General features: G+C 37.6%; 2 protein-coding genes across 2 annotated transcripts; both read right to left on the reverse strand.

Moving 5' to 3' along the window:
• Positions 1–1,274: 1,274 nt before the first annotated feature.
• On the reverse strand, positions 1,275–17,666 carry LOC127530077 (uncharacterized). Its single transcript, XM_051935842.1, has 4 exons — positions 17,469–17,666; positions 10,779–10,898; positions 7,868–7,942; positions 1,275–1,756 (listed from the first exon to the last, which is right to left on the reverse strand). Exons 1-4 carry the CDS (start codon positions 17,643–17,645, stop codon positions 1,499–1,501), a joined length of 630 nt encoding a protein of 209 aa, XP_051791802.1. The 5' UTR covers positions 17,646–17,666; the 3' UTR covers positions 1,275–1,498.
• A 5,772-nt stretch (positions 17,667–23,438) lies between these two features.
• LOC127530014 (227 kDa spindle- and centromere-associated protein-like) lies at positions 23,439–52,749 on the reverse strand. The gene is made up of 9 exons (XM_051935572.1): positions 52,697–52,749; positions 47,868–47,972; positions 46,995–47,099; positions 44,967–45,071; positions 43,174–43,278; positions 41,275–41,379; positions 25,447–25,551; positions 24,072–24,176; positions 23,439–23,547 (listed from the first exon to the last, which is right to left on the reverse strand). The coding sequence occupies exons 1-9, from the start codon at positions 52,747–52,749 to the stop codon at positions 23,439–23,441; spliced, it is 897 nt and encodes a 298-aa protein (XP_051791532.1).
• Between the last annotated feature and the right edge of the window lie 19,340 nt (positions 52,750–72,089).

Raw genomic sequence — 72,089 nt, forward strand, 5'->3', positions numbered from 1 at the left:
ATCACCATAATAACAAGTAAGCTTGCTCTGATTTGGATCTAGGAGAAACTAAAAGTCTTGTAAACAGAACAGAACTGGTGTTTAAAGAAACTGACAGTAAGAAGACAACACTTTCCATTGTGCCACAAGGCCACTTCATATATATTATAATTGTTATAATATAAATATAAAGAATGAGGAAACATTGACTGATACAATTAAATGGTTTTATTTGAATAAGTACATGGACTGATTTGTTTCATGGAAGAAAAATGACAAAATCATACTTTTAATGTTAAAAAGCTTTCAAGAATAGTGCAAAAATATTTTCATTATTTATGTCACTTTAACTATGTCACGGTCAATTTGTACACACAGTAAGGATTTAAACTTTGTAATAATAATCTTACACTTTAATACCACCCATCATTTATATGTTTCATCAAACTATATTGACTACAAAAGTATACTATCTCATGGTGGCGCAGTGGGTAGCACTGCTGCCTCGCAGTTAGGAGACCTGGGTTTGCTTCCCGGGAGTTTGCATGTTCTCTCCGTGTCTGCGTGGGTTTCCTCCAGACACTCCGGCTTCCTCCCACAGTCCAAAGACATGCAGGTTAGGTGGACTGGAGATTCCAAATTGTCCTTGGTGTGTGTGTGTATCTGTGCCCTGTAGTGGCGCCCTGCCCGGGGTTTGTTTCCTGCCTTGCGCCCTGTGTTGGCTGGGATTAGCTCCAGCAGACCCTCGTGACCCTGTAGTTAGGATATAGTGGGTTGGATAATGGATGGATGAATGGATGGAGTATACTATCTCTGAAACTACATTTATTTTTCAAAACTTTGTATATACTTTTTCATGCTTTCTTATTTTATGTTGTGTTCTTGTTTGCTTTGTAAGTTGTCTTGTTATTATGCTTGCTGTAAAAGAGGCAATATGAATTACATAAAACAATCAAGGAATGAACAACACAAAAATCCATATCAATGCAACAAAGGAGGATTGGCTGGAAAATCTTTAAATTATATTTAGCTTGCATGTGTGTTACACTATTCTTTCTTGTAATTTCATTTTGTGATTTATGTGTTTGCTTAATACATTGCCTAGCAAATAAGGGTTACTAACATACTAACTGTTGTAACTAACATACACTAAAAATAACAAACACTGCCAAAAACAAGTATCCCATATAAAAAGTCAAAGGGAATGTGACTTCCCACCTCCTTTTCCTCTGCTGTTGAAGAGCATGGTGGCAGGTATACATGTTGGCTCCAGTTGGGGTCCTTCAAATATTAACTTGATAGTTTGCACTGTAAGTAATTTGGGCCTAAATGCTTTTTCTCATCTTTTTTTGTACTATGATTAAACTGAGATTTGTTGGCTAACCACAGGAAACAATGTGGCTAACACCACTGACACCAACAAATCAGCTTACAGTAGGTGAGACTTTGTGAAGAAGATCCTGATACATCATCTGGCATTTTATCAATTTTACATTACTATATGATATAGTGATTTACTTTATTTTCTTATGCTTAAGTTGTATGAAACAATCTCAGGAGGGCACACAATTTGTTTTTTATTTGTAATTGCTGGGAAAATGACCATTTCTTCTTCTAAGCCTGTGATAAAATTGAAGCCATCGACTTCAGTCTGCCAGGATGGCAGCAGCTCCGGACTGTGCAGATACATTAGTGCACCTACTCTGAAACATTCAGCTGCAAATTCTTGGAAAAGAGAAAATTCCTTCTCATCCAGCTTTTGAGACTGGCAAATATCCTGTAAAAAATTATACATTATACAGCTTTATTGGGCAAAATTCTACTTCTACCAATGCACTTGACTATATTGATTATTTAGCAAAATTTATACATACAATTATATACAAGCCTAGAAATTAATAGGATCAACTGGTGTTTTTCCTTACAAGGCTAAAAATAGTTAACATTTATTGCTTACTAGAATAGGCATTAGTGATATACAAAGAATGACAATAAAAAAACTTTTAAAATCAGACTAGAGTTTCATATATTATACCTCATAGTTACAATGACATGTTTGAAAGTCATGGTCTCAAACCTCAAATATTAAAAAAATGGGTTGCCAAATATTATATCTAGAAAACAAATTTATCAGCAAATAATGCTCTCTTTCTAAGTAAATACAACCTCCACCTGCATTACACTGGGTGACCTGACATGAATATCAAATTGCTTGATACATAGATACAAAGAGACAATATAAAACAACCAGAAAATTAAAAAAATTGGAACATAAAGTTAACAGTGAAATTCCCATTTAAGTGCCATGTTGAACACAACTGGACACAATTAAAGTCAAGGATCTTCATAAAAAAAAAAGCTAAACTTTCAAAGCCTGTTAATTAGCACCTCAAGCAAACCTTGTGTTCTCTGGTTCACAGCTGCTGTTTTGACTATCCGACATGGTGGTGTTTGCTCAGGTAATTGCAAAGTGAAAGCAAAACAAAGGAACACAATTTAAACACATAGCGTTAATTTTTGAATCCTTGTTGCTTTATATTCAGCACTGTTTACTTTCACTTTCCCAATAAAAGTAGGGTTTACATCTCAAACAGGTCTTTATGATTGGAAGTAGGGATGGGAATCGAAAACCGGTTCTTGTTGAGAACCGGTTCCCACTGTTTCAATTCCTTGGAATTGTTTGCCATTTTTGCAAACGATTCCCCTATCGATTCCAGTCGCCTCGAATGACGTCACCGTGTTGCGTAGCGTCATTTACCCAGCAGGAAACATGGCGCCTAAGCGGCACAAATGCTCAAAAGTTTGGTCATACTTTACGAGAAAGGATGGCAACAGGGCAACTTGCAATACTTGCAAAGTAGATATTTCATCAAAGGGAGGAAACACTACGAATATGCAAAAGCATTTGCACACAAAACACGCGATAACCTTAAATGAATGTTGTGTTTTTGATCCGCTCCGGACTAGTGAATCTCAACCCAGCAGCAGTGGTAACGTTTGCAGGTCCTCTCCCGTTAATACGGCAGGTAACTAATCAACTAACATTGCATATTATGTTAGCGCGATTTGCCTTATTGCAAAACCTGCTATTACTGTGCATTGCATTTAGATGACCATGACGAGAGAGACAGACAGAGTCTGGCTGTCTCAGATGCTGGCAGTTCTCGCTGCAGTCTACCGGTAGCTTCTCCTTTCACAGAGGTGGGGAAAAGTAAAATGACACAGGCCAGGATAGACGAATGTCACCGCAGTTTGTGGTAAAAGGCTTGCACCCATTTGCCACAGTAGATGCCCCCGATTTTCGGTAAGTGAATGTGTTTAATTGTAGGCTAAGTCAGGGAATGTCAAATTTGCGTGTTCTCCTCTTACCGGATGTTTCATCCGTTTCCATTTCTGAGCTGAAACATGTGTTGAAGGCAGCCGTCACTGCAGATGGATGGGCAAGTTTTAGTCAAGATCATTACCTCACAGTAACGCTGCATTATGTCAGGAATGGCCAGGCTCAAGAAAAAGTCCTCAAAACCAAACCAGTGTACCACGCACAGACAGGGACAGCTGTAGCAGAGGAGACTGATGAGATCTTGGAGGAGTATGGTATCAAAGACAAGGTTGTGGCAGCCACTGTTGATAATGCGGCCAACATGGATGTAGCTGTCAAAATAGTTGATGGTTGCAGAATTGCACTGTGCACAGTTCCATTGGACTTGAGTTGATTGTATTTGTTGCTGGCTGATGTAGTTTTATTTTTGAGTGCTCAGCTCATATATACTTTTAAAAAGGAGAGTGTAAATGTTACTGGACATTCTTGTGTAATTGCCACAGAATAATTTATGTTATACTTTGTTATTGCTACAGAAGAATATTTATTTTATTATTATTTTACATTTACACATTTTTTTCTGGGGACCCTGTGGCACCCCATCGAGGAGCTGTGGATCTCTTAAGATCTCACTGTTGGGTTTGTAAGGTCATGCTACTCCTAAATTTCTATCTTGTTCAAAGATATAAAACAAAGTTCTAAGCTAATCGACCCGTGTGTTCTCCTTTTTTAAAAATAAGAATTGATAGTAGAATCGATAAAGAATCGTATTGTTAAACAGAATCGAAAATGGAATCGGAATCGTGAAAATCTTATCAATTCCCATCCCTAATTGGAAGTCATACTAAAGTCATAAAAAAGGTTTTTTTGGTAGTGAAAAGTAAGGAATATTGCTATCTAAAGCCTTTTCTGCACCTGTGTAAAACATGCAATCCATAGCACACCTGTAAAATCAATTCTATTTCTGTCTTTCATTTACATGACTGTGGAGGAGTGGAGTATGTTTTACAATAATGAGACAAGCTGCATACATTAATACCTCACCCTACATCAATGATTTGTTCCAAAATGGATGACTTAAGTCAAAAAAAGACATGAAAACCCCCTAAAATTTATTTAGACCCCCTAAAAACACGTAATAAGCATTTCCCTTAAATGCCTAAACTTTATTAATGCTAAATTAAAGAAAAAATAGAAAAATAATTTTCCAAAAAATTCTATGTGAGTGATGTTGCTCACTGGGGATGACATGGAAGTTGGAGGAGGAGGAGGAGGTTACATTGAAGATGCTGACTGCTGATTCTCATCAGTAGCAGACGATTGAGCTTGAGCGTCGACGTGCTGCAAAAACTGGTCCAGAGTGCCCTGAATTCTCTTGCTCATTTTTTTCAACTAGGATGAGCCTATATGGAGCCAAAACATTGTGACATCCACCGATAATCTTTGAAAAGCACCAAGTATTGGGATCCATCTTTTCAAAGAATGCAAGACCTTTCTCGATGTGCACAAAGACCTGCTGCATTTTCTTGATGGTGAAGCAACGCGGCTCTACCTCTTTTCTTCTTCTTACCGCTGCTGTTCGTGAAGCTCCATCAACTCATCGTTCATCAAGGACTGCTTGTCTGACTCAAATAATTAAATGAAATCATTCTCCTCCAACTCCATTTGCAGCTGAGTGCTCAATGTCACCAAGTCCTTGTTAATCTCGTTAAACTCTTGAAATTTATAACAAATTGAGGGCACAGCTTCCTTCAAATACTGCTCATACCTGTGCTTGGAACTTCTCCACGACTGGTAAAAAGTGGTTGAAGAATCAATCCTCAAACATTTTACAAGTCACCCAAGCCTGCTGATTTGACATTCATATTAATGGAAGAGATGCCCTGGGAATGTTCTTCAGCTCTCGAGGATTCTGGGCATGAGACACTAGTAGTGGCTTTAGCTTAAAGTCGTCCATACAGTTTCCTCTTGATATAATGGTCCAACGGTCTTTTGAAACCTTGAAGCCTGGCACAACCTTCTCCTCCTTGGTATCATCTATGTTGAATATCTGTTCTGGAACAAATCCGTTTTCTTAAATAAGTTTAGTCAGTGTAGCAGGCAGTTTGGGTGCTCCGGTTTCATCAGCTTACACACATTCACCTTGGATCCTGACTTTGTGAAGACCCTATTGTTCCTTAAACATCATAAAACATCCTGCACATGCTTTGAATTCTGTGTCATTCTCATCAGGAAACCTTTTCTTGCGGTCTGCAAATAAAGACAACGCTTTCTCCTAAATCAACACCTGGCTTATGGGAATACACTGAGGAGTCTTCCGTTAAATCCAAAGATAGAGAAGTTTTTTAACTTCTTCATAAACCTTGTCTCTCCTGTTGTTGATGATGTTCTTTATTCCTGAAATTTCATCCTTAACATGAACTAAAATAAGTTCCTTTCATGATGTTTAATTATGCTAACCTTACCTTCTAACGATAGAGCATGAACCTTAAGATTAGCACTAGCACTAGGAACGTTCTTCATAGTCATGGGTCAAATATAAAAGTCACAAATGCAAAACAAATGAGACACTGCAAATGCAACAGAAATGAGACACTGCAAATAGCACAAACACAAGTTTGATCTGAACTGGCATGTACAAACAACACCGACCAACAACGTCACCACACAGCGGAACTCAAAGTTTTCGGCACCAAACACCAAGTAAATAAGACAATATGAGGTATTACTGTATTTTCCAAACAAAATTGCACCTTAATGCACATTACTATTTTCTCCACAGGAAAACTCAGTACACATAAAGTTGCTTCTGCCAAATACCTCATTCTCTTTATTTAGTAACTGCTTTATCTTAGTTGAGAATATGCACATTTCCGGTGGTTCCTTTATATAATAATAATAATAATAATAGTAATAATAATAATAATAATAATAATAAATTTATTTAAGCATTAAATGGCAGACAGAAGCATTCAGAATTTGAAAAGAAGAGTAACTGATTAATCGCCCTTAGCATTTGCAATTAACACATTATAAATTTCTGCAATTAAATTTATAATCCTAAATTCATATATTTAATCTGGTCAATTTGACACACTTCCCATTTATTGAAACAGCATCAAAGGAATCCAAGTCTAGTAATGGCACCTGATTGTTTCCTTTGTTGTTCCATGATAAAGGTTTTCATCTATGCACACCAGTGTAGTCCCCATTCATCCCTTTTAATATGGGATTGTCAAGTACAAAGTACTGTACTGAATCAGTAAAGGACAGGATTGACCTATATTTTCATACATGTCATTTCATATATACAATAGCTCTTCAAAATGCAGAAAATAACATGAAAACAATTGAAACAAACCATTTGAGCAGAGTAAATGAGTTTCATTTTTGTGCCGCTTTAACATTTCAGGCAGACAAGAAGTCTTTACCATTATGCTGCTTTCACATATTGACGTTAAAAAAAAAGTCACATTGCATAGTATAGTGGGATATCCAGAATGAGATTGTACACGCTGTGATATCTGCTAATGCAAGTTCACCCTTGAAATTTGAGGGGAGTGTGAGACAGAATGTCAGTGGGTTAGCCCTGCCCCTGGTGATGAAAATGTTTGCTATGGTGCTTTTTTGGTCACCAATGGAGGGATATCTGACCTGAAACAGCATGGTGCAGGTGTTACCCATGTTTGAGCAGCAGATGACACAGAGTAGAAATGCTCGACTCAAACGTCCCCCATAGCAGACATGGTTATGCTGCTTTACTTAATTAATTGTATCTAACCTATGGTAGCCTAAATTATAACCTACATTAGTCTATTTTATGCTATAACCAATATAACAATAATCACTGCAAATGAACCATGTTAATGTTTCCTGTCATCTGGACTGAAGGTTAGGATATTTAGAATTATTTTACAATTCATAAATAATACATTCTTGGACAATATGCAGTATAAACCATCTAAATAAATATCCCTATTAGATATATATTTAGAATATTTTTTTCAATCTATTCTTTGCTATTTCAAAGGCTAACTTATACATATTTTCAATCTAATTAATGAGTTCTCCTCTCCAGATAAGAGCTGTGGTGTGCTGATTACAAACAAGAACTAAACCAGGATTTTATTACTTTATTTTTTTAATATTTTATTGTTTGTGTAATTGACAGTGCTTTTGATATGTTGTTTTGCAACATAGCAGTATAAACCATATGTGTTAATTTTCCCAAATATTATAGCAACCCCCAGAAGGTGGGTGTGTTGCAGTTGTTGGCCGTTATTTCTGTTTCACAAAACTGTTCAATAAACTTAATGAAATAATTTACTATGCATGAACAAGTGATTATTAGCTGTTTTTTTTCTTAGAGATTAATTACTAAGTTATTTCAGCTTTAAAGAAATTAATTAGTATGCTGGAAGGAAATATGATAAATTGCAATCAATTTGCAATTAATTTTGATTAAAAATCTTAATCATTCGATTAATCGTGATTGCACTTTTTAATTGAACAGCAGCCCTAATGAAAACACTTCCAGACAGGAAGAAAAATTAAAAAAAAAAAACTCACCTTAACTGATTCCATTAAGAAATTCATGTTGCAGTTCAATACTTTCATTTGTAGAAATTTTTGGTTTTCAAGGACCTAAATATAAGATAGAATCATTAAATTTTAGTCTGATTTGATACAAATGCAGGTGACACATGAGAAAGCTGCCTTCGCTATTCATTTTGTCTAATAAATATGGATTTTATTTGAAATGTGTGTACAGGCTAAATATGTAACCATTTTATTGCTGAACTGTCAACATTTCTTTTTTTCAGCTACTCTCCTTTCTCCAAATATTTAACTGTTTGGTGACTTTAAAATTAACATTGACCCTCCAGGGAGTCCTTTTGTTGCTGACTTTATTGTTTTTAGAGTGTGATGGTATTACTCGGCATATTACTCTCCCTACTCATTGTAAAAGTGTGCTCCTCTCTGTCAACTCCCTCTAATTCTATTGCTCTTGATTTTCCAATCTCTGATCATAAAGCTGTTACTTTTAATCTTGACTCAATTATCAAATCATACTCGTATTATTTGTTTTCGTGATCTAAAAAAATCATCAACCATCTGTTCTTAGTTCTTTGATTTGTAAGAATTCTTTCCCTGTTTGTTTTGGACTTTAGTGGTTACATTTTGCTTAACAATACCTGGTTGATTTTGTATTTAGTATACTTGCATTTATTAGAAATTATCAGAATATTCATTACTGACAATAATCCAAATAATTGTGGTATATCTTTGTTTTTATTGATAAATCTGTGGAAAGCACCTTGAGTTGCATGTAAATATATGATAAGGTGCTATCTAAATAATGTTATTCTTATTATTTTTATTATTATTATTTATCACAGTGTTTAGATAATCTAGCTCCTGTTAAAACATGGAGAGTTTCCTTTAAACATAGTGCACCTTGGTATGCCTCTGAGCTGCGTCTTATGAAAAAAGCTGGGTGTCGATTGGAACGCATGTCCAAAAGAACTGGCCAGACTGTATATGCTTAAGCATATGTAGAAAAATCTTTTAAATATAAAGAGGCACTATCAGCTGCTGGGTATGTGTATTATTCTATTATCATTAGTACTTGTCAAAGAAATAACAAAGTTCTTTATTCAACAGTTAATAAGCTTCTAAATTCTCATTGTATTTCTTCCTTTTAGAGTTTCTACAGAAGTTTGTTGTTCTTTTTTAAATTTTTTTCCAATATAAACCTAATTCCATTCATCATTAACTCAGCACTACATTTGGAAAAAGATGATCAGGTGTGGCATCCTCTAATGGGAGTAGCTGAAAGAAGAAGATGATCAACTCAGCACTGCACTACCTTCATTTCCATCCTGGATGAGAACTGGCTCACCTGTCATAACTTGTTTTTCAGATTCCTCTCCAGTTAATGATATGATATTAGTGATGGTCCGTAAATCTAATTCATTAACATGTCAACTGTGCACTATTCCCATCGTCTTAATCAAACCTTGTTTATTTCCCCTCATTCCTATTTAGACTGTTGTTAATTATTTCCTTTTCCCTGGTGAAGTCTGTCTTAAAATTGCTGCATATTACTATTGGAATGACTGTCTTCTATGAGTATAACTGGTATTGTTTATTCATTGTTGTACTTAGCTAATAGATTTCAGTTTATTCAACTGAATAACTATTTCTCACATTTCAGTTTTTACCCATGGTGTGTCACAGGGCTCAATACTGGGCCTCTTACTTTTTATTACTTACCTCCTCTGCCTTGGCTCTGTTATGCATCATCATGGTATTCAGTTTCATTATTATGCTGATGACATCCAGCTTTACATTTCTAGTAAACCACCTCAGGTTTGTTTTCTATCCTCTTGGGTTAGTTGCTGCCATTATATTAAAATTTGGATGGTACATGTCTGCTAAAGCTTAACAGTACCAAGTCTGAAATCCTTCTTGTGGGCTGTAAAACTGCCCTATCAAAATGTGGAAATGTTAACATCTGTATCAATGACAGGCCTATTCCTTCACATCTTCAACCCTTACTGATGCATTTGACAGCACTGTCTCTTTTCAATCTCACATTAACACTATATACCATGCTACCTTTTATCACCTTCATAATACATCAAGACTTTGTTCCCTTACTTTCCTACTCTACGGTCAAGATACTAATTCATGCATTTGTCACACCAAGGCTAGATTACTGCAATGTGTTATTGTCTTGAATCCTGAATAATCTTCAGGATTAATTTTTAGTCAAATTTTTAGTTCAAACTTCTGCACATTTATTGAGTCAGACTAAGGTTAATAACCACATTACACTTAATTTTATACAAACATCAATGGCTTCCACTTAAATATCGTTTCGACTTTAAGATTCTTTTCTTCACTTACAAAGCAGTTCAAGATCTGGTTCACACTTTTAAAAAGATTTTCTTAAAGATGATTCACTGACCCACTCACTGCACTCTTCTACTTCTGGCCTTCTTCTTATTCTTATATCTTCCATGGAAGGTTGCACTTTCAGTTATGTGGCACCTCGGCTCTGGAGCTCCCTCCCTCATTATATCCGGACTCTTCATTCTGTTTCTTTATTTAAAAAGCATCTTCAAACCTGTCTTTATAGAATTGCCTTCTCAGTTCCAAAGATTGTATCTTTCTAAATTGCTCTGATTACTTGCTGTTTTAAAGTATTCTTTTATAGATGTGTGTTTTATTCTTTGGTTTATTTATGTAATTGTACTATTTTATGGTTATATCTTGCAATGTGTCCTTGAGTGTTTAGAAAGGTGCAATTAAATAAGGTGTATTACTATTATTACTTGTTATTATATGTAAAAAAAAGTCGGCAATTCTGAGGCGGGAACTGTAGGTTTCTCTCTGCAGAGTGTGGACATTCTTCTCCCATTTCCATTTACCTTCTGTCGAGATACATTTGTTATATTGACTGTCACTAATGTACCTTTTCAAGAACACCTCTAGCTTCAGATTCTTCTGATTCCTTACTGTAGTGCAAAACAAGGGAAGCCATGATGTTCTCCATTCTTTCCTTCATAACATTTTGTGACTTTTCAAAAGAGTTCTGATGAAAAAGAGAAAATCATTTTGAATGAGATATTGAATTATACTGTATTATAATGTTTTTTTTTATAAAGTTCCATGTAAAGGTGCTTTTACAGAATAAAAACTGATAAATTTTATTACTGAGAATGTAAAGTTATGTCAGTACTCATCAAGAAATTCCGGCCATCTTTCCCTTTACTGAATATGCTAAAACATGGGGCCATTTTTAAGTCAATAAATGTCCAAATACATGCAATTCTGTGATATAGTGGGAAAACTGTAATATACAGAGAACAACTCAGACACATGTGGAGAACAAGACATCTCAGACAATAAACAGGTCAGGATTTGAACATGGTGTCTTGGAGCTGTGAGGCAATACAGTCCCTTACAAGTAAAGTGCTAGTTTTAAAAGAGTGATTCTACAAAGATAAATACCGTCTTTTAATTCAGACAAAAATGTGAATTATGCAGGATAATAAAGACTCGGAGAAATGCATATATACTCGCTTTGAGACGGGCTTTAAATGTATGCTGGAAAAAATTGAGGAGCACATTCAAGAAAATGCGTCTAAACGGAGCACACTTGCCGATCAGCTGGATAATGTTAAGCAGTCATTCACGACTCAAATTGAAATAGCTGAAAATCTAGCATCCACCGCTGATGGAAAAGCAACAGCTGCCAATTCTGAATGCAAAAAACACGGAGACAGACTTGCCGCTCTGGAAGATGGAAGCAAAAGGAATAATATTAGAATTGAAGGTCTACCTGAGAATCATGAAAGTCCAAACCCAGTGAAATTCGCAGTTGAACTATTCTCTAAAATAATTGGAGAGGATTTTAAATCAGATACCGAGATAGCAGCAGTTTACCGCATATGCGGATCAAATATCTTTAGACCTAAGTGTTTTATTGTTCGCTTTGAGAGATTATTATGTAAGCTAGATGTGATGGCACTCCTCAGACACAAGCAAGAAATTATATTTGAAAATAACCACATTCATATCTTCCCAGATTTCTCTCCCGCAACAGCTGCTAAACGTGCAGCCTTCTACAACATCAAACAGCAGTTATGGCAAGCCACTATCAAATACAACCTGTTGTATCCTGCCAAACTAAAAGTGGATGTTCAAGGCCAATACTACGTCTTATCCAACAAGGAGGAAGCAGAAAAGGAATTAAGAAAGCTGATCCTGAGACTATTCTGAAACACAATAGTGAATTGCTTCCTGTCATGGCATGGCAAGGAGATATCACCTGCTGTGATCCACTAGTAATGATACAGGTATTATAATTATACATCCTTTACATTACTCGGATGCTTTCTGTTTATGCCTTAATTACAGTTATAGACATGTGTGTGGAAGAAATTTTTTTTTTCTTTTTACTACACTAAAGGGGACTGTTAACATCATACCTTTGGTTTATTATTATTGTTATTATTGCATTAGGATTTACTATGCATATCCTGGACCACCACCATTCCCTGGGTTTATTATCTTAATACTTTAAGATTGATGAAGATTTTATATATTATGCTTATAGTGTGTTAATGATTATATTTTAGGCATATAGTATGTAGACTATATTGGCAATAGATATCTCTACTTTCTAATCCTCAAACGCCGCTGTGTGGGGGCTTGTCTTGCTTTGGACGTGCCCTGTCTCTAGGTTTGTTAGAGGACTGGGACTTTGTGAAGTGGGGTCCAGCATCACGTGGGGAGGCAAAATGGGGGGTGGTGGGGGGATAAGGCGGGGGGAGAAAGAGAGCAGGCTATATCTAATTATCCTTTTAATCCTTATAATTATAACTACCAACGTAACAATAGGCTGCATGGCAATTACCCGTGGGGAAATAGGAAATTAAGGTTAAAGCTGTCTCACTTCCAGTTAAGACTATAAAATTAAATCAAAAATTCAGAATCAATGTCTCCATGATGGGACAGTTAACTTTGTGAGCTGGAATGTTAAAGGCCTGAATCACGAATTAAAGAGAAAGAAAATATTCTCTCACCTAACAGGTTTAAATGCTAAAATAGTATTTTTACAGGAGACCCACTTACTAAGCAAGGATCAGTTCCGGCTGCAAAAAGGACTGGACTGGCCAAATGTTCCATTCTAGCTTTACAAAGAAAACTAGAGGTGTGGGAATCCTTATATATAGAACGGTCTCATTTGTAGCATCAGATGTAGTATCTGATCCTAAAGGGAGATATGTGATGGTCATGGGCAACTTATTTAACTGTAAAATGATTTTGATAAATGTTTATGCATCAAATGTTGATGATAAGGAATTCATGAAAAATGTGTTTGCATCCATTCCCAATGTGAACACTCATAAAATTATAATGGATGGGGACTTTAATTGTGTTTTAAATCCATTCTTAGATAGGACTCCTGTCACAGGTGGGGTTGACATCTAACACTGCAAAGACAATTACACAGTTTGTAACTGACCTCAACTTATCAGACCCCTGGAGGTTTCTAAACCCAAACTCAAGAACATATTCTTTCTACTCACCAGTACATCATTGCTACTCAAGAATTGATTATTTCTTTATAGATAATAATTTTGTGCCTACGATTAAATCTTGCAAGTACAATGCTATTGTTATTTCCGACCATGCACCTCTAATCTTGGAGCTAAAGTCACTATGCCCCACACACTCACCTCGCAGAGGGCGCCTTAACCCACTTCTATTACCAGGCGAGAACTTTACTAAATTTATATCCAAACAAATCATTTTTTTACTAGAGACAAATACATCTTCAGAGGTTTCTGCAGGAATACTCTGTGAAACTTTAAAGGCCTTCTTAAGAGGACAGATTATTTCATATCTTTCCCACAGGAATAAATTAAAAACCAAGAAAGTATCAGAGCTAAAAAACAAAAGTACTAGATGAAGAACATGCCAGGCTTCCAAGCGAGGCTCTACATAGGAAAAGGCAGGCTCTGCATTCACAACTCAACCTCTTGACAACTAAAGAAACTGAACAACTAATTTATAAATCCAGTGCATCATTACTATGAACACAGAGAGAAAGCTAATAAGCTCTTAGCTCAAAAAATCCACAAGCAAGAAATTCAGAATGCAATCCCAGTAATCACCAACACGAACGGAGATTAAATCATTGACCATAAAAGTATGATGCATACATTTAGAGACTACTATAAATCCTTATATTCTAGTGAGTTTAAAGAAGACAATACACAATCTAATGCATTTCTGGAGACATTACAGATGAAACAAATAGGTACTTGTAGTGCGGAGGAACTGGATAAACCTCTGGCGCTATCAGAATTACTAGATGCTATAAAGTCACTTCAAGGAGGGAAAGCAGCAGGCCCTTATGGCTACCCTGCAGAATTTTATAAGAAATTCTCCACTCAGCTAGCTCCCCTCCTATTAGCAACATTTACAGAAGCTAGAGACAATCAAATTCTACCTCAAACTTTTCGCCAAGCATTAATCACCGTCTTTCCTAAACAAAATAAGGACTTATCACAATGTGCATTATATAGACCAATTACACTTCTGAATAATGATGTTAAGATACTCTCAAAAATCATAGCTAGAAGGATGGAGATAGTGCTGCCTTCAGTAATATCACAAGATCAAACTGGATTTATCAAGGGTTAACACTTATTTTCCAATCTTCGACGCCTGTTTAATGTAATATACTCACCAACAAAGTCAAACACCCCAGAAATATTATTATCATTAGTTGCAGAAAAAGCATTTGATATGATTGAATGGAAATACCTTTTCACTATATTAGAGAAATTTGGGTTTGACCCAAACATTTGTGCATGGATCAAAGTGATATATACCAATCCAGAAGCTTCAGTTTGTATTAACAACATTTGTTCAGACTACTTTAAACTAGAATGTGGTACCCGAAAAGGTTTCCCCTTGTCACCACTGCTATTTGCAGTCACCACTCAACCACTGGCGGTCCGCTGTCTAAATTCTTATCAGATAAAGGGGATTTTCAGAGAAGGACTGGAACAGAAAATTCCTCTATATGCAGATGATATGATACTGTATATATCAGATCCACAAAATTCTATGCCTGCAGTCTTAAGAGCACTTACAGAATTTCAAAAAATCTCTGGTCTCAGAATTAATTTGAATAAAAGTGTGCTCTTTCCAGTGAATTCTCAAGCACACAATATTAGAATGGACACCTTCCCTTTTATCATCACAGATCAGAAGTTTTAATACCTAGAGGTAAACATCACAAGTAAACATAAAGCTCTTTATCAACAAAATTTCATCATCTGTATGGAAAAAATTAAGCAAGACTTGCATAGATGGTCAACCCTTCATCTCACTCTAGCTGGAAGAATTAACGTTGTTAAGATGAATATCCTTCCTAAGCTACTTTTTATTTCAAAACATTCCAATATACATTATTAAATCATTTTTTAAGCAATTAGATTCAACAATAACCTCATTTATTTGGAACTCAAAACACCCACGTATCCAAAGAGCGACCCTACAAAGACCTAAGGCAGAAGGTGGCATGGCTCTACCCAACTTTCAGTTTTATTACTGGGCAGCAAACATACAAGCTATAAAAACCTGGATACAAATAGATGAATATACACAGGCTTGGTCCGCAATGGAAGTAAAATCCTGCAGTACTTCTTTATATTCCCTGCTTTGTGCCCCAATAAATGCAAGTTATCGGCAATATACTAATAACCCAATTATGCTTCACTCACTCAGAATATGGAACCAATGTAGAAAGCATTTTAAGATGGAGAATCTGCATGAGAACCACCTCTTTCAACCCTCGCAAACATATGCAGTTTTTAATATCTGGAAAAGATTTGAGATTAAATTGCTTAGAGATCTTTATATAGACAACATTTTTGCATCCTATGAACAATTACACTCCAAATTTAACTTTCCAGCCACACATTTCTTTTACTATCTTCAAATTAGTAACTTTGTTAAACAGAACCTGCCCGATTTTCCTCATCTTGCACCCTCCTCCATGCCAGAAAAAATATTGCTCAATTTCAAGGACTTAGATACCATCTCTGCAATATATAAAATTATCTTGCAGTCCCTCCCTTTTAAAGATCCAAGAGGACAATGGGAAAAAGATCTCTTAATCAATATATCTGAAAAGGAGTGGAAAATAGCAATGCAGAGACTTCACTCAAGCTCCATATACGCAAAGCATACAATTATTCAACTCAAAATTATATAGCGAGCACATCTGTCTCTCCTAAAACTGTCCAAAATGTTTCCAGGGCAAGATCCAACCTGCGAACGCTGCAATCAAGTCCCAGTCTTACTGGGTCACATGTTCTGGGCCTGCACCAAATTAACATCATTTTGGACCAAAATTTTTAAGTGCCTTTCAGACAGCCTTGGTGTCACAATCCCTCCTAACCCATTAACAGCGTGTTTGGTGTTCTTACAGATGGGTTTAAAGTGAAGAAGGACAAACAAACTGTGATTACATTCACTACACTTTTGGCACGCAGACTTATTTTGCTAAACTGGAAGAATCCTAACTCTCCTCTCTTAAGTCAGTGGGAAACCGATGTTTTATACTATTTGAAATTGGAAAAAATCAAATATTCAGTTAGAGGATCTGTAAAGAATTTTTTCAAAACCTGGCAAGATCTAATCAATAATATCTTGAAATAAGCTCTAAATGCACCAAGGAAGCAATTATCTCCACATTTCTTTTTCTTCTCCATTTATCTCTATTACTCTATTAAGCTTGTCAATTTAGGTAAGTCTACAAGCCTTAAGTTTTACTCTGTTGGCCATGCTCTCTCTCTCAGGGGTGGGGGGCAACTTGTTTTCAATCCTATCTTTTGTAAAAATTGATCTATTTGTATGGAATGATTACAATAAAATTAATAAAATTAAAAAAAAAAGTCAAAGAACATGATGTGCTAAAAAGCCTAGGGCAGTGCAATCTATCCAAAATTAAGAACAGCAATGTGAATTTAGTCTTAAAGTAAAAAGTGATAAATGAATGAATTTCGATAGCCAGATGAATTTTGTCTTAATATGAAGTCTTCTCCCTGCGGTGGGCTGGCGCCCTGCCTGAGATTTGTTTCCTGCCTTGAGCCCTGTGTTGGCTGGGATTGACTCCAGCAGACCCCCGTGACCCTGTAGTTAGGATATATTGGGTTGGATAATGGATGGATGGATGGATGAAGTCTTCTAATAAAAAGTGGTAACCTGTGTTTTTATGTATGTACAGAATACATCAGCTCTTTTTTATAATATCTTCTTTTAATATTTTTGAATCAAGTACACTCTCATCTCATGAATATTGATATATTTTTAACTTTGCCCTAAAACCCAAATATCCAGTCTCCTGGAGATATCAGCTTTTCCTGCCATTCTTGTATCACCTTGCCAGTCTTAGCTGAAGTCTAAAATTATCATTAAAATATTTTTATCATTAGTGTACATGCTGAAATTGTTCAAATTATGTTAAAAAGTGAAGATTTCCAAAAAATTATATAAATACAAAAATCCAGCATTTTATAATTAGTTTACTAAATCAATTGCTAAATCTCTTTAGAGAAACTAAAAGCTCAAAACTGACCTTCATAATTGTAGCACCCAGTCTATTGAACTCCACTGATTTCCTTTCCTTAAACTGTAAAACTCTGTCTTTCAGGTGGGGCCAGCACTCTTTCTTCAGCCTTCGGTACATATTTAGGAGTTCTGACTCTTGGAAAGGGTCAAAAATGTTTTCTGAAAGATGTCCACCATGTTTCATTTTTTCAGAAACTGCAGTTTTCAACCTGTAGAAATTGTTATTTTGAAAAGAGTTTGCTCTATTTGTTATTTCCTTATAGACTATGAATTTTCCAAGCATGCGAGAAACATTAAAAAATACGTTAAGAAGAGACATTCACATATTGAATTATGTAGGTAAAGCAAGTCAAATCAAGTCAGATTTATTATAAAAGTACATTTATAAACACAGGTTGTAACAAAGTGCTGTACAAATGAACATACAAGACTACCATAAAGCAAACAATTATGTAAAACAGTTTGTTAATGAATATTTCATTTCCATCCTCCCCCTCCCAATGACTTTACCCACAGTGAAATATGGTAGAGAAAATGTGTGCTTTTAACCGAGTCTTAAAAACCACAATAGAAGGAGAAGATCTGCTGTGGAATAGCAGATCATTCCAAAGCCTAAGGAGCAACAACTGAAAAAGCCCTGTCACCCTTAGACTTCAGCTGACATCTTGGGACTGCAAGAAGTAGCTGAGCAGAAGACCTCAAAGCCCTCATTGCTGAGAGGGGATGAATGAGATTGCAGATGTATTTTGAGTTGAACCCATGCAAGGCCTTAAAAACAAACAATACAATTTTAAAATTAATCCGAAATCTCACTGGTAGCCAGTAAAGAGAGAGGCCAGTACAGGGGAGATATGCTCTATTTTTCTAGTGCTGGTTAGAAATCTAGCTGCTGCATTTTGAACAAGTTGAAGACACAATAGGGCAGATTTGGGCAATCCGACATATAGAGAATTGCAATAATCTAGCCGAGATGTAAAAAAAGCATGAATCACTATTTCCAAATTCTTCTGTGAAAGAAAGGATTTTAATTTTGAGATTTGTTTCAGTTAGTAAGAGCTGGACCCAATCCTATCTGCAAACCAATAAAGAGGGTGACCTATGTCTACGGAGAAATGATAAAGGTGGGGCACTTGGTCAACTTGTCTCACTTTTCATGACTGACCAGCAGGTATCTCAGGTTGATCTTTGTACAAAGGAAAAGTGATGTGGCAAAATAAAAATATTTGTTGTCTGAAACTAATGAATTGTAGTGTTACATAATACATTTATATTTATAGGTCTGATTTTTTTTAACTTTGTCTTAATGTCTCTTGTGCAGCCACATGTACACATATGGGGGACTGAGAGGGAGAACAAAATGAAATATTGCCTGCAGTTTTTTCCCTATACAAATGGGGAATCTATGCAAAATGTTGCAGTGTGGATTTGCATACTATACAAACACACACACAATCACACATTTGGCTTTTATACTAGATTTGACACAAAAGGAAACAGCACAAATTAAACCCCCCTGTTTTTCCATTGTTATACTCAATTAATAAGAACCAAATCATTCTTACTAAAATCTACATTTCTGTTTCTGAACTTGGTTGGAGGTCTCATGAAGTTTGGTAGTGTATAGCCACACAATTAAGAACTTGGAGTTTTGTCATGTTGCTGTATTACTCAAGACAACACACTACTGTTGTAGTTGCTGACTAATTCTTCATTTTCCCAAGACTCATTTTAAGATTTTAGTGATAGGTAAAATGAAAAAACCCAATTTCAAGCTACACCTTTCAATGGACAACATGCTCAGAGCTGTGGACAAGAAGTCAGGAGAGGAGCTATAAGCAGAAAAATGTAATGAAAAATCAATAACCCAAGCATACATTCAAGAAGGCAGTAGGTAAAAAACACACAAGGCAGGCACATGTATTTAAATGGTAGATAAGCATGTGAGACGTCACAGTCAAAAAAGACAAAGTGGCACTAAGGTTAATGACTGAGCAAAAAGTAAAACACAGCTCCCCCTTTTATTTCTGTGGACTCTCTCATCATATGACTGCAGATCAATTATCATTGCAAAGCAATAGATGACTATAGAAATGGGGGTGAGGAAAATCTGAATATGAATATAGGAGACGGGAGGAATCCAGCCCCAAACCTTACACCAAACTGCACTCCTTCCTCCTGCAATAACACTAAAAATGTCTCAGATAGCAACTTGAAATGACTTTTTTCAGGATCAACAGGGCATGCTACCACAATAAGTGCTGTAAACAAAAAAATGCTAGAAACTGCATGCCTGTCAGTTAAACTAAGATATCCTAACTTAATTTGCATCAGAACATTTACAAATATACATGATCTTATAAAACATCTATCCATCCATCCATTATCTAACCCGCTAGATCCTAACACAGGGTCACGGGGGTCTGCTGGAGCCAATTCTCATAAAACATTAACTTTTTATTTTGTTCTCTACTTATATGAAGTCTTATACTACGAACCAGATATTTACAAAAACTTTTAATGATTAAAAATTTTGGTATCTCAGGATGGTTCTTTATGGCGCAGGAATGTTGCAAGAATATACTTTATTTGCATGTAGATTGATACAACTGAAATGCTTTCTAGATATGCTATGTAGATTTCTTCAGCCTGTCATTTTGCACTGAACAAGAGTGCATGAAGGCTCCACTACTTTGTGCAAGTAAAAGATGTCCATCTTGAATTTGACTTTCAGCAGAGACTCACATAAGTATTTTCAGCAACTGTACCACAACACTTTGGTTTGATTCCTGTGTTTCAGTCAAGTCACAGAAAATAATGGAATTATAGTTTTGTACCCCTTCAGTTTAATTTGATTTACTCTAATATAATGTTTTAATATTATTTTTTTCAAAAATCACAATACATGACATGAAAATGCTGTAAATATAAATATAAAAATAGTAGCATGTAGAAAACTAAAATGCAAAATGCCAAATTCATATAAAAAAAACACAAGAACTCTAAAAGTTTTTCTAATTCCACAAATAAAAAAAAAAAAAGCTAAAAACGTACCCAAAAACTAAAGGAACAAACTTGTGTCAGACATGAGCACCTAGGGGTGCAGAACAAGGCTTGAGAAAAGCTAATAGCACTTCTGAGCGAGAGAGATATCACCTGCTCCTGTTTTATGTCCAGAACTGATCACCCACAACAGCACTGATGCCAGTTCCTTTCCTGGCAACCCTGAAGTCCCGCTTCTTCCTCCCAAGACAATATACAAAGAGCCTCATCACCAGAAGTCAGCAATCAATAATGGAACCAACGTCTGTGTGTTACATCAGGCACCAGCAGTGACCTAATCTGATTAATGACCTGTGTGGGTTATAATTTTGCACACAGCTGTTCACTGTTTACTACTTCTTTTATTATATGTGGCATACCTTCAGTAACCACAACCCTTTTTCTGAATCTCTTCATATTTCTTCACACTGTATTTCCTTAAGAATGTCCCAGTCTCCAAACAGAGAATTGTAAAACAAATTAAAAACTGAAGTATAAGAATATTTAATGGGTAGGAAAATCTGCCAAGACACTTGAATAAATGGCAGCTCTTTACAAGGCTGTGCTGATTAAAGGAGAGTCTGCAATAAATTTATGGTTGTCTAATGGATCAGTAATGACAAGGGGACTTGCAGGATGTAAACAAGAAGAGAAGCATCATTATGATCCAAGACTTAACTCAATGAAGTCCTGCAAATTTTTATTTTAAAACTTTAAGAATCAAGTTGGATACTTTCTGCAAAATGCTGATTTAGATCAACTGTTGATACTATGCAAGTCAGAGTTAAAAGTTACAAATTGACACCTTGCTGCATTTAAACATTTGGTGTCACTTTTAACTGCCTGGAAAGACAGTTTTTTATTTTGAATATTTTTTTTAGCATTAAACAACTGACATATTTTCTGTTATGAGCACATAAATATGTTTTTCAACAGTTTATCTACTGACTTTGCCAGGAATCGATACATTTCATTGGCTGGCCTACGACAGTAGGAGGGCAGTGGTGACCAATGGCCTTCTGTCTCTCTTCTAATGTACTGTATAGCAATGAATTTTTAGCACAACAGCAAATTACAGAACCATACCTACAAAATTCATTCTATACTACAAGACCCAGTGAAGTTCCATACATATAAGATTTTGCTTTTATATGCAGGACACTCTCTGCTGATACTCAATTGTTCATCTTTGTTGCATATTTTCATTCAGTGAAAACAAGAGTTTTAAGCATCCACTCTTTAATTTTATTTACATACTGTAAATTAAAAAAACAACTACGAGTTGACTGAAAATTAATGAAAGGACAAAAAATAGGGGTTTTTTTTAGATTTAATATAAAATCATGTTAAAATAATATTAGAATTAGGTAAATCTTACCTTACACATTATTTACCATCTAGCCTCTACAAAAGTGGGATTAAGTGGTCCTGTTAATGGCCTGTTAAAATGCACATTTGTTGTTAGTTAGTGGGTTTGAGGCTTTTAGTTAAGAGTTGGATGTGTCATCTTCATTTCAGACTATATGTTTCTTTTTGGCGGCACGGTGGCGCAGTGGGTAGCGCTGCTGCCTTGCAGTTGGGAGACCTGGGGACCTCGGTTCGCTTCCCGGGTCCTCCCTGAGTGGAGTTTCATGTTCTCCCCGTGTCTGCGTGGGTTTCCTCCGGGCGCTCCGGTTTCCTCCCACAGTCCAAAGACATGCAGGTTAGGTGGACTGGCGATTCTAAATTGGCCCTAGTGTGTGCTTGGTGTGTGTCCTGCGGTGGGTTGGCACCCTGCCCGGGATTGGTTCCTGCCTTGTGCCCTGTGTTGGCTGGGATTGGCTCCAGCAGACCCCCGTGTGTTCGGATTCAGCGGGTTAGAAAATGGATGGATGGATGGATGTTTCTTTTCTCTGATGTACAAAGACCCTTCTTCTTTTATTTTTATTTTTAAACTTTCATGACAGCAGCAAATGCCGTATTGCTTTTCATCTCTCTTAAGTAGGACTTGTAATACTAATTTTTTTTTTAAGGGAAAAAAAAAAGTTTTCTTCTTTCTTCCTCTCACAGTCTAAACATATGCCACCGAGTTAAAGGGGCAAGATTATCATTCAAGATGCACTACATATATTAGGCCATTCTTCTTATGTCTATTTATTTATTTATTTATTTATTTATTTATTTATTTAACATCACCTTATTATCTTAATTAAGTTATATTTTCTCTTTGTGAATTTCCCCTTGGGATTAATAAAGTATCTATCTATCTATCTATCTATCTATCTATCTATCTATCTATCTATCTATCTATCTATCTATCTATCTATCTATCTATCTATCTATCTATCTATCTATCTATCTATCTATCTATCTATCTAATTTATATATGTTTCTGCATCCAAGTATTTCAGTGTGCTCTTGTAGTTTATGACACAATAAAAAAAACTAATCTAATCTAAGGTGTTGCAATTTTATCTCTTTATGGGTGTTGAATTAAACTAACCCTAAGGCATATTCACTCTTTTAAAAGCAGTATTTCATATTCATCAACATACACATATGGGTAATGTGAGCAATCAGGCTGTGCTCTCACTTTTTAGAGCTGATTCAATTACATAGAAAGCACACTTTCAGAGAGATACTGATTTTATTGATGCAGTTTTCTGCAAGTCTCATATCTCATGGTAACAGAAAGCTTTACTGCTGGGTATTGCCAATAGATGCAGTTCACTCCAGGGCTGGCTTTTCTGTCTTACAGACTGGTGCTTGTGGCCACAGCCCCTCTGCAGCTCGATAACACTGAGAAAGACGCCTTAGAATTCTTTTAACTTCTGTTAAGAGACAACTGCTCTGTGCCTTTAAAAGACTTTAGTATTTTTTCTTTCAAGTTCAAGCATAAAGTGTGTTTAAAAGGACTTTTCTTTTTGTGCAGCTCTAAATTCAATACATGACACTAAGATCACTGTTCGATACACAATACGTGGTCATTACAGTACCGCACTTCCATTGCTGTGCCTGTTTTTTGAGGTACTGTATAATTTATATCACTGGAATTGGCTTCTAGAAGACTACAGAGAGTGCAAGACAGAAATAAAAATCAAAGGTGTACAGGAATGAAATGCACCCCAAAAAGTGGAATGGGATCTACTGTACATGCTATGAGGTAACAAAAGTATTTGCTCTTCCAGTCAAGGAAATGCATTAATAAAAGAAACCTGTAAGAAAATTGAATATTATTAAAAAGGAAATTAAGAGTGACAAAGTAGAGGAGTACTGGAGGTAAGACAGATTATTCATTAAAATTCATTTTGAACTATATATAATTTTTTTTCACATACAGGATGCTAATTAGAACATTAAAATGGTCTAATTCTAAACTCATATTAGATAGACATAATTTATAAATAAAAAGAAGATCTACTTGTATTCTAAAAACATAGATGGTAACAATTAAGGAAAAACAGTTAATAGCAAATGGAAGGAAAGGGACATGTTTAATCAAGAAGGTTCCAATCTCTCATTTAAGAGACTTTTTACTAATGCATACTTTCATTTAATTTTCATGAAATTACTAACTTTAATTCTTGCATACCTTTTCTCTAATATTTCAAGTTTTCGCTTCAGATCATCTCTTTCCAGCATCAGTATTTGTAGCTTATTCTGGTGTTCTTTCTGGAGTTGCTTGTTGAGGACTTGACTTATTTTGAAAGAAAATGTATCCAATGAGCAAAAGTGCTTTTACAGTTTTATGTCTTGCTTATAGCATTGTAAAGAAAAGCAAGTTTTATTTACACATAAAACACCTTTAATACAATAATATAGTATATTAATAGTACAGCTCCAATAATAATAGAAAATTAAATAAACACATCCATTAATTTGTTTACTTCAGCCACTAAATTCAGTCCAAAGTTGTGTGATGCTGGGCCTATAAAGGCAGCATCAAGTTCAAGGCAAGAACCACATGTGGACGAGGCACCATTCCATCACTGGACAACCACCACCTGAACACTAACTTACATTGAATACATTGAATTTTAGCGTTAACTTAACACAGACTTCTTGCACATCAAAGTGGAAATGTGGACTAGAAGAAAAATCCACTGTCAATGGGGTCAGTGAGAGAACATGCAGACTCCATACAGAACTTGATCCTCATAACTTCTACTAAAACACTGATTGGTTAATTGTACCAAAATAGTTATTATGTTAAACTTATAAAAAGTATTACCATATGCTATCAATTAAGACCCCACAACATCTTTAACTCACCAACCCACTGGCACACCAAAAATGCTGATCTGCTAAATCCTGAGGCTATTACATTGTAGCCTGCTGTAATAAGCAATTCTCCAAATGTCTGCAGTCTCTGATAGCATTGGGAGAATAACTGAAAGCACCTCAGCTAACTGCTGCATCCATTTCTGTTAAACATTTATTGGGACCACCTGGCGGGCCTGAGTGTGGATTTTATGCTGAAGGAATCTTTAATACTAGCTAGGTATAAAACAATTTTTCAAGTCGTGAATAATTTGTGTTGTTGTTTTATTTACCATTTTGGCTCTGAGGTGTCACTGAAAGTGGAAGAATCTTTCCACACTGCAATTCTGGATACTGAACATGGTCCATCTGAGGAAGTAATGCTTCCTGTTGGACACATATGGTCTTTATTATTGAAAATACAGTTATACTGTTTAATATAATTACACAAGTGAATAAATTTTTAAATTGATCAAAAGTGTACTATGTTGGTAAATAAGGTTTGGGTTTATTTCAGGACAATTTTCCTCAAGTACTAATACAGTGGTGAACATCTTCTGTCTTCTATACCTGCTTATGCAAAGCAGTATTACAGGAAGGCTGAAGCCTATCTCAACAAGAAATTGGGAGAAGGAAGGAACATTCTTAGGACAGGTTGTTAGCCAAATGCAGGGTGAACATTCACACACCTATTAGTTCTCACTTACCTCTTTCTGAAAATATCTAGATTTCTCACGCTTTCATCTCTTTCTTGCCTCATGTTTTGAAATTCTTTCTTGTATTTCTCACAATCTTCTATTAAATCAAGTTCTCTTTGTTAGAAAAAAAGTTAAATTCAATATTAAAAACTGATTATAAGCCACAATACAGTAGTAATTGTATTCTGCTGCTTTAAGTACTTGTTTGTTTAAGCACTAAAGCAGTTTTTAAATAATTCGCCAAAGAGCCAGATGATATTAACATTTAAGAATACAGAGAATGAAAAAATAATCTTAATAATTAATAATTAAAAACTGTATATGTTAAAGCTGGCATCTTTTAGAAAAATATCAGTTTTCAAACTCTTAAGGTGCCTTTTCTCAATTTTGATTTCAATGCTATATATTTTTTTTAATTTCTAGACACAACAATCTGACGTTTTCATGAGTACAATTTAACAAATCTGGTAAATAACTTAAATAACATTTGAGAAAGCTTTAAATAATGTGAGGCAAGAAAATGAGTTAAGAATCTAGTGGAAAAGTACTACTATATTGGATTTTTTTTTCACTGACACAGTGGTGGACCTATAGGATTGAGGTCCTCAAGCTTCAACTGTTATGAAGGGCCCTTTACAACCAGTAACTAAGTCTGGGTTACCATTGTTATTTTCTTTAGTGTGGTTGTTCCATGACAGATCACCACAAATTTTTTTCAACTGTAACCAGTGCATGTAGAGGATTTAAAACCCCTTTCTCATACAGTAGACACCCAAAGTGTTAAGAAATGCGGACTAAAATCAGTGGAAAAATCCTTGAAAGGATGGGTTGTTGTGTTTATTATTGCAGCTCTGAGATGACACTGAAAGTGGTACAATCTTTCCATAGTGCAATTCCGAGTATTAAGCATAGTCCATCTGAGGAGCTAATGCTCCCTGACATACACATATGGTCTTCTCTTTATTGGGAAATAATGTTATCCAGTTTTATATAATTATACAAAAGAATGAATTACTCCATTTAAACTTAATCAAAGTGTACTATAGTGATAAATGTGTTTGGGCCTATTTGAGGACCCTTTTCTTCTGATTCTAATATAGTTCTGATCCATCTCTCCATCTTCTGTAACTGCTTATGTAGATTAGGGTTGTAGGGGAGCTGGAACATATCCCAGCAAGCAATTGGGAGAAGGCAGGGACAATCCATTAAGAGGGTTTTTGCCACTTGCAGTGTAATCATACACATACCCATTTGGGGTGAAAATAGAAATGCAAATCCAACTAAGCTAAATGCCTTGGACTGTGGGAATAAAAACCCATACGGACACGGGAAGAACATTGAAATTCCAAACAGGGAGCACTGTGCCACCATGCTGCCCAGTACAGAACTACTGTTCTATATTTAAATACTGGATTGTATTTCTGATTGAGAATTTTTTTTTAACAGTCAAATCAAATTCACAAACTTTACTCAAATAGTCAACAGATAATGTTGTGTCACACACAAGCACTTAGGAGACACCTTCAAGTCTTGTGAGTTACGAGAGGGAGTGCTGTTGCTAACTTTTCTTTTTCCTTCATACACAACTCTGAGAGGAGCACAAGGGAGATGCCAGACAACACCTCCTGAGTACTCAATACATTAAATCAAGTCACTGGAAGTGACCGTTAATTTTGGGAATTGTATGCAAGAGAGACAGCGTTTCTGTACTCCATGCAATCACAACTACCTTTTTATTCAGAGACCATTTCTTTATTATTTTCTTTAATTTCCCAACCAACACTAAAATAGAGCTTATCAAGGAGGTGCCCTGACCCTTGATCAGTGGTCTTTCCAGTTTGTGACAGTTGTTTTTGTGCAAATGGCACAAGTGGAGTTATCATAATCTACAGAAAATAATATTTTTGTAAGTTATTCTTAATAAAACCCCAATATATAATTTAAAATTCAAGCTAGTTCATACTCACCTCTTCCTGAGAATATCTATGTTTCTCATGGTTTCATCTTTTTCTTGCTTCATGTCTTGAAGTTCTTTTTTGTATTTCTCACAATCTTCTATGACATTAAGTTCTCTTTGTTGGAAAAAAAATGTATTGGATGTTAAAATTTGACTATAAACCACAAAAAAGTACTAACTGTATTACTTTAAGTACATGTTTGTCTAAGCACTAATGCAGTACTTAAATAATTCTCCAAAGAGCCTGAATATATTGATTCTAAAAATACAGAATGACAAAATAACAGAATTTAACTTGTCACACACGTGTGCTTGGGGAACAACTTAAGGCAGGGGTGTCCAACTTCGTTCCTGGTGGGCCGCAGTAGCCACGGGTTTTAATTCTAACCTTTTTCCTAATCAACGAGTAGTTTTCACTGCTAATTAACTCCTTTTCCCTTCAACATAATAGCCCTGTTTTTAAGGAATCAGTCCTCTGAATTGATTTGTTTCTTCATTAAATGGCAGCCTAACAGAAATGAGATGTGAAACAAGCTAACAGATGACCAACTAAATTGGAATGTCAAACTCCAGCCAATTTCATTCCAACCAGTTTCTTAATGAGAAGCCAATTCTTGGTGTTAATTAAAGCTGTTATTAAATATCATGACTTCTTGCTGCTCTCATTCTGCCATAGCAGACTATTGATTTTCTGTGTTTTCTAAGACCTTGTTGCCACACTTTCAAGACTGACCAGCAGATATCGCAGGTTGATCTTTGTCCAAAGGAACAATGATGTGGCTAAATAAAAATATTTGCCATCTGAAACTAATGAATTACTGTACATTTTACATGTACTGTATATTTATAGATCTGATTTTTTTTTTACTTTGTCTTAATGTCTCTTGTGCAGCCACATGTACAGATATGGGGGGGCTGAGAGGGAAATATTGCCTGCAGTTTTTTCTCTTATACAAATGGGGAATCTATGCCAATTGTAGTGGTGTGGATTTGCATACTATACAGACACACACACAAACACACATTTGGCTTTTATACTAGATTTGATACAAAAGGAAACAGCACAAGTTAAACTCCCCAAGGGTCAGTAAACACACATACACATAAATAAAAAAAACGCTCTCTCTCTCTCCTTAAACTGTTTTTCCAATGTTATGCTGAATTAATGAGAATCAAATTATTCTTACTAACATCTACATTTCTGTTTCTGAATTTGGTTGGAGGTCTCATGAAGTTTGGTAGTGTATAGCTGCACACTGGAGTTTTCTCATGTTGCTGTATTACTCAAGACAACACGCCACTGTTGAAGCTGCAGACTAATTCTTCATTTTCCCCAAGACTCATTTTAAAATTTTAGTGATAGGTAAAATGAAAAAATACAGTTTCAAGCTGCACCTTTAAATGGACAACATGCTCAGTGCTTTGGATAAGAAGGAGAGGAGCTATAAGCACAAATATGTAATTAAAAATCAGTAACCCAAGCATACGTTCAAGAAGGCAGTAAGGATTTATTACAATGTGAATCATACAGACCAATCTCACTTCTGAATAACAATGTTAAGATACTCTCCAAAGTCCTTGCCAGTAGGATTGAGAAAGTTCTTCCTTCGATAATATCACAAGACCACACTGGATTTATTAAAGGCAGATATTTAGTTTCCAATGTTCGTCACCCACAAATTCTAACACCCCGGAGATATTATTGTTGGATGCAGGAAAAGCATTCAATATGGTTGAATGTAAATACCTTTTCCCCATATTGGAAAAATTTGGGTTTGGCCCAAACATATGTGAATAGATTAAACTGCTGCATACAAGTCCAAAAGTTTCAGTTTGTATTAACAATATTATTTCAGACTACTTCAAACTAGAACGTGGTACTAGACAAGGATGCCCCTTGTCACCACTGCTTTTTGCAATCGCCGTACAGCCACTGTCAAAATGCTTATGAGATAACAGAAAATTTCACTATATGCAGATGATATGGTACTATATATATAGTGCCTGCAGTCCTAACAGCACTAACAGAATTTCAAAAGATTTCCGGTCTCAGAATTAATTTGAATAAAAATGTGCTCTTTCCAGTGAACTCTCCAGCACGCAATATTAGATTGGACACCTTCCCTTTTATAATTGCAGATGAGTTCAAATACCTAGGGTTAAACATTACAAGTAAACATAAAGCTCTTTTTCAACAAAATTTTTCCATCTGCTTGGAAAAACTTAAGCAAGACTTGCATAGATGGTCTACCCTTCATCTCACTTTAGCTGGATGAATTAACATTGTCAAGATGAATGTCCTTCCTAAAGCTACTTTTTCTATTTCAAAGCATTCCAATATACATCAACAAATCATTTTTAAGAAGTTAGATTCAATCATAACCTTATTTATTTGGAATTCAAAACATCCAGGCATCCAAAGGGCGACCCTACAAAGACCTGAGGCAGAAGGTGGCATGGCTCTACCTAACTTTCAGTTTTATTACTGGGCGGCAAATATACAAGCTATAAAAACCTGGACATTGACACAAATGGATGAATATACACAGGCCTGGTCCGCAATAGAAATAAAATCCTGCAGCACTTCTTTATATTCCTTGCTTTGTACCCCAGTAAATGCAAACTGTCGCCAATTTACTAATAACCCAATTGTGCTTCATTCACTCAGAATATGGAATGAATACAGGAAGTACTTTAAGACAGAGAAGCTTTTATTTGTGGCACCTTTGCACGAAAGCCACCTTTTTCCTCCCTCTCAAATGTACACAGCTTTCAATGTCTGGAAAACATTCAGGATTAAATCACTTAGAGATCTGTACATAGACAACGTCTTCGCATCCTATGAACAATTACACTCCAAGTTTAACCTTCCAGCAATACATTTCTTTCACTACATCCAAATTAGAAACTTTGTTAAACAAAACCTGCCTGACTTTCTTCTCCAACCACCTACTTCTACTCCGGGAAAAATATTGATCAGACTTGAGGACTCAGACAGGATTTCTCTAACATATAAAAACATTTTAAAGTCCCTCTCTTTTAAAGATCCCAGAGTACATTAGGAAAAGCATCTCTCACTCAACATTTCGGAAAAGAATAGGAAGGCAGCAATGCACAGAATTCACTCTAGCTCCATATGTGCAAAGCACACAATTATTCAACTTAAAATCATCTACCGAGCATATCTGCCTCATTTAAAATTGTCCAAAATGTTTACAGGGCAAGATCCAACCTGTGAATGTTGCAATCAAGTTCCAGCCTCATTGTGTTATATGTTTTGGGCGTGCACCAAATTAACATCATTTTCGACCAAAATCTTTAAATGCCTTTCAGACAGCCTTGGTGTCACAATCCCTCCTAATCCACTAACAGCTGTGTTTGGTTTACCTCCAGATGGGCTTAAAGTGGAGAAGGACAAACAAACTGTAGTTGCCTTTACTTCACTATTGGCACGTAGACTTATCTTACTGAACTGGAAGAATCCTAACTCACCTCTTTTCAGTCATTGGGTAACTGATGTTATATACTACTTGAAATTGGAAAAAATTAAATACTCACTTAGCAGATCTATGCAAAACCTTTTTAAAACTTGGCAGGATCTAATTAATGATATTTTAGAATAAGCATTTAAATTGAAGAAGTGGATTCTCTTCCCCTTTTTATTCTATTTATTTACTTACTTATCTTTTCTACTATTAAAGGTTCTCTATGTGGGCCTTGACCTCTTTCTCATGGGTGGCGGTTGACTTTTTGTAAGTTTGACTTGCTTATATGGAATGTTGTTTGATTTTAATAAATTCAATAAAATGTTAGAAAAAAAAATTTATTTTCTTCATCTTCTCAAGACTCATTTTAAAATGTTAGTGATAGGTAAAATGCAAAAACCCAATTTGAAGCTACACCTTTAAATGGACAACATGCTCAGAGCTTTGGACAAAAAGTCAGGAGTGGAGCTATAAGCAGAAATATGTAATGAAAATCAATAACCCAAGCATACGTTCAAGAAAGCAGTAGTTAAAAACACACAAGGCAGGCAAATGTATTCAAATGGTAGGTGGGTATGAGAGACATCATAGTCAAAAAAGACAAAGTTGCGCTAAGGTTAATGCCTGAGCAAAGAAATAAAACCCAGCTACCCCTTTTATTTTTCTTGACCCTCTCATCATATGACTGTAGACCAATTATTATTGCAAAGCAATAGGTGACCATAGAAAATTGGGGCAAGGAAAATCTGAATATGAATATAGGAGACAGGGAAGAGTCCAGTCCCAAACCTTACACCAAACTGCACTCCTTCCACCTGCAATAACACTAAAAATGTCTTCGATAGGAACTTGAAATTACTTTTTATCAACATCAGCAGAGCATGTTACCACAATAGATGCTGTAAACAAAAAAAAAATGCTTGAAACTGCATGCCTGTCTGTTAAACTAAGATATCCTGTCTTCATTTGTATCAGAACATTTATAAACATACATGATCTCATAAAACATTTTAACTTTTATTTTGTTCTCTACTTATAAGAAGTCTTATACCATGAACCAGATATTTACAACCTTTTAATGATTAAAAATTTTGGGATCTTTGGATGGCACAGGAATATTGCAAACATATACCTTTATTTACATGTAGATTGGTGTAATTGAAATGCTTTCTAGATATGTTATGTAGATTTCTTCAGCCTGCCATTTTGCACTGAATAAGAGCACATGAAAGCTCCACTACTTTGTGCAAGAAAAAGATGTTCATCTTGAATTTGACTTCCAGTAGAGACTCACAACTCGTCTTTATGAACTGAGTATTTTCAGCAACTGCACCACTGCACTTTGGTTTGATTCCTGTGTTTCAGTCAAGTCACAGAAAATAATGGAATTTTAGTTTTGTACCCCTTCTGTTTCAGTTGATTTACTGTAATATAATGTTATACCATTTTTTTCAGAAATCACTATACATGACATGAAAATGCTGCAAATATAAATATAAAACTAGTAGCATGTAGAAAACTAAAATGCAAAATGCCAAATTCAAATAAAAAACACAAGAACTCTAAAAGTTCTTCTAATCTCACAAATAAAAAAAAAGCTAAAAACGTACCCAAAAACTAAAGGAACAAACATGAGCACCTAGGGGTCCACAACAAGGCTTGAGAAAAGCTAATAGCACTTCTGAGTGAGAGAGATATCACCTGCTCCTGTTTTATGTCCAGGACTGTTCACCCACAACAGCACTGATGCCAGTTCCTTCCCCGGCAACCCTGAAGTCCTGCTTCTTCCTCCCAAGACAATATATAAAGAGCCTCATCACCAGAAGTCAGCAATCAGTAATGGGACCCACGTCTGTGTGCTACATCAGGCACCAGCAGTGACCTAATCTGATTAATGACCTGTGTGGGTCATAATTTTGCACACAGCTGTTCACTGTTTATTACTTCTTGTATTATATGTGGCATCCTTTCAGTAACCACAACCCTTTCCTGTGTCTCTTCATATTTCTACACACTGGGATTTCCTTAAGAATACAAACAGAGAATTGTAAAACAAATTAAAAACTGAAGTATAGGAATATTTAATGGGCAAGAAAATCTGCCAAGACACTTGAATAAATGGCAGCTCTTTACAAGGCTGTGCTGATTAAAGAAGAGTCTGCAATAAATTTATGGTTGTCTATCCATCCATCCATCCATTTTCCAACCCGCTGAATCCGAACACAGGGTCACGGGGGTCTGCTGGAGCCAATCCCAGCCAACACAGGGCACAAGGCAGGGACCAATCCCGGGCAGGGTGCCAACCCACCGCAGTATGGTTGTCTAATGGATCAGTAATAACAAGGGGACTTGCAAGATGTAAACAAGTAGAGAAGCATCATTATGATGCAAGACGTAACTCAATCAAGTCCTGTAGAATTGTTATTTTAAAACATTAAGAATCACGTTGGATACCTTCTGCAGAATGCAGAATTAGATCAACTGTTGATACTATGCAAGTCAGAGTTAAAAGTTACAAATTGACACCTTGCTGCATTTAAACATTTGGTGTCACTTTTAGCTGCCTGGAAAGACAGTTTTTTATTTTGAATATTTTTTTTTTAGGATTAAACAACCGACACGTTTTCTGTTATGAGCACATAAATATGTTTTTCAACAGTTTATCTACTGGCTTTGCCAGGCATTAATAAATTTTATTGGCTGGCCTACGACAGTAGGAGGGCAGTGGTGACCCAATGGCCTTCTGTCTGTCTTCTAATGTACTGTATAGCAATGAATTTTTAGCACAACAGCAAATTACAGAACCATACCTACAAAATTAATTCTATACTACAAGACCCAGTGAAGTTCCAAACATATAAGATTTTGCTTTGATATGCATGACACTCTCTGCTGATACTCAATGTTTCATCTTTGTTGCATATTTTCATTCAGTGAAAACAAGAGTTTTAAGCATCCACTCTTTTATTTTATTTATATACTGTAGATTAAAAAAACAACTACGAGTTGACTTTGAAAATTAATTAAAGGACTTTGTGTCTGAAAGGGAAAAAAATTAGATTTTTTTTAGATTTACAATAAAATCATGTTAAAATAATATTAGAATCAGGTAAATCTTTTACAATACACATTAGTTACCGTCTAGCCTCTACAAAAGTGGGATTAAACAATCCTGTTAAAATGCATATTTGTTGTTAGTTAGTGGGCCTGAGGCTTTTAGTTAAGAATTGGATGTGTCACTTCATTTCAGACTATATGTTTCTTTTCCCTGTTGTACAAAGACCCTTCTTCTTTTAGAAAGTTGATTCTGTTCATCTGGACATAGTTTTTTTTTTCCCAGGGAGATACTTTACACCACTCATCCAAGTGACTTCCTCAGTCTTAGTTGACTGCAGGTTTCTCCAACCTTATAAACAGTACCTTTGCATAAATGACTGCAGCTAGCACCATTGACTAACAACGGGCCGTGTGATCAATGATATTCAAATTGTCCATTGATCAATGGCCATGAGTACCATTCACAGAGAGTTGGGGAATGGCTGCAATCACAGCATTGTAAGATGGTGAAAGATGTACCATTAGGCCCCGTCCTCAGTTCAGAGATGGTTGTTCCTTTTTCACGTAAATGGCCTCCTTGACTCCTCACTCAAACCAGTGTTCCTCCCTGTCCAGGATGTGCACATCTTCATCAATGAAAGAGTGACCACTGTCCTGTAGATGTAAATAAGACTGTGGAGTCCTGGCCTGACGAGGTAGCTCTTCTGTGTTGTGCCATCCGCTTCACCAGTGGTTGTTTGGTTTCCCCGATGTATAATTCACTGCAAGCCTCTTGGCACTTAACTGCGTAAACTATAATACTCTGTCTGTGCTGGGTCACCCGATCCTTGGAGTGGACCAATTTTTGCCATAGCGTGTTTTGGGGTTTGAAAGCCACCAAGACCTGGTGTTTTGAAAAAATGCGTCTCAGCTGTTCCGATACTCCTGACACATAAGGGATCACCAAAGGTTTTCGCTTAGGCAGCAGTTGTCCTTCCTCTCTTCTGGATTGCTTAGAGCATTCTTTAGGTGTCTTCCCTGCTTTGACAAAAGTCCAGCTGGGATAACCACATTTTCTCAGGGCCTTTTTGATATGATGTTCTTCTGCTTCCCTGGCCGCTGTGTCTGTGGTATGGTGTTTGCTCTGTGTTGTTGAGTCCTGATGACACCTATTTTGTGCCCTAGTGGATGGTGAGAGTCAAACCTTAAATACTGATCCGTATGATGTTGCTTTACAGTACAGATCAACTTGCAAATGTCCCCCATTGCTGATGGCAATTTCACAATCTAAGAAAGCTAGCCTGTCACGTTTCATGTCCTCCCTGGTGAATTGGATGTGTTTGTCCACTGAGTTGATGTGGTCAGTGAATTGTGGTACCTCCTGAGATTTGATTTTCATCCAGGTGTTGTCCACATACCTGAACCAATGGCTCGGTGGTGTCCTCTTTTCCACTTCTTTCATATACAGATTGGCCACAATAGGTGAAACTGGGTAACCCATGGCGCACCCATGTTTCTGCCTGTAGTACTGGCCTTTGTATATGAAATATTTGGATTGAAGACCCAGTTCCAAGAGCAGGCACACTTGGTCGGTGCTGACAGTGGTCCTTTTACTGAGTGTGGGTTCATCCTGTAATCTCTTATAGACCACCTCCACTGCTTCCGTAACTGGAATGCAAGTGAATAGAGATGTAACATCATACGAGACCATAGTTTCACCTGCCTCCATAATGACATCTCTCACCTTCTCTACAAAATCCAAAGTGTTCTGAATATGATGTTTTGAGCTGCCTACCAACGGGTTGAGGACAGCGGCCAGGAACTTTGAGATGTTATATGTAGACGAATTGATCATGCAGACAATGGGTCTTAACGGTGCATCCTGTTTATGTATCTTCGGTAAACCATACAGACTTGGTGTAGCTTCCCCTGGGTATAATCTGTGGTATGAGGTCCGGTCAATAGTGTTGTCATGCACTAACTGCTTGAGACAATCTATCACCTTTTTCCTGTAACCACTACCTGGATCTTGTTTTAGGGGTTCATAAGTGTTTTTGTCACTAAGCAGAGACAAAATTTTCTCATGATAGTCCATCTAGTTTAGCAACACTGTGCACCTCCCCTTGTCTACTGGAAGGATGATGTTGTGCCTTAGTGAGTGTCATGAGAGCCTTCTTCTCCTCAATACTGATATTGAGTGCAGGGGGCTTAGCATTGCTGAGACATGCCGAAATGTTTATCCGCAGTTGCTCCGCTTCCACATCTGCAATGTTGTTGTTTCTGATTGCTGACTCTGTGGCTGTCATCAGCTCCACTAGCGGGATTTGTTTCGGTGTGACAGCAAAGTTTAACCCTTTAGCAAGGATGTTTTTCTCTGCTTGGGTGAGTTGTCTGTCAGACAGATTCTTCACCCACTTATCCAAATCCTCGGTTTGTGCCTGGCATCCTTCTCTCTGTTGGCTGTAGAGGCCACTCCCTATCATATGCTGATGTTTCTGGTGCACCACAAGTTGATCAAACTTCCTCTGCTACCTGGTGATTTGCATATCATTGATCACATGACCCATTGTTCGTCAATGGTGCTAGTTGCGGTCATTAATCAAAGGTACTGTTTATAAGGTTGGAGAAACCTGCAGTCAACTGAGACTGAGGAAGTCACATGGATGAGTGATGTAACGTATCTCCCTCGGAAAAAAAAAAAAAAAAACTATGTCCAGATGAACAGGATCAACTTTCTAGAATTTCCTTACCTGGATTATTGAGCATGCATCGAGACCTTCTTCTTTTATTTTTCTTTTTTTTAACTTTCATGAGCGCAGCAAAGGCCATGTTGCTTTTCATTTCTCTTAAGTAAGAATTGTAATACTATTTTTTTTTGAGGGAAATTAAAAGTTTTCTTGTTTCTTCTTCTCACAGTCTAAACATATGCTGCCGGGTTAATGGGGCAAGATTATCATTCAAGATGCACTACATACATTAGGCCATTTTTCTTCTATTTATTTGTTTATTTAACATCACCTTACCCTTCCTCGAACTGCCGCCTTATCGTGGTGGAGGGGTTTGCGTGTCCCAATGATCCTAGGAGCTCTGTTGTCCGGGGCTTTATGCCCCTGGTAGGGCCACCTAGGGCAAACTGGTCCTAGGTGAGGGATGAGACAAAGTGCGGTTCAACACAACCTCCTATGATGAATGAAACATTTGGACGGTGTTTTCCCTCGCCTGGATGTGGGTCACTGGGGCCCCCCTCTGGAGTCAGGCCTGGAGGTGGGGCTTGATGGCGAGTGCCTCGTGGCCAGGCTTGCACCCATGGGGCTCGGCTGGGCACAGCCCGAAGAGGCAACATGGGTCCCCCTTCCCATGGGCTCACCACCTATGGGATGGGCCAAGGAGGTTGGGTGCAGTGTGAGTTGTGTGGTGGCCAAAGGCGGCGACCTTGGCGGTCCGATCCTCGGCTACAGAAGCTGGCTCTTGGGACGTGGAATGTCACCTCTCTGAAGGGGAAGGAGCCTGAGCTTGTGCACGAGGTTGAGAAATTCCGGCTAGATATAGTCGGGCTGACCTTGATGCACAGCTTGGACTCTGGAACCAATCTTCTTGAGAGGGGCTTGACTCTGTACCACTCTGGAGTTGCCCCCGGTGAGAGGCACCAAGCGGGTGTGGGCATACTTATTGCCCCCTGACTTGGAGCCTGTACATTGGGGTTTACCCCGGTGGACGAGAGGGTAGCCTCCCTCCACCTTTGGGTGGGGGGATGGGTCCTAACTGTTGTTTGTGCGTATGCACCGAACATTAATTCGGAGTACCCACCCTTTTTGGAGTCCCTGGAGGGGGTGCTAGAAAGCATACCTTCTTGGGACTCCCTCGTACTGCTGGGAGACTTCAATGCTCACGTGGGTAATGACAGTGAGACCTGGAAGGGTGTGATTGGGAGGAATGGTCCCCCCGATCTGAACCCGAGTGGCGTTTTGTTATTGGACTTCTGTGCTCGTCACGGATTGTCCATAACAAACACCATGTTTAAGCATAGGGGTGTTCATATGTGCAGTGGCACCAGGACACCCTAGGCCTCAGTTCGATGATCGACTTTGTGGTCGTGTCTTCGGACTTGTGGCCACATGTCATGGACACTCGGGTGAAGAGAGGGGCGGAGCTGTCAACTGATCACCACCTGGTGGTGAGTTGGCTTCGATGGTGGGGGAGGATGCCGGTCAGGCCTGGTAGGCCCAAATGTGTTGTGAGGGTCTGCTGGGAATGTCTGGCAGAGCCTCCTGTCAGAAGTAGCTTCAACTCCCACCTCCGGCAGAACTTCGACCACGTCCCGAGGGAGATGGAGGACATTGAGTCCGAATGGGCCATGTTCCGTGCCTCTATTGTGGAGGCAGCTGACCGGAGCTGTGGCCGTAAGGTGGTCGGTGCCTGTCATAGCGGCAATCCCCGAACCCGTTGGTGTACACCGGCGGTGAGAGATGCTGTCAAGCTGAAGAAGGAGTCCTACCGGACCCTTTTGTCCTGTGGGACTCTGGAGGCAGCTGATAGATACCAGCAGACCAAGCGGAATGCGGCTTTGGTGGTTGCTGTTCACCATCCGGCGTCTCAGGAGGGGAAGCAGTGCAGTGTCAACACTGTATATGGTGGGGATGGTGCGCTGCTGACCTCGACTCGGGACGTTGTGGGTCGGTGGGGGAGTACTTCGAAGACCTCCTCAATCCCACTTACATGCCTTCCAATGAGGAAGCAGCCCCTGGGACTCGGAGGTGGGCTCCCCCATCTCTGGGACTGAGGTCACTGAGGTGGTCAAAAAACTCCTTGGTGGCAGGGCCCCGGGGGTGGATGAGATACGCCCGGAGTTCCTCAAAGCTCTGGATGTTGTAGGGCTATCTTGGTTGACATGTCTCTGCAACATCGCATGGACATCAGGGACAGTGCCTCTGGATTGGAAGACCGGGGTGGTGGTCCCCCTCTTTAAGAAGGGGGACCAGAGGGTGTGTTCCAACTACAGAGGAATCACACTCCTCAGCCTCCCTGGAAAAGTCTATTCGGGGGTTCTGGAGAGGAGGGTCCGTTGGATAGACGAACCTCGGATTCAGGAGGAACAGTGTGGTTTTCGTCCTGGTCGCGGAACAGTGGACCAGCTCTACACCCTTAGCAGAGTCCTGGAGGATGCATAGGAGTTCGCCCAACCAGTCTACATGTGTTTTGTGGACTTGGAAAAGGCGTTTGACCGTGTCCCTCAGGGAATCCTGTGCAGGGTGCTCCGGGAGTATGGGGTACCGGACCCCCTGATAAGGGCTATTCGGTTCCTGTACAACCGGTGTCAGAGCTTGGTCCACATTGCCGGCAGTAAGTCGAACCCGTTTCCAGTGATAGTTGGACTCCGCCAGGGCTGCCCTTTGTCACCGATTCTGTTCATAACTTTTATGGACAGAATTTCTAGGTGCAGCCAGGGTGTTGAAGGGGTCCGGTTTGGTGGACTCAGGATTGGGTCACTGCTTTTTGCAGATGATGTCGTCCTGTTTGCTTCATCAGGCCGTGATCTTCAGCTCTCTCTGGATCGGTTCGCAGCTGAATGTGAAGCAGCTGGGATGGGAATCAGCACCTTCAAATCCGAGACCATGGTCCTCGGGTGCAGTGCCCTCTCAGTGTTGGGAGTGAGATCCTGCCTCAAGTGGAGGAGTTCCAACCCTCACCTATGATCATGAGCTATGGGTAGTGACCGAAAGAACGAGATCGCGAATACAAGCGGCTGAAATGAGTTTCCTCCGCAGGGTGTCTGGGGTCTCCCTTAAAGATAGGGTGAGAAGCTCAGTTATCCGGGAGGGGCTCAGAGTAGAGCCGCTGCTCCTCTGCATCGAGAGGAGTCAGATGAGGTGGCTCGGGCATCTGATCAGAATGCCTCCTGGACGCCTCCCTGGTGAGGTGTTCCGGGTACATCCAACCGGGAGGAGGCCCCGGGGAAGACCCAGGACATGCTGGAGGGACTATGTCTCCCGGCTGGCCTGGGAACGCCTCGGGATTCTCCCGGAAGAGCTAGAAGAAGTGGCCGGGGAGAGGGAAGTCTGGGCATCTCTGCTCAAGCTGCTACCCCCGCAACCCAACCTCAGATAAGTGGAAGAGGATGGATGGATGGATGGACATCACCTTATTATCTTAATTAATTTATATACATTTCTGTATCCAAGTATTTCAGTGTGCTCTTGCAGTTTATGACACAATAAAAATCTAATGTAATCTAATCTAATCTAATCTAATATAAGGTTTTGCACTTTCATCCCTTTATGGGTGTTGAATTAAACTAACCCTAAGGCATATTCACTCTTTTTAAAGCAGCATTTCATATTCATCAACATACACACATGGGTAATGTGAGCAATCAGGCTGTGCTCTCACTTTTTAGAGCTGATTTAATTACAGAGAAGATTCTGATTTTATAGATGAAGCTTTCTGCAAGTCTCATATCTCATGGTAACAGAGAGCTTTACTGCTGGGTATTGCCGATAGATGCATTTCACGCCATGGCTGGCTTTTCTCTCTTACAGACTGGTGCTTGTGGCCACAGCCCCTCTGCAGCTCAATAACACTGAGGAAGATGCCTTAGAATTCTTTTAACTTCTATTAAGAGACAACTGTTCTGTGCCTTTAAAAGACTTTAGTATTTTTTCTTTCAAGTTCAAGCATAAAGTGTGTTTAAAAGGACTTTTCTTTTTGTGCAGCTCTAAATTCAATACATGACACTAAGATCACTGCCCGATACACAATACGTTGTCATTACAGTACCGCACTTCCATTTCTGTGCCTGTTGTGGAGGTACTGTATACTTTATATCACTGGCAATGGCTTCTAGAAGACTACAGAGAGTGCAGAGAGTTCAAGATAGAGATAAAAATCAAAGGTGTACAGGAATGAAATGCAATTTTCTCTACAACCAAAAAGTGGAATGGGATCTACTGTACATGCTAGGAGGTAACAAAAATATTTGCTCTTCCAGTCAAGCAAATGCATTAAAAAAAGAAATCTGTAAGAAAATTGAATATTATTAAAAAGGAAATTAAGAGTGATAAAGTAGAGGAATACTGGAGGTAAAACAGATTATTCCTCAAAATTCATTTTGAACTATATAAAAAAATCTAATTACAACATTAAAATGGTCTAATTCTAAACTCATAATTGATAAATAAAAAGAAGATCTAATTATATTCTAAAAACATAGATGGTTACAATTAAGGAAAAGCAGTTAATAGCAAATATAAGGAAAGGGACTTGCTTAATCAAGAAAGTTCCAATCTGTCATTTAAGAGACTTTTTACTAATGCATATTTTCATTTATTTTTCATGAAATTACTATCTTTAATTCTTGGGTACCTTTTTTCTTGTATTTCAAGTTTTCGCTTCAGGTCATCTCTTTCCAGCATCAATTTTTGTAGCTTATTCTGGTGGTTTTTCTGGAGTTGCTTGCTGAGGTCTTGACTTATCATGAAAGAAAATGTATCCAATGAACAAAAGTGCATTTACAATTTCATATCTTGCTTATAGCATTGTAAAGAATAGCAATTTTTATTTACTCATAAAACACCTTTAATCCAATAATATAGTATATTAATATTACAGATCCAAGAGTAATAGAGGATTAGATAAACACATCCATCAATTTGTTTACGTCAGCCACTAAATTCAGTTTAAAGTTGTGGGATGCTGGGCCTATACTAGCAGCATCAAGTTCAAGGCAAGAACTACCATTCCATCACTGGGCAACCCCCACCTGAACACCATCTTACATTTTATACATTGAATTTTAATGTTAACTTAATACAGATATCTTGTGCATCAAAGTGGAAATGTGGAGTAGCAGAAAAATCCACTGTCAATGGGGACAGTGAGAGAACATGCAGACTCCATACAGAACTTGATCTTTCTGGAGCTGTGTGGCAACTGTACCAATTGTGTAATCTCCCAAAAGAAAAGACAACACATGCTTCTGTATACCATTTAATCATAATCGTTTATTTGAATAAGAATAAGAATAGGTTTGGTATTTTTCAATCAAAGTATTTAGTAGTTTGCCACATGATGTTGTGTTCTAAAGTGAAGCATACGTTATCAATTAACAAATCAAAAAATAACTAGCTTGTTCTTGCATTTTATAATAAAACCAATGGGTACTGGGGTTCCTTTCTAAGGAAAAACCTTAAAACTTTCTGAATATGTCCACTTTGAAGTAGCAAAAGGTTTCAGTTTAAGGAAATGTGTTTTCTGAACCATACTTGTAACAACAGAAGTAAACTGGAAATAATACATTTTATCAGAAACTCTTGGTGCAATTTTATTGAGGTAAGGATATGTTTCTTGCTCATTTGTATTCTTGCAGTGGTCGTTGTGGGTGAGTTATGACAACCCAATCCTGAATCCCCCCCACCACAACAGGCCATTATATTCTCTGTTGTTATTCCACAAAGCCCACAGAGCGAGATGCACAACAATTGACAGTGTGGGGAAAAGAGCACATAAGAGTCTCATTGTTTTTTGGTACATATAACAATAAATATGAACTGAACTGATTATACTGCACTGTATTTGTAAGAAAAGCCTTGTATTTTTGAAATGGTTTGTCTTACTCACACATAATAAAAACAAAAAACTCAGAAGATGAAAATGGCGATGTGTATGTAATAGAGCAGACTGAAGCACCTCAAATCAGCTGTTAAATTTTTTTAATGCGTGAAGATGGTCTTGTTGAGGATATGGTGATAGAAGAAATGACCTCAATTTTTTTCAATGTGTCACATACGAAAACTTTGGAGAGACCTTGAAGACTCTTGTGAGGTACAAGTGGGGCATTGTTGCTAACTTCTCTTTTTCTCTCAAACACAGCTCCTAAGAGCAGCAAAAGGGAGGTGCCAGACCACCCCTCCTGAGTACTCAAGGAGGCCCCTCCTCTTCTGGAGGCCACCACTATATATTTGATGAAGTCAACAGAAGTGATTTCTCATTGGGACCTGTATGCAAGAAACAGAGTACTTCTGTACTCCAGACAAGCACAACGACCTTTTTCAGAGCAGTAACCATTTCTTTACTATTTTCTTCAGTTTCCTAATCAGCATTAAAATGGGGCTCACCGAGGAGGATCTGTCCAGTTTATGACAATTGTTTTTCTTCAGATTGCACATGTGGAGATAACACAATCTATAGAATATAATATTTTTCTGTAACTTATTCTTAATGACACTTCTAAATAATGTAAAATTCAAATTAGTTCTCACTCACCTCTTCCTGAAAATATCTAGATTTCTCATGCTTTCATCTCTTTCTTGCTTTATGTCTTGAAGTTCTTTTTTGTATTTCTCACAATCTTCTATGACACTAAGTTCTCTTTGTTGGAAAAAATGTATTGGATGTTAAAAATTGACTATAAACCACAAAAAAGTACTAATTGTATTACTTTAAGTACATGTTTGTCTAAGCACTAATGCAGTACTGAAATAATTCTCCAAAGAGCCTGAAGAAATTGATTCTAAAAATACAGAATGACAAAATAACAGAATTTAAACTTGTCACACACATGTGCTTGGGGAACAACTTAAGGCAGGGGTGTCCAACTCCGTTCCTGGTGGGCCGCAGTGGCTACAGGTTTTCATTCTAACCCTTTTCCTAATCAATGAGCAGTTTTCAGCGCTAATTAACTCCTTTTCTCTTCATTTTAATAGGCCTGTTTTTAAGGAATCAGCCCTCTGAATGATTTGTTTCTTCATTAAATGGCAGCCTGACAGAAATGAGAGGAGAAACAAGCCAACAGATGACCAGCTAAATTGGAATGTCAAACTGCAGCCAATTTCAATCCAACCAGTTTCTTAATAAGAAGCCAATTCTTGCTATTAATTAAAGCCGTTACTAAATATCATGACTTATTGCTGCGCTCATTCTGCCAGAGTAGACTGTTGATTTTCTATTTTTTCTAAGACCGCCGTCAAGATGTTTTGGTGACCTGAGCACAGGCCCGGTCTTAGGTATTATGGGGCCCTAGGCGAAAGGGGGGTCCAGGGACCCCCTGAAGGGGGCTTGAGCCCCCCTGGAAGCTCTGTGAAATGCGTGAAAATTAGACCAAGGAGTCGATCCGGGGCCCTAGGCGGTCGCCTACTTCGCCTATGCCTAAGGCCGGGCCTGATTGGGACAAATAATGCTGTAGTATATTTAAGTACATATGACAATTGCTCACTCAGACAATTTGTTTTGGGGGCCCCCAAGAAGGCGGGGGCCCTAAGCTATAGCTTGTGTAGCTTATACGTAAATCCTGCACTGCCTGAGCAGACCAAAATGACCAAGACCTTCACCTTTCTTTATTGTCGTGTTAGCTGGTCATGTGGCGGCTTGCTTTGTCTCTCATTATTGCTTGGCTGCTCATTAAGAAAAAAGAAACAACTAAAGGGTCTGAGTCATGTAAATTAAAACTAAGGCAAAACAAGTTAATCAGCACAAAAACAGCTCACTAATTAAGAAGATAGAATAAAAAACCTACAGCCACTGTAGCCCACCATGACCAGAGTTGGACACCCCTAGCTTAAGGGCTTATGTGACTGTAATTTTTTGCTGAGACATGAGGGGACACTCTGAGGGACTGATGTATTTCCTCTTGTGATGTCACTTTTTGAGTGACTAGGAGTAGACACTGTTGGGTCCGTTGAACCCTCCGCTAGAGGCCACAAATAATATTTTGATAATCGTGGACTATGCTATCTGATATCCCGAGGCCCTCCCCTTGAGAGTGGCTAATTCAAAAAATATTGTATGGGAACTTGTCAGGGTCTTTGAATGCACTGGTTTTCCTAAAGAAGTCCTGATAAACTAGCATTAAGCATTTAAAAACCTCAGGGTACCACTCGCAAACTAGTGGACAAGACACTCAAACAAATGCTCTGTAAGGTGATCAGCAAGGACAGAAAGAACTGGGACCAGTTAATTCCCCTCATACTGTTTGACTACTGGGAGGTTCCTCAAGCCTCCTTGGACTTCTCCCCTTTTGAATTATATATAATTTACAATTCAAGTTAGTTCACACTCACCTCTTTCTGAGAATATCTAGATTTTTCATGCTTTCATCTCTTTTTTGCCTTAAGTCTTGAACTTCTTCTTCGTATTTGTCACATTTTTCTATCAAAGTAATGTCTCTTAGTTTGAGAAAAAGTTTTATTGAATGTTAAAGACACCATTTAAAAATAGATTATAAGCCACAAAACAGTAATAATTGTATTCTGCTGCTTTAAGTACTTGTTTGTCCATGCACTAAAGCAGTACTGAAATAATTCTACAAAGAAGCAGAATATATTTCCTTTAAAAATACAGTGAATGATAAAATAACAGAATTTAAACTGCATTTATTAAAGTGTATACTTTAGAAAAATATCAATTTTCAAACTTTTAAGGTACATTTTCTCAATTTCAGTTTCAAAGCTATATCATTTGTTTTTTTTATTTTCTGGACATAAGAATCTGATATTTTTCTGGGAGCAATTTAATAAATCTGGTAAATAACTTAAATAGCATGTGAGAAAGCCTGAAATAACTTGTCAAAATTAGACAAGAATCTAGAGGAAAAGTACTACTGTACTGAATTTTTCTTTTTACAAATGCAGTGGCGGACATATATTTTTGGGCCCTAAAGCTTTAACTGTTATGAGGGCCTCATCTCAACCAGTGGGATTGTTAGACGACAGATTATCACAAATTTTTTACAAATTAAACCAGTACATGTAGAGGTATTAAAACCCTTTTCTCATACAGAATACACCCAAAAGCTTTGAGCAATATGGACTAAAATCAGTGGAAAAACCTTTGTTGTGTTTACAATTGTGGCTCTGAGGTGGCACTGAAAGGGGTCCAATCTTTCCATAGTACAATTCCCAATATTAAGCATAGTCCATCTGAGGAGCTAATGCTTTCTGAGGGACACATATGCTCTTCTCTTTATTGGGAAATAATGTTATACAGTTTTATATAATTATACAAAAGAATGAATAACTCCATTTAAACCTGATCAAAAGTGTACTACAGTGATAAATGTGTTTGGGCCTATTTGAGGACCATTTTCTTTTGATACTAATATAGTACTGAACCATCTATCCTTCTTCTATACCTACTTAAACAAAGTAGGGTTGAAGGGGAGCTGGAGCCTATCCCAGCAAGCAATTGAGATAAGCCAGGGACAATCCATGGAGAGGGTTTTTGCCAATTGCATTGTAAACATACACATACCCATTTGGGGTGAATATAGAAATGCAAATCCAACTAACCTATATACCTTGGACTGTGGGAATAAAAACCCATACGGACACAGGAATAAGGTTGAAATTCCAAACAGGGAGCATCAATGACCTGAATTCTGGTCTCCTTCTTGTTAAGCTGTAGTTCAACCATTGTGCCACCATGCTGTGGAAGTGCTGCTGCCTCGCAGTTAGGAGACCCGGGTTTGCTTCCCGGGTCAACCCTGCATGGAAAGCGCTTTGAGTAGTAAGAAAAGCACTGCACAAATGTAAAGAATTATTATTATTATTCTATACAGTATATATAAATACTGGATTGTATTTCTGATTGAGTATTTTTTTTATTGTCAAATTAAACACACAAGCACTTAGGAGACACCTTCAAGTCTTGTGAGTTATGAGACGGGGTGCTGTTGCTAACTTCTCTTTTTCCTTCATACACAACTCTGAGAGGAGCACAAGGGAGGTGCCAGACAACACCTCCTGAGTACTCACTTATTCAATCAAGTCACTGGAAGTGACTGCTCATTTCAGGACCTGTATGGAAGAGAGACAGCTTTTCTGTACTCCATGCAAGTACAGCTACCTTTTTATTCAGGACAGTGGCCATTTTTTAATTATTTTCTTTAATTTCTCAACCAACACTAAAATAGAGCTTATCGAAGAGATGCCCTGACCCTTGATCAGTGGTCCTTTCAGTTTGTGACAATTGTTTCTGTGCAAATGGCACAAGTGGAGTTATCACAATCTACAGAATATAATATATTTTTGTAAGTTATTCTTAAAAAAATTCCTATATATAATTTAAAATTCAAGCTAGTTCACACTCACCTCTTCCTGAGAATATCTATGTTTCTCATGGTTTCATCTTTTTCTTGCTTCATGTCTTGAAGTTCCTTTTTGTATTTCTCACAATTTTCTATGACATTAAGTTCTCTATGTTGGAAAGAAAAATGTATTGGATGTTAAAAATTGACTATAAACCACAAAAAAGTACTAATTGTATTGCTTTAAGTACATGTTTGTCTAAACATTAATGCAGTACTGAAATAATTCTCCAAAGAGTCTGAATATATTGATTTAAAAAGATAGAATGACAAAATAACAGAATTTAAAGATTTCACATGCGTGCGCTTAGGGAACAGCTTAAGGGCCTATGTGATTGTAATTTTCCACTGAGGCATGAGGGGGTGCACTGCAATAACAATCTCTCTTCTTCTTTCTCCTTAGCAGTAATGAAGACTGATGTATTTCCTCTTGTGACGTCACTTTTTGAGAAACTAGGAGTAGACATTGTCGGGTCCTTGGAACCCTCCGCTAAAGGCCACAAATATATTTTGATAATCGTGGACGATGCTATCTGATATCTGAAAGCCATCCTCTTGAGAGTGGCTAATTCAAAAAATATTGTATGGGAAGTTGTCAGGGTTTTCGCCTGGGCTTGCATCTCTAAAGAAGTCCTGACAGACCCAACATTAAGCATTTAAAAACCTCAGGGTACCACTTGCAAACTGATGGTTTAGTAGAGCAATTCAACGAGACACTCAAACAAATGCTCCGTAATATGGTGAGCAAGGACGGAAGGAACTGGGACCAGTTAATTCCCCTCATACTTTTTGCCTACTGGGAGGTTCCTCAAGCCTCCTTGGACTTCTCCCCTTTTGAATTATATATAATTTAAAATTCAAGTTAGTTCACACTCACCTCTTTCTGAGAATATCTAAATTTTTCGTGCTTTCATCTCTTTTTTGCCTTAAGTCTTGAAGTTCTTCCTCGTATTTGTCACATTTTTCTATCAAAGTAAGTTGCCTTAGTTGGAGAAAAAGTTATGTTGAATGTTAAAGACATCATTTAAAAATAAATTATAAGCCACAAAACAGTAGTAATTGTATTCTGTGGTTTAAAGTACTTTGTTTGTCTAAGCACTAAAGCAGTACTGAAATAATTCTACAAAGAACCAGAATATATTTCCTTTAAAAATACAGAGAATGACAAAATAACAGAATTTAAACTGCATATTTTAAAGTGTATCTTTTAGAAAAATACCAATTTTCAAACTTTCAAGGTGCATTTTCTCAATTTCAGTTACAAAGGTGTATAATTTTTTTTATTTTCTGGACATAAGAATCTGATATTTTTGTGGGAGCAATTTAATAAATCTGGTAAATAACTTAAATAGCATGTGAGAAAGCCTGAAATAACTCGTCAAAATTAGACAAGAATCTAGTGGAAAAGTACTACTGTACTGAATTTTTCTTTTCACAGATACAGTGGCAGACCTACAGTTTTGGGACCTAAATTGTTAACTGTTATGAGGGCCTCATCTCAACCAGCAACGAGGTCAGGCTAACCATTCTTACTTTCTTCAATTGGGTTGCTCCACGACAGATCACCAGAAATTTTTTGAACATTTAACCATTACATATAGAGGTTTTAAAACCCTTTTCTCATACAGTAGACACCCAAGAGATTTAAGCAATGTAGACTAAAATCAGTGGAAAAATCCTTGAAGTGATGGGTTGTTGAATTTAGTATTTTGGCTGTGAGGTGGCACTGAAAGTGGTACAACCTTTCCATACTGCAATTCCCATTATTAAACATAGTCCATCTGAGGAGCTAATGATCCCTGAGGGACACATATGGTTTTCTGTTTATTGGGAAATAATGTTATACAGTTTTCTATAAAAATACAAAAGAATGAATAACTCCGTTTAAACCTGATCAAAAGTGTACTACAGTGAGAAATGTGTTTGGGCCTATTTGAGGACCTTTTTCTTTTGATACTAATATAGTTTTGAACCATCTATCCTTCTTCTATACCTGATTATGCAGAGTAGGGTTGTTCAGGAGCTGGAGCCTATCCCAGCAAGCAATTGGGAGAAGTCAGGGACAATACATGGAGAGGGTTTTTGCCAATTGCAGTGTAAACATACACATACCCATTTAGTGTGAATATAGAAATGCAAATCCAACTAACCTATTTGCCTTGGACTGTAGGTATAAAAACCCATACGGACACGGGAAGATCATCGAAATTCCAAACAAGGAGCACCAAGGACATGAATTCTGGTCTCCTTCTTGTAAAGCTGTAGTGCTACCACTGCGCCACCATGATGCCAGTACTGAACTACTATTCTGTACATAAATACTGGATTTAATTTCTGATAGAGAATTATTTTTTTAATTGTCAAATCAAATACACAAAGTAGTGCTGGGCGGTATGACCAACATTCTATATCACGGTATTTTTCAAAATTATACCGGTTTCACGGTATTCTACGGTATTTTTTTCTCATGCATGAGTGGATGTTAACCTCATTTTCCACTGCAATTACTACAGTAGACTGGCTAAGAATAACCTATTCCACTGTCATGAGTATTGTACAAAAAAACATTTTAATGTGCACACAAGTATTAATACAGGTTTGCATGGCCCCATATAGTGATAGTTTTCAAGGGGGTGGCACTAATGAAGAGAAGGAATCACATTGTATGACAGTTGCAGTCAAAATATAGAACCTTTTTATTGAACAAATTTTGCAAACAACTTAAGATAAAATTTTGACAACATATTTTCAACCATCCAAAGAGGCATTTAGACTTAGTAAAATATTCAGAGGTGCTTGTCAAAAGTTGTATTGCACTGAACATGTCTTAGAAAAGGAATAAAGAGTAAATATGTTTTGTAAACCAACTGCACTTTCTGTTAATGTTAACAATCTCTGTCCACTGACACGTTAAAGTGACTTTTTAAACAACTTTACCATCATTAAACTGCATAATATTTAAACTAATAAATAATAACAATAAAATAAATAATAGTGCAACTTCCAGTAATGATACTATTACTTCAAGACTTCAAGGCCAGGTGCATTACACAGTATTCACCAAATAAAAATAAAATAAAACAAGTGCAACTTGGTGAGACATCTTTAATAACTGAACCATCATTTAGGCAAACTACATTAATATAGACCTTGCTTCAAGCTAAGCTATATACATAAATAATAAAACTGCAACTTGCATTTATAATGCTATTTGTGGTATAGCCCTACGGAAGCATATTAGGTTCCACAGGGAAGAAAAAAAAAAACTATATGTCAAGATTAAAGTCGACATTTCCACTTTATTCTCATAGTTTATTTTGTCATTAAAGTAGAATGTCGTAAACTAAACTTCATCCTAAAATCAATGTTTAATTTATTAGATTTTCTCAAACCCTGTCATAAGTTAATGTAGCACATTAAATGCTTTGTGTTGTGTTCCCCGACCCAGTTGTTAATCGCTAAGCGCTTCTTAAACTGACTTCCTCCGGACTAAGAGGAGGCGCCAGCTGTGATCGCCGCACAGAATACATTCACTTCATGATATTCCTGCTCTCTGAAAATTTAGAATGCTAAGATAAATACTTGATATCATTTTCATAATGAAATACATTAAAGCAGGTATTAAACATGCACGGTAGTGAGGCAGTAGTGCTGCTCCCTCGCAGTAAGGGGTCCCCAGGTGTACGTTCAGTGTAAACTTTATGGCAGGCTTCAAAAAACTGGATGTATGAATGGGTATCGCACAGGTTTAACTTAAATATTGTGTAAATGTTGGGTTCGTAATCTGGTGGTCGGAGACACGAACACGGAAATCAATGGATGTTCTTCTGAGCAAGCTTTCTTTATTGCATGCATGCTGTCTCTATCTGACATACCAAACCCCCAGTTCCTATCCTTTTTCTTTCTCCACATAACCAATCACCACACGATAAATGTCTTTGTGAAATTAAAACTAGTTATAAACTTAGACCATGGAGTGTTCAGAACTTTAAAAAAATCTTTGTTATACGTGTTTAAATATGCCATCCATTCAGGATTGCGCCCATCCCAGCAATTGTGTGCGAGGCAGGAGCAAATCCTGAACGGGGCACCAGCACATCACAGGGTGAATACGAGCAATACATACACTAGCAGGGTTAATATAGCATAACAAAACCCCACATCCTATATGACTTTGAAAGGAAACTGACCCACCAGAAAAAACAGGCAAATTCAAAGCAGGGAACACCCGGGACTCCTTTGCTGCAAGGCAGCAGTGCAACCTCCACACCACCGTGCCCCCACATGATTAATACATGCTTTAATGCATTTCATCATGAAAATTATATCAAGTACTTATCTTAGCATTCTAAATGTTCAGGGAGCAGGAATATCATGAAATTAATGTATTCTGTGTGCTGCCTACGCCTCCTCTTAGTGCAAGAGGAAGTCAGTTTAACATGGCTCGGGGAACATAACACAAAGCATTTAATGTGCTACATAACTTATGATGGGGTTTGAGAAAATCTAGTAAATTAAATATTCATTTTAAGATGAAGTTTAGTTTACGATGTACTTTAATGACAAATTACGAGAATAAAGTTAACATGTCGACTTTAATCGCGACATAAACAGCGAGAATAAAGTAGAAATGTTGAGAATAAAGTCAACATGACGACTTTATTCTCTCACAAGCGTCGAGATTAAAATGGAAATGTCGAGAATAAAGTCAACATGTCATCACACAATTACACAGTACCCAGGTACATTACACAGTATTGAAAAAAATAAAACAAGTACAACTTGGCTTTCAGTATTATCCAGTAGTATAGAAACAGTATTCACACATTTGAACATAATGGTCCACATCCAACCTTTTAAATCCAAAGTATCTCCAGACAACAGACGTGACTCCTTTTTCCAGCAAAAGTTAATCTGTGTCATCATGTTCAACTTTATCGTCTGCTACAGCTTCAGTTTCGGAATGTTCTCTGTTCACTTTCACCGTGTAATACCTCCACTACCGCATGTACTATGTTTTATGCCTGTTTAGCAGTGTAGCAGTGATAAAGGTCCCCCCTTAAGCAGTTTCCCGTTGTGCTACATTGTTTAGGCAATTTAAACCAGTCTTACGGTATGCGAAGAATCCATATCATAACAAATTTAAAAAACGGTTTTTGGTATGAACCGGTATACCGCCCAGCACTAACACAAAGTTTACTCAAATAGTCAACAGATAATGTTCTGTCTCACACAAGCACTTAGGAGACACCTTCAAGTCTTGTGAGTTACGAGAGGGGGGTGCTGTTGCTAACTTCTCTTTTTCCTTCATACACAGCCCCGAGAGGAACACAAGGGAGGTGCCAGACAACACCTCCTGAGTACTCACTATATTCAATCAAGTCAATGGAAGTGACTGCTCATTTCAGGACCTGTATGGAAGAGAGACAGCTTTTCTGTACTCCATGAAAGTACAGCTACCTTTTTATTCAGGACAGTGGCCATTTTTTTTATTAACTTTTTTAATTTCTCAACCAACACTAAAATAGAGCTTATCGAAGTGATGCCCTGGCCCTTGATCAGTGGTCCTTTCAGTTTGTGACAATTGTTTCTGTGCAAATGGCACAAGTGGAGTTATCACAATCTACACAGTATAATATATTTTTGTAAGTTATTCTTAAAAAAACTCCTATATATAAATTCAAATTCAAGCTACTTCACACTCACCTCTTCCTGAGAAGATCTATGATTCTCATGGTTTCATCTTTTTCTTGTTTCATGTCTTGAAGTTCTTTTTTGTATTTCTCACAATTTTCTATTACATTAAGTTCTCTTTGTTGGAAAGAAAAATGTATTGGACGTTAAAAACTGACTATAAACCACAAAAAAAGTAGTATTTGTATTGCTTTAAGTACTTGTTTGTCTAAGCACTAATGCAGTACTGAAATAATTCTCCAAAGAGTCTGAAGATATTGATTTAAAAATACAGAATGACAAAATAACAGAATTTAATTTACGGGAACAGCTTAAGGGACTAGGTGATTGTAATTTTCCGCTGAGACATGAGGGGGCGCACTGCAATAACAATTTCTCTCTTCTTCTTTCCCCTTTGCAGTAAGGAAGACTGATGTAGTTCCTCTTGTGATGTCACTTTTTGAGCGACTAGGAGTAGACATTGTCGGGTCCGTTGAACCCTCCGCTAGAAGCCACAAATATATTTTGATAATTGTGGACCACACTATCTGCCATCCCGAAGCCATCCTCTTGAGAGTGGCTAATTCAAAAAATATTGTATGGGAACTTGTCAGGGTCTTTACACGGACTGGCATCCCTAAAGAAGTCCTGACAGACCCAACATTAAGCATTTAAAAACCTCTGGGTAAACTGATGCTTTAGTAGAGAAATTCAACAAGACACTCAAACAAATGCTCCGTAAGGTCGTCAGCAAGGATGGAAGGAACTGGGACCAGTTAATTACCCTCATACTGTTTGCCTACTGGGAGGTTCCTCAAACCTCCTTGGGCTTGTCCAATTTTGAAGTATATATAATTTAAAATTCAAGTTAGTTCACACTCGCCTCTTTGTGAGAATATCTACATTTTTCATGTTTTCGTCTATTTTTTGCCTCAAGTCTTGAAGTTCTTCCTCGTATTTGTTAAATACACTATTTAAAATAGATTATAAGTCTCAAAACAGTAGCAAGTATATTCTGCTGTTTTAAGTACTTGTTTGTCTAATCACTAATGTAGTACTGAAATACAATGTAATTCTACAAAGAGCCAGAAGATTTTGCCTTTAAAAATACAGAGAATAACAAAATAACAGAATTTAAATTGCATGCATTAAAGTGTATCTTTTAGAAAAATATCAATTATCAAACTTTCAAGATGCATTTTCTCAGTTTCAAAGCTATATAATTTTTTTTTTATTTTCTGGACATAAAAATCTAATATTTTTATGGGTACAATTTAATAAATCTGATAAATAAGTTAAATAAATTGTTAAAATTGATAAGAATGTAGAGGAAAACTACTATTGTACTGAATTTTTCTTTTCACAGGTGGCGAACCTATAGTTTTGGGGCCCTAAAGCTTTAACTGTTATGAAGGCCACATCTAAACAAGCAATGAGGTCAGACCTAGCCATTGTTACTTTCTTCAGTGGGATTGTTCCACAACAGATCACCACAAATTTTTTGAAAATGTTACCAGTACATGTAGAAGTTTTAAAACCCCTTTCTCATACAGTAGGTGCCCAAACGTTTTAAGCAATATGGACTAAAATCACTTCTGGATTAGGGGCCTTGAAGCTTAAATTTCATTAGTTTCATAGTAGATCCACCCCTGCACAGAGATGATAATCTACAGCTGCACAAACTAGGAATGCAACTCATATTTTAATCTGCAAAATGTGACTTTGACATTAATATTAATAACATTATCAGCCTGCAGCTGTTGCCACTTTTGGTGTTCATTCCATTACCATCCTATGAACTTGGGGTGCCTTTCACACAAATAAGACATGCCCTACACTGGTGGTGTCTGGTTTGTTGCACTGGTATGATAGTTTCCATGGTTACTATCAGTTTGCATCACACACCCACACAAAGTCACTTTAGAGTCACCAGTTAAAATAACTGGCATTTCTTTGGAAATTTTTATTTAAAACCTTTGCAGACATACGTATAATGTGCCAACCACAAAGAGAAAACAGGTGGACACCGAATTCAATCATTTTATGCTCGATTGATGACACAGTAAGAGTCTCCACTATGTCACTATACTGTGTCTGTCCAAATTTATAATAGATGCAGTAATTAATTTCCACTTGTGGCATCATCCACCTAGACAACAATTTATTTAAAGTAGAATGAAATTTGAGACTGACTTTGCTTTTTAATCAAGCATGTATTATTTCTTTTTTTTCAGGATAAACCAGCATGTCCTGAGTTTTTAATCTTAAATTCTGCTCAGGAATATCTGTACGCAAATATCACAGATCATTTGGGATGCAAGTATGCTTCTTAGAGTTTAAAAATACAAACGAAGAAGAAGAACATAATCCAATTTTAGGGTGCTGAAAACTGAAAACCTGGTAGCATCAGGTTTTTAACATACTTGACCAGTCTATCAGAAGTCCTTTCCACAGGACCGATTTAGAATGTCAAGTTAACCCAACATGCATTTTGTGGGCATGTAAGAAAAAATGAAGTGTAAATAACATACATTGTAATAATATTTATGACCTGAAGTAACACATCTTACTACATGAAAACTGACCCCCAATATCTCTGAAATGAGAGAATGATTATTGAAATGAAATGTGCATTCAGACACAACTCTTGACTAACATTCCCCTTATGTTTTTGCACTTTTAATGACATATAAATGAAATGCAAAATACAAGTTGGCAGTTTCTTATTACCCCACATATTTACTGAACATAATATACTAGAGAATGTGATGTCATTAATGAATACCAGTGTAAAAATTCAATACCTGCTTCTGTATTCTTTAATTCTTTTTTCCATTTCTTGTTCTCTGTCAATTTACTTTTTAACATGTTCACATTTTTAGCAGCTGCTGCAACAACAATTTGACAAAGACCTGTCCAATTAATATAAATTCTCTTCTCTTAAGGAATAAACAGCATGCATAAAAAATAAATCTCCCCCTCTCTCTTTTTTATATACTATGTGTATGTATATATATATATATATATATATATATATATATATATATATATATATATATATATATTTGCAGTTGGAGATCCACAAAGGGAGAAAAAACGAATCACGTATCATAAAATAGTTTTATTCCTGAGCTTTCAACCCCTATCAGGGGTCTTCATCAGAGGATAATGCTTAGACTTACAAGAATCAAAGGCAATATATAGCAACACATTCAGTATTGGGGGGTGGGGTGGGGTGGGGTGGGGGGGGTGATTGGCGGTGACTAAGTCAGTATGATCAGGGGGGGGGGGGGTGTATCGTTTAATTAATGTGCATATGTCCTTCTTAAGTTGGCATATGCTGGGTTTATGTCCAAGTGTCTGTTGATGGCGTTTTCATTTGATAGCCAAGACTCGGCCAACTCTCTGGCGCTTTTTGTACTGGCCTTAAATTTTACTTTTACGTTGTCCCAGTTGAATGTGTGTCCTGTTGATTTAGTATGTGCATATATCAAAGATAGTGCGTCCTTTCTTCTGACGGCGTTGCGATGTTCCTGTACACGAGTTGAGATTTTTTTTGACGTTTGTCCTATGTATACAGCTGAGCAAGAATTGCATGGAATACTATAAGGATACTCAAAATCATTCATTAATCGGAGTCTACACAGCAGACGCCAAAGGAATCAGCATACAATCGACGTAAATCAGAACCCCCACCCCACCTGGCATTCACTCCCGTATCACCATAATGTGTCAGAAGGCACGGCACGCACCCTGACCAAGTGGGGCATCAAAATAGCACATAAACCCACCAAACCCACCAACAATCTGCGCATGGTCCTGTTTAATGCTAAAAACAAGAAATCGACAGCCAAAACACGAAACGCAGTTTATAGTATTCCATGCAATTCTTGCTCAGCTGTATATATAGGACAAACGTCAAAAAAAATCTCAACACGTGTACAGGAACATCGCAACGCCGTCAGAAGAAAGGACGCACTATCTTTGATATATGCACATACTAAATCGACAGGACACACATTCAACTGGGACAACGTAAAAGTAAAATTTAAGGCCAGTACAAAAAGCGCCAGAGAGTTGGCCGAGTCTTGGCTATCAGATGAAAACGCCATCAACAGACACTTGGACATAAACCCAGCATATGCCAACTTAAGAAGGACATATGCACTTTAATTAAACTATACACCCCCCCCCCCCTTGATCATACTGACTTAGTCACCGCCACCCACCCCCCCATCCCCCCCCCAATACTGAATGTGTTGCTATATATTGCCTTTGATTCTTGTAAGTCTAAGCATTATCCTCTGATGAAGACCCCTGACAGGGGTTGAAAGCTCAGGAATAAAACTATTTTATGATACGTGATTCGTTTTTTCTCCCTTCGTGGATCTCCAACTGCAAATATGCAAACCGTATCACAGACCTTCTCTTCCATATATATATATATATATATATATATATATATATATATATATATATATATATATATATATATATATATATACACACAGTGGGTATAGAAGAGAATCACCCCCTTCAAAATATTCTCTTTTTTTTTTGCTTCAAAAAAATAGAGGATCACCCCCCAATGTCAATATTTTGTTGAACCACCTTTTGCTTTAATGACAGCCTTGAGTCTGTTGAGATACTTCTCTATCAGCTTTGCACATATAGATTGAGCAATATTTGCCCACTCTTCTTTACAGAACCGTTCAAGTTTGGTCAAATTGGATGGTGAGCATTGGTGGACTGCAATCTTCAAATCTTTCCACAAATTTTCAATGGGATTTAGGTCTGGGCTCTGACTGAGACACACAAGGACATTCACTTTTTTCTTCTTCAGCCACTGTGTGCTCAATTTTGCTGTGTGCTTCAGGTCGTTGTTGTGTTGAAAGGTGAACATTCTGCCCATCTTCAACTTTCAGGCAAAGGGTAGCAGGTTTTCCTCAAGAATTTGACGGGATTTTGCCCCATCCATTTTTCCTTCTACCCTAACGAGAGTCCCACGCCCTGCGGCAGAGAAACACCCCCACAACAGGATGCTGCCACCTCCATGGTTTACTGTAGGTATGGTGTGTTGTGGATGGTGAGCTGCTTTGGATTTCCGCCAGGTGTACTGTTTGATTTTGGTCTCATCTGATCATAAGACCTTTTTCCACTTGGCATCAGAATCTTCAAGGTGCATTCTGGCAAAGCTCAAACGAACCTTAATGTGGCCTTTCTTGAGAAGTGGCTTTTTCCTTGCGACCCTCCTGAACAAGCCACAATTGTGGAGCGCTTGTGAAATTGTTGTGACATGCACACAATAACCACTCTTTGCCATAAAATCCTGTAACTCCTTCAAAGTGGCCATTGACCTCTTGGTAACCTCTCTTATTAGTTTCCTCCTTGCTCTTCCATCCAGTTTGGAGGGACGGCTGGATCCAAGGAGGGTCCTAGTAGTACCAAACACTTACCACTTCTTTATTATGGACTTTACTGTGCTCCTTGGGATTGATAAAGCCTTTGAGATTTTTTTGTATCCATCTCCTGCCTTATGTCTGTCCACAACTCAGTTGTTTATTGTCAGTTGCACTACCAAGCAAGGGGATGCTCCAGGAACAGCTGTTTTTATGCTTCACTAATCACACTGATTACAGCTGATCACAGGTGGAAGCCAGTAACCATGGTCTGCAATGGAAATGGTGGTTACTTAGTCTTGTTTGAGTTTACAAATATTGTTTAGGAGGCGGGTGATCCTTTATTAATCTCAGTATTTCTTGTTTTTTATTTTTTAAAATTCTTCTGAATTGTAGCTGTGAAATCTTTCACTTGGATGTTATAGATTGCATTGAGTAAGTAAAGCTGGAAAAAATATTGGTTGTTTTAAGGCTGTAAAGCAAAAAAAATGGGAATATTTCGAAGGGGGTGATTCTTTTCTATACCCACTGTATATATATATATATAAGTTGAATCCTGTAAACACCAGTGACTCTACTCCGTTGGGCCCTTGAGCAACGCTCTTAACCTGCAATTGCTTTGTCCTGGATACGACGTTAACCTGCATCAGGCCCTGCAAGCAGGATTGGCACTCTAGCCACCGTAAAAAAAAAGTCATACAGTTCAAGTGTGGTGCTGACATGTCACCCACTGCACTTGGGTCCCAATCCAGGTGGATCGTCGTGTGGTGTGTGCAACAACGCAGTATCAGCACATGCTCCTGACCTTTCTTTCTCTCTCTCTCTCTCTCTCTCTCTCTCTCTCTCTCTCTATATATATATATATATATATATATATATACTGTATATATATATATATATATATATATATATATATATATATATATATATATATATATATATATATATTCACGGCATTCGTAGTCTGAATCACAATCTGATTACATGGGTGGTTACCTACCAGGTAACGCTTGTGGTTGGTCAGCAAGTCGGCTAACATCCGCCACGATGCCCTCTTTCAGTTGCGAGAAGCAGATCATAGAATGGTTGAAATAGTTTACTGTCAAATAATGCAAAGAGTACGCGACATGTGTTTCACCCTAATTCTGGGCTCATCAGGTGTACACACTCACTGCACTCCCTCTCGGGAATCGAACCTCGGACGTCAGAGGCCCCTAACGTTGCACCACGGCATGTGGTTCGTTTATTTGACAGCATGTAGATCGGGGTAGTGGCGGATGTTAGCCGACTTGCTGACCAACCACAAGCGTTACCTGGTAGGTAACCACCCATACAATCAGATTGTGATTCAGACTACGAATGCCGTGAATGTAATTACCCTGATCTACATGCTGTCAAATAAACGAACCACACGCCGTGGCGCAACGTTAGGGGCTTCGCCTCTAGCGCTGACGTCCGAGGTTCGATTCCCGAGAGGGAGTGCAGTGAGTGTGTATGTCTGATGAGCCCAGAATTAGGGTGAAACACGTGTCGCGTACTCTTTGCATTATTTGACAGTAAACTATTTCAACCATATATATATATATATATATAGGGCGGCACGGTGGCACAGTGGGTAGCGCTGCTGCCTCGCAGTTGGGAGATCTGGGGACCTGGGTTCGATTCCCGGGTCCTCCCTGCGTGGAGTTTGCATGTTCTCCCCGTGTCTGCGTGGGTTTCCTCCGGGCGCTCCGGTTTCCTCCCTCAATCCAAAGACATGCAGGTTAGGTGGATTGGCGATTCTAACTTGGCCCTAGTGTGTGCTTGGTGTGTGGGTGTGTTTGTGTGTGTCCTGCGGTGGGTTGGCACCCTGCCCAGGATTGTTTCCTGCCTTGTGCCCTGTGTTGGCTGGGATTGGCTCCAGCAGACCCCCATGACCCTGTGTTCGGATTCAGCGGGTTGGAAAATGGATGGATGGATGGATATATATATATATGTATATATATATATAAAGAATTGGGGTAATTATATTTAAAAATTGTTTTTGTATTAACATTTAATTCCGGCAACTGATGAATTTATTATCTAAATTTAAGGAAATTTTGGTGGCATTCTCTGAATTCTGGTGGTTGAAGTGGCTCGCCACTCATTATATAAAGCGCTTTGACTAGTGGACAGCTGGAAAAGTGAAGAGTGGACACAAGTACCCGTTGACAGGTGCAGAAATCTCACTGAGAGCTACAGGAATCGCTTGTTTGCAGTGATTGCCTCTAAAGTTTGTGCAAGAAATTATTATGTTAAGGGTCCAATCATTTTTGTCTATGCCGTTTTCATTTGCATTATTATTTGAAATGTTCTGTTCACTCGTATCTCTAAAGGAAAGTCTGATTTTTGTTAAATACAAAATAAACAATGATGGATGCCAATTTCTTTGGTCAGTTTCAAGTTATTTCACAGACAATTGTGGGTTCTTTTTTTCATGGAGGGGTACCATCAAATTTGTCTCCATCTGTAAGTCATTGAATAGCAACTAAATTGGTGGATTACAATTTAATAGAAAAAAATCAGATAAAAGAATGTATGCAGTAAAATACATGTTACCATTATTGCTGAGGTTTTCCTTAGCAATAAAACATTTTTTGTTACAGCTACAAATAATCTATTGTATTCTGTGGATTTATTTTGCTTTGCTAAATTCTGTTACTTATCCATGTCCTGGAAGATTCTTGTCCCAATTGGCTTCAGCATGTAACTTATGAGCAAAATTCAGATGTTAGTTATTTATTTGTATGATTAAATCCTGCACAATGTATGTATATTTTGCTAATATATTATTAATACTTAATTCTGGAAACTGAGTTTTCAAGATAAACAGAAAAGACTTTTCTCTTAATATTGGGCCTTTGAAATGAAGATCCTCATTTGTCTCTCCCAATCATTCACTGGTCAAGAATCCTGTCTTCAGTTCAAAAGCATATGGTGAGTTTTGCAGAAGTACTAATAATATTTTAGCAAAAAATCCATGTGTTAAATGAGAACTTTTTTTCTTTTTCCATGGATGTTTTTCACATAATTTGCCATTGTACACATTGGTCACTATTGTGCCCCATTCAATCAGAATCTTTATCATGCACTTTGTCTTCAAAAAGGTAGAATTAGCACTTTTTTCTCACCCACCTCAACAAACTATATGGGATAAGTAACATATAAAAAATATAATTTTTGGGTTGAGTACTCCTTTAAGTGGAAATAGCTGATACTATTTACAGTTCAATGTTATTTTCACCTCTGTTTTCACCTCTACGTGGAAGACTGAGCACAGCCTCTCAATGTTTCGGTAAACTTTGGACTGAATGTAACCATCTCTTAGTCACCGAGGGACTTTTGTATCGCACAGTAATTTCTTCCCTCACTGGGAATGACTCATTCAAATTGGGAATGAGTTAGACAAACCTATTACTCGTGCACTATGTTTGAGAATATTAAAAAGTGGTGTGAGCAATGTAAAGCATGCCAGATGTGCTGATCTCCTGTGTCACCTCTTTGAGCTCCTATGAGGAGAGCACGTTCAACTCACCCATTTGAGGAGGTAGCTGCTGATATTTTGGACCTTCCAGTCACAGCATGTGCTGCTACTACAGGACTATTTTACTCAACTTTGTCATCTTGTATGCTTTACCTAATCAGAGTGCACAGAAGGTTTCACAGTGCCTATTCAATGTCTATGTCATGGTGCATGTATCAGAAAAAGTTGCATCACCCCTTATCATCCAAAGTCTGATGAAATGATGGAGCACTATAACAGGAGTTTAATTGATCAGTTAGCTAAGACTATACTAGGCTATGGAGCTGGACTGTGGAATGATTTTTTAAAACATGTGGCCTTTGCCTGTCATATCTCACTATTCCACTATGTTTCTTTCCATTCTTTCTCATTCATGAACATCAGGCATGGGTTGCTGTTAATGTGCTGATACTTATCTCAATTTTACAATCGCCGTTGGCTGGATCACACATAGAGTATGTTTCCAAATCACTGTAAAAATTGGAAGCTGCCTTCTCTCATATCTAAATGAGGGCCATGGAAGCTCAGGAAGGATATAATCTTTACCATGACGAAGGGGTTCATCATCAGCCTTACAGAGTGGTGTGGCTCAGTAACCATGTGAAAAGCTGCATGAAACTGGCACCCCACCAGTGATTGACACAGGTGGAGAACTAGGGTTACTTTATCTCACTGAAAATTGAGTGGATCCTGACAAAAGGGAACTGGTGGTACCAAATAGGTTAAAACCTGACACATTACCAGTGTCCCAAGCAGGTTAAAAACATGTGTGCCTACCAATCTTACTTTATCCCTGCCAGCTTAAAGAACCTTTTCAGATGAGGAAGAAGGTGTTTTGGATGAGGCAAAACAAAACAATTTCCTCTCATGAGAAACTATGCTGGTTAAAGAACCAAACTGTGCCTGCACAGTCCATGACTAGGACTGGGAGGATTGCAAAGTCTCCTTGTCCTCTTAAGGACCTTGTTCACTTTTGAAATGGTTGTTTCTCAAGAAGGTTTTGCAAAATAATTTTTTTAACTGAAATAAAAAAGCACTGTCTCATAATATTTGTTCCCTCAGCTTTCCCATTTTTATGAGGATCTATCTATCTATCTATCTATCTATCTATCTATCTATCTATCTATCTATCTATCTATCTATCTATCTATCTATCTATCTATCTATCTATCTACATATACTGTATGTATGTGTGTGTGTATATATATATATATATATATATATATATATATATATATATATATATATATATATATATATATATATATATATATATATATATATATATATATATATATATATATATATATATATACAGAGAGAGAGAGAGAGAGTCAGTCAGTCAGACATTTTCCAACAGGCTATATCCTAACACAGGTTCATGGGGGTCTGCTGGAGCCAATCCAAGCCATCACAAGGCAGGAAAAAAACCCGGGCAGGGTGCCCGCAGGGCACACACACACACCCACACCAAGCACACACTAGGGACAATTTAGGATCGCCAATGCACCTAACCTGCATATGAGGATTCGTATTCTTCCAGCTTGGAACAAGCGCTCAAAAAGAATGCTGCATTTGGACTAACTTATGATAAAATCATAATTTTTAATTATATTGTCGAGCATCGTCCTATAGCGAAGCCCACGGAAGATCGCTTACACTCATATGACAATTCCAGCGCACTTTTCCATCGTGGATGATTCTGACACTTTGCCGTGATTATCACTACTCTTGATTTGGTATCACGCACCACAATTTGCAACAGAAAATGTTTTTCTCAAGCGTTTTATTGGAAAGACTTACCTCATATAGCTAAGGATGTCGTTTCTATCCTCAGTCATATTTTTCATGCCTCCAGAATTGAAGAAACGGCATAGTAATGCTCCCATAATCGCTTGCTGCTAGGTAAAAAGTAAAGTGTGATCAGGTTCCTTTGTTTTCGTGTAATATGTCTGACTGGGACACACAGTTATGTGTGCATAATTTATGATTAACTTTTATGACTCTTTTCAGAGCGCTCTCAATTCTTTGTATACACGTGGACATTGCTTCAATCTAATCAGCTTTTTTTTCACCTGCTGGGCGAGACCAATCCGCAGCCAGTGTGCTGTGCAGTCCAACGAATCAATAAAAAAGAGCAAGAACAGCGCAAACTCGGGACTGGAACAACAGCGCCGCACAGCAAACATGCCGTAGACGTCGGAACTGCATACAGTGGCTACTGCTTCAGCGTCGATGCGAATAATGAAGCAACACTGAGAAATAAGACATATCAAACAGATGCTGTTGTTCTTTTCAACGAAAACCAAGAATTTGTGGAGTTCGGAGAGAATGCTCTGGCTGTCTACACTAAGATGCCATCCAGAAGCCAGCAGTTTCTATTTCTTCCAGAATTTTAAGATGGAGCTGTACAGTATCTATCTATCTATCTATCTATCTATCTATCTATCTATCTATCTATCTATCTATCTATCTATCTATCTATCTATCTATCTATCTATCTATCTATCTACACTCAGGTGGGAGAATACTAGCAGTTTCAAATGCATAAAGATTTTGTTTTGTTAATGAGGACATAAAGTCACTGATTGCATTTAATTGTAACTCCAAACTGCCTGTATCACTATATTGGATCAATACATGCTTTTAGTCTCAGCTTCAATTAAATACTTATTAAAGAGTCAATTATTTCACTTTTATGAAGTATTTCTATTAATTAAAATGGCAATTCATTCACCTGATACTCAATGCTCTAATTATAACAACTTTTAGGATGAAACATGCTGAATAATACGAACAAAGTAGGAAAGTTGACAAAATATGAAAACAGTACAGTGCATCAGGATGAGACTGAAAATTAGGAGTGGCAGATTAAGTAGATTGTATCCATATACACTTACTGGTCATCTTCTTTGAGGGGTTGCCAGCAGTTACAGGTAATGAGGTCAGCAAAGGGGAATACAGATCATGCAGAAAGTGGATGTCTGGGGGTTAGAGAGCTTACTAATGCCCTCTGGAACATTTTGAAGTGATTGTATATGATTTGATCCCAGGTATTGAGTCTCAATGTGAAAATTTATTTTTATTTGTATTTATACAATGTGTTCAAAATGTGTTGCTTATAGAACTTTTTATAAATACTGTTACAGTTGTAAATAAATGCACAGAAAATCTATTGGGTAATGGCTTAACCGAGAACACATTTTCCTCATATTCAGGAGGATTCCTGCCAGGTGTTCATGATTTCCACACTCCCAGAGTTATGATTGTTTCATTCACTGGTGCCTTGAGTGCCTAGTACAATTGAGAGAGGTCTAATCCAGAGTTGCATCCTGTTTTGCATCTAGTTCAGCAAGTACATGATTGATTGAGGATTAGTTACTTGCTAAAATAATTGATGACATCCCACAGCAGTTACGTGCAGTTGTGTGATGATGGGTTTAAAAATGACTGGGTTTATTTAATGTCTGACATGTGAGATTTAAGGCAGCTAGAATTTGTAAATTAATATAGCACGAATGACTGCTGTGATTCCCTGGCCGGTTATATAAAGCACATATTATTTTGTAGCATCAAACCCCAACAGTCGCAGTCCAAGACCTCTCATCAACCAAGCTGTAGAAGAGCATCTTTAGCTCAACAGCTAATATCATTCTTACCTTGATGGGACAGCCTTCACTACACCTTAAGCCACATCAATTCAGTTTTTCTCTTTTTAATTTTTCTAGTAATCCAGTGTAGGGTGGGTTCTAGTCTTCACTTAATAATTCTGGCATAGGCTCCATAGCTTACCTTGGTTTCATTTAATTTTTCATTAGTTATTCAAACACCTTATTAGTCAAAGTTATAGAAGTTGTGAAAAAAGCTAATCTAAACGAAAGTAGTCTTAACTAAAAGTTTCTTCCAAACTTCAACAACAGAGAAAGAGAAAGCTAGAAGTGGTGTAATCTGGGCTTCTGAGAAAGGTGCAATAAATGAAATCCTTTAAATGCTTATATTGATTCCCTTTAACCAAGTAGTGTATGCATCCATTGTCAGATTGTCAAAGGTCCAACTCATAATCATAACCACACATTAGATTTAATTATAACTTACAAAGTTGAAATTCAAAATTTAAATATTACTCCATTAAATGAAGTTATTTCCGATCACTACTTAATTACATTTGATTTAGTCCTGCCCTTGCCAACACACTCACAGATTAAAACAAAGACAGTGAGACATCTAGATTGTAATTCTGCTTCAAATTTATAGATACTTTGAGTAAGTCAAGTGTAATTGTGGAAAACCATATAGATCAGTTAACATCAAATGTAAACGTAGAAAACAATTTAGATCAGCTAACATCACATTATAATGTGACCTTGAGAGATGCTGTGGACACAGTGGCTCCCCTTAAAACAAAAGTGATCAAAGCACATAGAAACTCTCCCTGGTTTAATGAAAAAACTCAAGCTCTTAAATTAGAGTGTCGAAAACTGAAGCGCAAATGGAGAACAACAAAGCTACATATCTTTCAAATTGCATGGACAGAGAGTGTTAATAAATATAAAAAGCCCTCTTTAAAGCTCGCTCAGAATACTATTTTACAACAATAGATAGCAATAATAAAAATCCTTGGATACTGTTTAGAACAGTTGCTAAATTAACAAATGGAAATTCAGATCAACAGTGCAAAATACCAACAGATATTAGCAGTACAGACTTTATGAACTTCTTCAATGAGAAAATTAAAAACATAAGATCCCAAATCTCTGAATCACAGTACAAACCAAATACTAGCTTAGCAGACCCTGTCTCACATTGCATTCAGCACTTTAGTAATTTTAATCCTGTAACTGAGCAGGAAGTCTTAACTTTAATTTCTAAAATGAAGCCCACTACTTGTTCCCTAGATCCAGTGCCCACAAAACTAGTAAAACGTGCAATGGATGTTCTTGCAGCGCCTATTCTAAACATTATCAATAGTTCATTATTGCATGGCACAGTACCTGAAGCACTAAAAGTGTCAGTCATTAAACCATTACTTAAAAAGTCAGACCTAGACCCACACATACTAAATAATTATAGGCCTATTTCAAATTTACCGTTTCTCTCTAAAATACTAGAAAAAGTAGTCACCAGTTAGCTTCAGTCACACCTTACGCATTACAATTTATTTGAGAAATTCCAGTCTGGTTTCCGCACTGGTCATAGTACAGAAACGTCACTAACGTGGGTTGTAAACGACATTCTGATATCCTCTGATGAAGGAAACTCCACTGTAATTATGTTGTTGGACTTAAGTGCAGCATTTGACACCACTGACCATTCTATTTTACTGCACAGGCTAGAAAATGATGTTGGTCTTACAGGCACTGTGCTCGCTTGGTTTAGTTCTTATTTATCAAATCGATTCCAATATGTACAGAAATGTGCTGACAGTACTCCATCATTATACACAGAAGTTCAATAAGGTGTCCCGCAGGGCTCAGTACTGGGTCCTTTACTGTTTTCACTTTACATGCTTCCACTGGGATCTCTCATTAGTAAATATAATGTTAATTTTCACTCGTATGCAGATGACAACCGATTTTACCTTTCATTTAGATCAAATGAAGTTTCTCTGATGTTGTCTTTAATTAGTTGTGTTAGTGAATTAAAGGAGTGGATGAATGAGAACTACTTAAAATACAGATAAAACAGAGATGTTAATTGTTAGAGGGAATGACGCTGATCACAACAATATTTTGTCATCATTTAAGTCAGTTGGAATCCCAATTAATTTCACTGAATCAGCCCAATAATCTATGAGTTATCTTTGACTCTAGCATGTCATTTAAATTGCATATTACAAAGTTGTCCAAAACATGTTTCTTCCATCTTAAAAATGTTAGGAAATTAAGGTGCTTTCTAAATAGACAGGATTCTGAGAAATTAATTCATGTATTCATTTCTAGTAGGACTGACTACTGCAATGCGGTGTTCACTGGATGTTCAAACTGTTCTTTATACAGCCTCCAGTTAATCCAAAATGCGGCTGCGAGAATTATTACAAGAACAAGAAAATACGAACACATAACTCCAGTTCTTAAATCCTTACACTGGCTCCCAGTTTAGTTTAGGGCAGATTTCAAAATCCTCCTTTTAACATATAAAGCATTAAATGGCCAAGGTCCAGCTTACTTGTCTGAACTTATCATGACTTACAAACCAGAGCGCACATTAAGATCTCAAGATGCCAGTCTGCTTATGATTCCAAGGATTAATAAAATAACAATGGGAGGTCGAGCTTTTAGTTACAGGGCCCCTAAACTGTGGAATGGTCTGCCTGCTACTATAAGAGGTGCCCCTTCGGTCTCAGCTTTTAAATCCCGGCTGAAGACTCACTACTTCAGTTTAGTATATCCTGACTACAGCTGCTGATTAACTATATATACTGCATCTCTGTTGTTAGTCATTAGCACTAAAACATAAGTAACATGATAGTTATAATTGGATACTAACCCTCACCTATTCTGTTTCTGCTTCTCGGCACTCAAATGTGGCACTTGGTGCCACGGCCCACCTGCCAAGTTGTTTTGCCTGCCTAAGGTAAAGTCATCCCTGATGGAGGATCACAGGAGTCATGGGAAAGAGGGGTCCTTTCATCAGATTGGCTGGCCCGGTGCTGTTTCAGCCGCGGAATGGCCAAATGGGGGAGGCAGCTTGATGGATGAGGTCTCCAGGACTCTAAACAAATCCAAATCTTATTATGTGATATCATCTACTGTTAAATTCTGCTCTGTATTTCTAAAATGTTTATTTTTATACTGTATTGAGGATTTGTTCTGTTCTGTGTATTGTATTGTATTGTATTGTATTGTATTGTATTGTATTATATTGACCCCCTTCTTTTGACACCCACTGCACGCCCAACCTACCTGGACAGGGGTCTCTCCTTGAACTGCCTTTCCCAAGGTTTCTTCCATTTTTTCCCTGCAAGGTTTTTTTTTTGGGAGTTTTTCCTTGTCTTCTTAGAGAGTCAAGGCTGGGGGGCTGTCAAGAGGCAGGGCCTGTTAAAGCCCATTACAGCACTTCTTGTGAGATTTTGGGCTATACAAAAATAAATTGTATTGCATTGTATTGTATCCATGTAACTAAAATTCAAATTTTTAAAACTATTCACAAAGTGTTTTCTATACATCTCCCTAAAGCTCATTGGAGCAAAACTCTCCACTTCACCAATTACAATATTTTCACATTTTCATCATGTTTGTCTTCACTGAGTGTTATAATGAGTACTGACCCAGCTTCAGACTCATCTCAAATCATACCTGCACCCTGTACAATCTGTACCCATTCCCCCCTGCCTTTCACATTTAACCCCCTCACTCTTGTGGCACTGCATTGGATTAAGTGGTTTTGAAAATGTTGTGTATTGTTATATAATGAAAGGAAATGTCATTTTTGTAATGACGGATTTTCTTGTTATGGACCATTGTAAATGTATAACATATATTTTATTAGCAAATGAAAAGTATTATTTGTTTTAGAACATTACAGAAAATCTAATGATCTATGCAATGGATGGCAAGCAGGTTCCAGCCATTAAGGTCTTCTCTGAGAGCTTGTGCTACCTGAAAGAGCATGCCTTGAGTACCGTGAAAGCAAATGTTCCTGATTTCCAGGTTGTTCCTCAAGATATAACCTGGGTGCTGATAGTATCTGCCATCTGGAAAAATGTAGCAAAAGAGTTCATGAGGCAGGCTGCCAAAGAGGTATCATTAAGAAACTGCTTTCCCTCCATTATACAAACAAATTCTTTAGTTTTAGTTATTTTTTAACCAGTACAGAGCAATCCAGAACTGGTTGCACCTGTTCCACAGAGTGCACTATATCAAGTGGAAAAAACTGGCAGGAAGATACTGAAACTGAGGACCACATGAAAAATGAAGTCGGACCACTCATTTGAAATGAGACATGATGAGTTTATTTATTATTCCCTTTATACTTACCTTCATTTTCTATACTAGCTTAGTCGACCTTCGGGGTCACTGGAGCCTGTTCTGGCACCATTGTTTACAAAGCATGAACCAATGCTTATGCAGTGTTAATTCATCACAAAGAACAGTCATGAACAGAGTAAATTGAACTCAGAGTGTCCAGATAATCAAGCATGTCTTAGCCTGGAGAAAGTACCTGCAAAAAAATCTATGAAAACGACATGCTCCAGACAGTCTCCTGACCTCTGACCACACCACCTTTAATACTGCTATTCTAATTTTAATTGCTTTTCAACATCACTTACCCAAGATCACACCTTAGACCCTTATTTGTGAGTATAGTCTCGTACATCCATATCACAAATTGGACAATTTTAAAAGTTACTGATTACAAGTATCTAAAATCAAAAACAAAAATGACAAGAGGACCAATATTTTTAGTTTTATATTGTAAATCAAGGTATAACAAACATTTATTTATGTAGCACATTTTCATACAAAAATTATAGCTCAAAGTGTTTTACAAAAAGTAAAATAAAAAAATAAAATTACATAACTAAAACAAACAAAATACACAGTGGCCAGGAGTTTGGACTCATAAGGATTTTGTAACACTGTTGACTATCAAAGAGCATATAAAATGACAGCTGGATTAATAAAAATTCTATTTAATGTGGTCATGGTGATTTATATTCTACTTGGACTTATAAACCATATGATGAAATACACTGTGAAAGGTACTAAAATAAACCAAAATAATGATTGATTAATAAGATGTCTTTAGATTTTTGATTTTGTTGGCAGGCAGGACTGATAGAAGACATACTCTCATCAAATCTGCTCCTTGCACTGGAACCTGAAGCTGAATCTTTGTGGTGTAAATAGCTGCCCAGCACTGGCTTCATAGAAGAACATTTTGAGGGATCAGATGAGTTGAAGGTTCAACAACATCCAAGAACGCGTTATGTTGTTGTGGACTGTGGAGGTGAGGTTCTACCCTTGTGGTCTTCTGCTGGTATCTTGTCAGCATAGCTTTAGTACAGATCTTAATCACAATAACTAACTAAATAAAATTCCTTAAAGAATATAAAACATCAGAATTTTAGAAGTATATCATTTATCACTCAGTGCAAAAATTGAAGGAAGTCTTTCAGATCAAGTTTATGCAATTTTCAGTTAACGTAAGGAAACATACTGTGAAATTCTGATCAAACCTGAAGTATTCCAAAGAAAGTATCTAATCTATCTAAGTATCGAATCTACAGTTAATAGGGCTGTCTGACACTCTAGACGAAGAAAAAGTGTGGTACTGTGAAAAAATGCCATACAGGATTATCTGGGAACATGTTCTCCAATCAATAGGGATGGAAACTAAGGTTCTGCCTTGGAGGATTGGGTCTTTTGAAGGCAAATACTGACTAAGAGGTCCAAAGACACCCAGTGATGCTACAAGGACTTCCAATCTGTTGCAGAAGCAGGGCAGACCCTTTCCAGTAAGCTATTCAAAGTACAAAGGTAAAGTAAGAGCTACATCAATTATCAGAAACTCGATAAATTTAGAATCAGGTAGAGAGTTTACTGCAAAAGCTTGATTGGCAGGAAGAAAAGATCAATGGAGTGTTTGGTGCTGTGTGTTGGTTGGCAAATGGGCGAGCCGCCTGACCTGATACACAGAGTACAAGACCTATTTAGGTCTTATTTACCTGAAGGGGCAGCAGGTTTTGTTATTTTAGATTTTTTTATTTTACACTATTCTCCATAATTCTGCTTATCTTTAATGAAATGGTGTTTAATAAAGATGCCATTTTTGTTCATTTCTGGACTTTTGGTGTTTAATTGGCCAGAGTGCACCCCCAGTGTCCACCATATATATAATGTGTTCAGCTTTTTTATATTTTAGTACACTTTTTTCTGCATCATATATATAGTGCTATTCTATATAATTAAATCCTAAGGTCTGATCATCTGTAACATGATTTCTCACAAACGATGGGGGCTAGAATCTTGATCTTGGTCTTAATTGAAAACTTTTGACTTGATCTTCTTCTTCTTTTGTCTGCTGTGGCACCTGGCTGGGTTTGTCACCCGGCCGGGATGCCCAGGAGCAGCGGAGGAGGGCTTGTGCCTCCTCCAGGACACGAGGGGGTGTCCTCCCTAGTTGCTTTGGGGGCCATGGGTACAGAGCTTGGAAGCTCTACCCTGTAGGGGACCGTGGTCACCGCCAGGGGGCGCCCCAATGCCTTGGGAGCCCTGGACCTCAGTACTTCCACCACACCGGGAAGTGCTGGGGGGAAGAGTATTGGGGACACCCGGTGGACTTCTGGATACACCAACAGAGCTTCCGCCACACAGGGGTGTGGCTACAGAAGCCCTTAGGATGCACCTGGAGCCCATCCGGGATGTATAAAAGGGGCCGCCTCCCTCCAGTCAGGGGCAAGAGTCGGGTGGAAGAAGGACGAAGCTTGGTGGAGAGGAGAGGAGAGGAGAGGAGAGGAGAGGAGAGGAGAGGAGAGGAGAGG

Source organism: Erpetoichthys calabaricus, chromosome 13 (genome assembly GCF_900747795.2).
Source record: "Erpetoichthys calabaricus chromosome 13, fErpCal1.3, whole genome shotgun sequence".
In the NCBI taxonomy this organism is placed as follows: domain Eukaryota; kingdom Metazoa; phylum Chordata; class Cladistia; order Polypteriformes; family Polypteridae; genus Erpetoichthys; species Erpetoichthys calabaricus.

Coding starts and splice junctions, on each gene's coding strand:
- LOC127530077 (XM_051935842.1), bottom strand. CDS start 17,645: ATGAAACATGGTGGACATCTTTCAGAAAACATTTTTGACCCTTTCCAA. Junction 10,899..17,468: donor TGGGTGCTACAATTATGAAG/GTCAGTTTTGAG, acceptor CTTTTTCATCAG/AACTCTTTTGAAAAGTCACA. Junction 7,943..10,778: donor CTAGAGGTGTTCTTGAAAAG/GTACATTAGTGA, acceptor TCTTATATTTAG/GTCCTTGAAAACCAAAAATT.
- LOC127530014 (XM_051935572.1), bottom strand. CDS start 52,749: ATGAAACAAGAAAAAGATGAAACCATGAGAATCATAGATCTTCTCAGG. Junction 41,380..43,173: donor CTAGATATTTTCAGGAAGAG/GTGAGTGAGAAC, acceptor TTTCATGATAAG/TCAAGACCTCAGCAAGCAAC. Junction 24,177..25,446: donor CTAGATATTTTCAGAAAGAG/GTAAGTGAGAAC, acceptor TTTCAAAATAAG/TCAAGTCCTCAACAAGCAAC.